General features: G+C 36.2%; 3 protein-coding genes and 1 non-coding gene across 7 annotated transcripts; 2 read left to right on the top strand and 2 right to left on the bottom strand.

Annotated features, from left to right (window-relative positions):
• Positions 1 to 6,875: 6,875 nt before the first annotated feature.
• On the bottom strand, positions 6,876 to 11,848 carry LOC148871172 (poly ADP-ribose polymerase 3). Of its 4 annotated transcripts, none has more exons than XM_088973376.1 (19): positions 11,669 to 11,831; positions 11,474 to 11,551; positions 11,073 to 11,377; positions 10,779 to 10,962; positions 10,573 to 10,686; positions 10,410 to 10,467; positions 10,230 to 10,299; positions 9,928 to 10,102; positions 9,698 to 9,831; positions 9,237 to 9,474; positions 8,941 to 9,068; positions 8,763 to 8,839; positions 8,487 to 8,647; positions 8,181 to 8,390; positions 7,975 to 8,077; positions 7,777 to 7,859; positions 7,546 to 7,689; positions 7,269 to 7,448; positions 6,876 to 7,168 (listed from the first exon to the last, which is right to left on the bottom strand). In XM_088973376.1, the coding sequence occupies exons 2-19, from the start codon at positions 11,489 to 11,491 to the stop codon at positions 7,100 to 7,102; spliced, it is 2,451 nt and encodes an 816-aa protein (XP_088829502.1). In that variant the 5' UTR covers positions 11,492 to 11,551; positions 11,669 to 11,831; the 3' UTR covers positions 6,876 to 7,099. The 4 variants fall into 4 exon arrangements, with proteins under 4 accessions (XP_088829502.1, XP_088829503.1, XP_088829504.1 ...); XM_088973377.1 differs by having other exon boundaries at positions 11,474 to 11,546; positions 11,669 to 11,768; XM_088973378.1 differs by lacking the exon at positions 11,474 to 11,551 and having other exon boundaries at positions 11,669 to 11,848.
• Positions 11,849 to 13,869: 2,021 nt separating this feature from the next.
• On the top strand, positions 13,870 to 13,941 carry TRNAG-UCC (transfer RNA glycine (anticodon UCC)). Its single transcript has one exon. It is a non-coding gene; the product is annotated as a tRNA-Gly (tRNA).
• An 11,898-nt stretch (positions 13,942 to 25,839) lies between these two features.
• On the top strand, positions 25,840 to 27,399 carry LOC148871174 ((RS)-norcoclaurine 6-O-methyltransferase-like). The gene is made up of 2 exons (XM_088972292.1): positions 25,840 to 26,766; positions 26,974 to 27,399. The coding sequence occupies exons 1-2, from the start codon at positions 26,014 to 26,016 to the stop codon at positions 27,274 to 27,276; spliced, it is 1,056 nt and encodes a 351-aa protein (XP_088828418.1). The 5' UTR covers positions 25,840 to 26,013; the 3' UTR covers positions 27,277 to 27,399.
• Positions 27,400 to 45,823: 18,424 nt separating this feature from the next.
• On the bottom strand, positions 45,824 to 49,123 carry LOC148871175 (zinc finger protein WIP3-like). Its single transcript, XM_088974093.1, has 2 exons — positions 48,225 to 49,123; positions 45,824 to 46,678 (listed from the first exon to the last, which is right to left on the bottom strand). Exons 1-2 carry the CDS (start codon positions 48,795 to 48,797, stop codon positions 46,229 to 46,231), a joined length of 1,023 nt encoding a protein of 340 aa, XP_088830219.1. The 5' UTR covers positions 48,798 to 49,123; the 3' UTR covers positions 45,824 to 46,228.
• Positions 49,124 to 70,308: the final 21,185 nt, after the last annotated feature.

Below are 70,308 nucleotides of genomic sequence, written 5' to 3' on the forward strand. Positions count from 1 at the left end.
AGAGTGGTCATGAATTCAAGTGAATTGACTATTTATTGTTGAGTCATACCTGATCAATTATTAACCATTTCATAGCATTAAAAAAGAAAATTATAGTTGTTGAGTCATATCACCCGAGACCAAATCAGCCTCCCACAACGTCCCATAGCACATCTCCATCGTATATTGGGAACATCTCCCGATGATAATCTCAGAAATGATGATGTCATCATTTAGAGATGTTTCTAATACACAACGGGGATATGCTGTGCAACATTGTGAGAGGCAATCTTGTGAGGAGCTGATTTGAATTCATATCTTCCATGCATAGGAATGGCAATGGGACAGGTTTTGGATGGGGCACTTCTCCCCGTTCCCACCCCTCCCCATACCCTCTCTGAAGTCACGATACCTTGCCCCGTACCCGCCCCGTTTCCGGTGGCTAGACCTATTCATGGGCAGGGTGGCCCGACGGGTCGGGCCGGGACGGGCTTGAACATGCTTATAGGCCCACGGGCTTAAATTCGGGCCAAAAAGCCCAATATGCAATAAATTCGAGCCGGGCTCAGGTTTTGTCAAAATAGCCAGGCCCGAACCCGGCCCAGCCCGACCTAATATTAAACTTAAAATTAGTTATGTGATTATATCCATTTAAATATTTTTTTTATTTAAGAATGTAAAATTGTGTTTTAAAATATAAAAGAAAGGGAAAAATACCATCTTGTAGGCCCATTGTTCATTTAAATAGAAAAAATACTATCTAAATTTTTAATTCTAATTCGAATAGGGAAAATTATTTTTTTTTCCAATTAGTTCGGGCTTCGGGCTCAGGCTCGGGTTTCGGGCTTTTTACCAGGGCCGGGCTCGGGCCCAAGTTATAGGCCCGTTGGTCAGGCCGGGCTCGGGCTCGGGCCTAGTATATTTTCATTAGTGACAAGTGAAAGCCCGGCCCGAGCCCGGCCCATGAACAGGTCTACTGGTGGCAAGGCGGGTTCGAGACAGGGCATCAATTTCTCATCGTGGACGAGGAATCCCCGAATTTTCTTTGCTCCAAGGCAATTACTTAAAAAAATATCTATTTTATGGACTATTTATGCATAGGATATAGGAATTTGGGGGTATTTTAGAATTGAACTATAATATTTTAGGGATAATTCAAAAATAAATTATGGCATCCTAAGATTTTAAAAATTTAGAGAAAATTTAGAGAAAACTTAGAGATATTTAAATATCAATATTAAACCTGGATATATTTTACTAATTTACCTTTGAGTTTGGGGAATTATATACAAAACCCGCCCCCACCCTACACCCAGTTCGAAAAAAAATTATTTTTCTCATCCCCACCCATCCTTATTTAGGGTTATGGAAAACCCGTCCCATTCGGGGTGGGGTCTTAGTTTTACGAGGGAAATTGTCATCCCTATCTATGCACCTTGCTCGGTCCCCACCACCAACCCCAATTATGTGATATAACACAAAAAATATGTTAAAATATTGAACCTCTTTTTAGGGCACCTCTAGGCGGTTTTATCTAAAGATATAAAACTGTTCTTTGGGAATATAAATGATACCTCGGAAGGTTGGTGAAAACAGCAAAAGGGGAATTGCCATTCTAGCTCTCCAGCCCGAGAGAGATAATTTTCTGATAAATAGATAATCAAACAAAATATAAAACTTCATTAGGGAAAATGCCTACGTGGCACTAAATTGACACCCGTTATATCGAACCAAATACCATCTTAAATACAACTATACTATACAAGGACTATTAATAACTTGTACCCAAAACTTGTTTATAATTGGTTGATTGAAGCAATGTATCTGATATGCTGATAGAGGCGTATTAGACTGTATAGTGACTTACTCCTCTATTTTTTTATTTTTTTTTTAAATCTGATTTAAAGGGATCGACTTGAGGCCTATCTACATACTCTACCCTGAACTGGGTTAAACTCTGAAACATTCCTTGTAGGGACGTATCGAAAAGCCCCTGATATGATATACATAGGGCCGATATAAAAAATTTGAACATTGGATTGAATATGTCAAATGTCAGTTATAAAGCCTATTCTAAAATGTGTACTGAAACTGAGGAACCCCACCAAAAGGAAGTAACAGTATAACACACGTTAAGCGACTTCTAACCATTTGAACAAATTAATTAATAATAAAGCATTTTATCCTGTTGCTCCTCACTTCTGTAAGAAATCAGATTTAGTCCTCACAAGTTCACCCTTGCAGCTAGCCTTCCATTAGGAGTATCTTCCGATGAGAAAAAAACATATAAGTAAAGAGAGTAAAGAGATATTCCCAGTACACGGCTTGTAGAAGGCTGTAGTTTTGTAAACACTGAAGTCGATCTCCTTTTGTAATCCGGATTTCATGCTTAGTTTCTCTATTCAGGTCCTTACCTACAGTACACTGCATCTCACAATACAAGAGAATTGTGGGTAGGATACCACTTTTGTGGAGTTGGACCTTACCAAACAATCTTTAGTTCAATAAGAAAGCTACATTTTTTTTTTTTTGCTTAGGGAGAGATGCTGAGTTAGAAAAGTCTGCCTGCACAATATGCCCATAGAAGTGATCTTCAATGAATCTATACTGTCGCCTGAGCGTGACCGTTTATAATCTATGAGTTTAGAAGGAATATAAATGCAAATATGTAGAATGCAAAACCTTATATTTTGTATTATTTTGGCTGATTATGACAATACTCACGTGATATTTCATTGCTAGTTTCCTTCTTTTGATAAGACTATGTTGCAATACGGTCGCGTATAATTTATACTACCTTGTGCTCATACGACGCATACAAATCCAACGGTCTAATAAAACCTTTTATTAGACAAGTAGGCGAAACTAACCTAGACATTCTGGGCTATCTATTAGTCTGTATTAAAGGAAAGAAGCCACAGTTGCTTTGAGGTTGACGCTGAGAAAGCTAGAGATAGACACTGATTCAGCCCACAGAATCGAATGATTTGTTGTGAGTTGTGACAAGCAGCCACGCCATGTTCGAACTGTTCAAGGTGGTTGATGTTGGGCAATTAATCTTGTACATATATTATAGGGAAAATTCCGGATCAGTAACTACTGTAATTTGGTTCGAGTGATAATTTGGCTCTCGACCTTTAAAATTTAACAATTTAATGCTTAATTTCTTAAAGGTAACAATTTAGTATTTGCCGTTAATTAGTCATTAAATGGTATATGAAAAGACACAAATGTCTTTTAAGTGTCATTTAATTTTTTTACCAATTATCTGCTAAAATCAGAACCAATCCTCAAAATTTTCATCTCTGTGACAATATTTTTTGTAATAATCCATCATCTTCAGACCAAAATCAAAGCAATTTCTGGAGTAAAGTATTCTTTTAACTACTATCTGAAAAGCAAAAAAAAAAAAAAAAAAAAGCTTACAGTATGTTAAGTTAAAAAAATAAAAAATAATTATATAAAACTTAGAATTTTCTATTCATGGTAAAGACTTGCAAAGACTTTGCCTTATTTAACTTAGGCTTGTCTTGCAAGTGTTTGTAACAGAAAGAGAGCTGAGGATCTGTCGTAAGGGTTTTGAAGTTTGTGATAGAGAGCTTAGGCTTTGTTTCATCTTTTCAAAAAAGATGATAAATGGTGTATTTTATTTCCAAGATAAATTTTTACATTTAGTCTTAAATTGCACAATGGCATGATATATACATAACTCACGTCCTGGTCCATTAATAACAGGTACTAGATTGTTACATTTCAAAAGTTCTAATAAAAGTTCTAATAGTAGATTGTTACATTTTAAAATTCAAAAAAAAAATCAAATGGGAAAATTCAAGATTATCACATTTTAAAGTTTGGAGACCAAAAGTAAAGGATACTGATCACAAATTTGTCCTATATAATACGTGCATGCCCTAATGTATTACAGCCAATCAGCTATGGCTTCTCTCAGCAGCGCACAGACTACAGATTAGGCGGAGCATCATACTTCCAACAGGTGAAGGGTCAGAGGATACAAAAGTCGACGGTGATCTCTTTGAGATCGACTTGGAAGTGGTTAACAACCTCCCACCACCTTTTTATGGGGATAGCAATTCCACTGCAACAGAGTGCGTACTCCTTGCCAATTGCCTGCTACAAATCTCAGACGTCTCCGGCACTGTTTCGGTTTGCCTCAACTTGGAGGAAACCACCGCCCATTTTCATGATGATTGGACCTATGCCAGTTGAGTTTCTCGCATTCCCCATCGAGGGCTTTGTGTGCCTCTCTGATGAGCAGCTGAAACACTCCCGACTACAATACGCTAACCAATGGAGAGACACCAAACCACCATGCACCGACCTAGAAAGAAGATGGAGATTTGGGCAAGGCCAGGGAAAAGACTACAGAAGGCAGAAGGCAGAAGGCAAAAGCCAAACGGCCGCTCCTGATGAACACTTTCCCACTTTGACACAATAATCTAATGAATGATAAGTTGCAGAAAGTTGTTTAGCATTATTTCCCAGCAAATCCTTTCTCGGACCTGTACTTTCCAGCTCTTGAAATCTCACAAACCCACATAACTCCCCCCGTTTTGATCTTCATTTCTCCATAAAACTAAAAGCAAATTAAGAAGAAACTGCAGTTATAAGATCGCTAATGGTCATTCCCGGAAAGCCAGGCTGGCAACCACAGTTGAAACAAATACGTGGCTAATTCATTGGGCCCACTTGATCCAAAACGGTTGGAGCATGCATATATATGCGTGTCAAAACAATAAATTAGTACACAACATTTTATTCTCATTCGACACCTTTTTCATCTCATTGCATTCCCCTCCTCCGATACAAAATTCATCGCACGGTTCCCTCTTGTGATAACCTTTTTACATGGTATCACAGCCATTTTGGGCTTATGTATTTTTTTCTTCCATCTATTTTTTTCTGCGATGGAATTAGACCATGATTTACCCTATTTCCTTCCAGTAACTCTGACTGGTGTTTTGTCCTCTCAATGGAGGCAATTATCTGACTTGGCAGCTTGCGATGAGAAACGCCTCGAGAGCCAAGAACAAGTACTGCATTGTTGATGGCTAACTATTGAAGCCTGATACAAGATCACCACAAGAATCACTTTATATCAAATGCAATTTAATGGTGATTTCTTAGATTTTCAATTCACTAGCACATAAACTCCATGACAGTAGTGTCTACACAGACATAACCAGTGAAATATGGAACGATCTTAGGAGAGGTTTTCATAGAAGAATGTGCCAAGAATACCAACTCAAAAATAACCTTGCAACATTACAGCAAAGAAATCTTTCGGTAGCAGCTTATTTCACCAAATTGAAGGCTCTATGGGATGAACTCCTAGTGTTTCATGTACCTGACAGGCAAACAATTTGTAGCCATGCAAGAAGATGAGAAACTGATGCAAGAAGATGAGAAACTACATCGGTTTCTCATGGGACTTTGGTGATCCCTTGCCAAACATTAATAGGTCATACACTCTAGCTGTCCAAGAAGAGAAACATCTTACCCACCATCATTAATACACCGATCAATGCAGATCTTGATGTCGGAGAAGCACTCTTTGTGAATTCTTCCAAGAACCTCCCAACATGGGCATACGCTAGACCGTTGTTATGGTATTCACCGAACTAGAACAAGGGTAAAGCACAAGCGTATGGAAAAGAAACAAAAGTTGCATTTGCTTACACAGAATGTTGAAGCATCTCCCATTCAATGATTGAGCCCCGAACAATACAATCGACTTATGACACTCATAGCAATGGATAACGTCACAACCAATGCCTCTAGTAAGGCTCTTAATAACTCTCCTCCCCGATAGCGGAGTTTTAGATAATATGGTCTCTAATCTGAAATTATTCCTATATTGATCATAAATTATTGGCCCAACCCAAGCCCATTCGCTTGCCCAATAGAGTGGTTTTGCAAATATTATGCTGACCCCCTATATCACTCTTCATGAGGTTGTCAATATATTTGGTTTCCATTGCAATCTTATCTCTATTAAGAAGTTAATTGATCAATTGCGATGCACTATCCTTTGTTTGCCGACTACTTATGTGATTTATGACCCAATGTCGAAAAATGTGATTGGCACAAGAGAAGCATTGAATAGAATATATCACTTCACTATTGAAGACGCTCCATGTTCCTCTACTTTGGCTGCTCACAATGAAGTCATTGCTGACATGTGGCACAAATGATTGGGTTATGCCTCTTGACACTCTCTGACACTTGTCATACATTTGTTTGCTCAGTCAATCATTTATCTTTCATCCAATTCGAGTTCATACATTGGCCGACTATTCCTTTACTTCCGGACCCTGTCTCATTGGCCGACTAATGTACTTAACCATTCTTACCTATCCTCAAATATGTATATGCTTTTCCAAACAAAGACATTCTCATACCTTCATCAAATAACTTTAGTGTTCGAGCCTATTGATATCTCTATGCATTCTTTTACCTTCCTCAAATGACTTTTCGAGCCTATTGCAAACAAATGCATTCCCGACAATGATTTGTATTAGTAATTCACCTATAAGGCAAAATATCATCAGCCAGGGCAAAATATCGTACAATGACATCCACCACCACAAAATTATTGACTCAAATGCCTCGTAGATCTCAACATTCTTATCGCTCAAACAAGAAAGCCATACTGGCAACCCACATTTGGAACACCACTTGACCACTTAATCCAAAACGGTTGAAACATATATATATATACACCTTTTTCATATCGCATTCCCGTGCAAAACTCATCGCACCGTTCCCTTCTTGCGATAACTTTTTACATGGTCACTGATGCTTTTGCGCTAAGTGGGTCGAAGTCCCTCACAAGAGGGATGGATCAAAAGCACCTCGCAGTGTTCAAGAAAGAGACGAGAGAGGAACCTGGCTAGATCTTTTGCCTGTCTCAAAAAGTTACAGAGTTCGTGTAAACTTTACAAAATCATACACAGGCTTGCTGCTTGCTGCTACCTAGGCCTACCTATGAGAAGGAAACAAGAAACAAGGAACAGGACGAAAAAGACGTATATGTATGTACATTCCCTTCTCCACGCTCTATCTTTCCTTCTCTTGGGATCTCCATTTCTGCATCTTCCGATCATTCTTCGGTATCCATAACGGCGTCTTTCTCCTCGTATTTGACAGCCACCAAGAACCTTATGCTTACCTGCACACTCAATACCAAATTATTATCCTTCTTCTCTTTTCTGGCCTTCTTGGTATAAACATAAATGGCTGATTTAATTTCTCTGAATCAGTGTCTGTACCTGTTTTGGATCGTAGACAGCGTACTCGTTGAATTCAAGGGGGCTGTCCTCTTGCCCTGTTGGGATTAACTTGCCACAGGGGACCCTGATGTCATCCTTCCATGTCGTATGCTCCGATTCATCTGGTTTCTTCCTTCCTAAAGCCTTCACACCTGCCTTCTCTTCCAATGTCTTGGTGTCCTGCGTATGCAAAATACCAGATGAGATGACCATTTACTAACTTTAACAGGGAAATTTTACTCATCTGGGGCAAAGGAATTGCAACTTCCTTGTATACCTCTGGTGGGCTCTTTAACTCGGTCACTTTGTTGCCCAAGGAAGCAATGGCTAAGATCAGGAACCCTTCTGGTCTGTCAACAGCCGTGAATCCATACCTAGCAGCTTCTGCTGCGGCATCAGAACAAATAATTGCCTTGCCAAGCTGAAGAAAAAAAAAATTGCAATTGTCATCAATAGGAAACGAGTTATACAGGAAAACTTTAGTAAACAAGTTTGTGTTAGTACAAACCATATAGCCTGGAACAGGGAGAGAACATATTGCAGGTAAGAACCCTTTATGCAAGTGCCTGAGTAAATTAGAACTTCTAGTACCTATCAAAGAAAAATAGAAAGCAACTAATGGTATTTAGTTACTTGACAATGTAGTCCCCCAGTTACTAAACCCAGAGATTAAAAACAAAAAACAATAGTAACATATATATCTTACCACACCACAAGAGAACCTTGTTTGGTAATTTCCTGATTTCTTCATAAGAAGGGAGAGCACTTGATTCAACAGCAAAAATGTTTTCAACTGTTACTCCATAACTCTGCAAGTATATAAACCATTAGACAGTCAGATTTCCAAGACATGGCCAGAATTGAATTCCCTTTGAATCTGAAGTCATATGAAAAGAGAGATATGCGCCTTACTATGTCGCCAAGTTTAACAGGTTCGTAAGTCTTCTCCAGGTAGTTCAAGATCATCTTGTAGTCATCAGAGTCCTTTTCCAGAGGATGAATTGAACAGCCCAATTTCTTGTACCGATCAGACAAGGGGTCATCGATGGTGGATCCAGTTAGGTCTCCTATGAGACGTGAGGCCACATTTATGTCCCGGACAGTCTCTAATGCAGCTGCTGCCTGCAATCTCCAATAGACTCATGAGCTTCTACTAACTATATATACCAGAAGTATCAAATTCTGTACATGGGCAACCGGTTTTCAATTTTCACTTACATGGTCAGCAATATCTTGACAGTCCCTGAAGATAAAGGGCCTGGTAGAGTGCATGAGTGTAAACCATCTCTGGCTGAAATCTGACCAAACAGCATGAGCCTTCTGTCCCGTCTCATCTGTTGATTTCACAGTTTCTATGAACTGTAAGAGAGTTTCCTCACCTGAAAAATTAAACGATCCTCCCATTTCTTAGCTGCAAGTTTAATAGAATGATCGGAGAAAACAGTGAGTGCAACAGAATAAACGAGAGAATGTGGTCATGCAGCCTTCCCCTACATCTTTTTAAATGGAGATCAGAGAGCATTCCCATAGGTAGATCAGGAGAGTCCAACGCCATCTCCATCATGGCATATCTGTTAAAAATGCAAGATTAATTTCAGAGACCCCTTTGGATGTAAAAGGGAAAACAAAAATAATAAAGTTTGAAAGCCAGAAACAAGACTTGATACTCTACTTGTAAATCTCCTGGCTGCATATAACTTTCATAAAATTTGCCACCAGTGGCTCAAGCTTGCAGTGAATTACTGCAACTCCAAGTTGTCGAAGACCGAGGCCTCCATAACGCACATCAACCCCATCGTCCTGTTCAAAATCCAAGAGTATAGTTACACCTAAAAACCAAAAAAGCCTACAAAACATATGATTTCAGAGAACCCCTTCATATATTTCAGTTCAGACCCCCAAAATGTTTCACTGCAAGAGGCGCACAAAATCTGACAACATATATTAGAAAAAGTACAGAGGGCGGACCATATCAATTGGGTAGAACTTGAGAGGCTTTTTCTGGAACTTCTTCTCCCTCTCCCATGGCTCAAACTCATTACCAGTTAGTTCCTCAAAGAGCCGAGCAAACTCTTTCACAGCATTGTCAACATTGTCCCATTCCTTTAGTCTTTCCTCTGCTTTGGGATCATCACCAACCTTTCCTTTCTTGTAATAAAAATGCAGGCGATTTTCTGGTACCATGATCAGTTGCATGATACAGTAACTGTAGGAAGTAAATAAAGATAAAGGTAAGCGGAGGATAACTGAAATTCAAAATAAATAGAATATTAAAATCTATCATCAGCTCTGCATCAATCCCTATCAATCTTGTCGGCCAAATTGGATGCACAAAATCCTAGGCAAAACCATAATTTGTCACCAAGAAATGATCCATTTTCACTAACCAATACGTGAAGAGAAAAAAAGAACTTGGAGAGATATCTTACTGGTTCAGTCCCCTTCCTTGATCACAGATGGAGAATGCACAGTTGAAAATGATACCATCCTTCTCAAAGATTTTACCACCTTGGTCCAGCAACAGACTGTCCTTGTATACACTTCTCTTTCCATAAATCTTAGGCTGCAATAAACAAACAGTTCATTGAGAGGTTTTCCAAATAAACTAAGAATTAAGACAGCCTCAATTATCTAGAGAGGTTGCACTAAGGGCACATACTTCAGCTGACAGTGATTCAATCGATTCTTCACTAGGATCTTGCTTGTCCCATGGGATTCCTTTGCCATCCACAGAAAGGTCTGTCACAACGTCATAAGCCTCTAGTGGCTGTGCTTCCTGTTTCTTAATGCTATCTGTTAACCAAGCTTCCCTGACCACAGGTATGCCCCTCTCCCTGCAGGGATATAAGCAGACAAACTAACTTAACAAACCGTAACTAGAAGATAACATGTATGGGTTAATTAATTAATCTATGCTTCACTAAAAAAATCCAAACTAACAAGGTCAGTTTATGAACTCACATGGCTTCAGCAAGCTTGGATGAACCACCACGGTCCCGCTCAGCTGGAGATACAACTAAACAAGCCACACCTGCAAAGACAAAACAAGGACAGTAGCAATTTTTTACTAAGAACAACAACAAGAAAGGTGATCACAAGCAATAAGAACAAGAGCAACTGTTTGTTGATACAGATTATTACCAGGAACTGTATTAGCTACCTTCCCTCCATGTTTTTCTATCTCTGTCCTCCAGTAGTGCTACATATGTTATCAAATGTTCAGCCAAAGTTGACAGTGAACAGATATAAACAATATTATCATCACCATCAATTCCAAGAACAACGTAACAGAAATACCACCCACATGTGTTCGAGAAAGACGACCGCTGAGAGAGATCATCATTCCGAGGAATGGCTTGTCCACTGGGGTTAGTGTCCTGTGAGGGCGATGACTTGGGTTCTGGTGCTGCTTAATCAGCTGCACAGACAGACAAAGCTCCAAATATCAGTAATCTCAATTACCTCATGCAGTATTATGATAGGAAAAATGTGAAAATGAGATGTGCCTACGTCGGTCTTGATCCCCTCCGGCAATTTGATGGGTTCTTCTTTCCTTGTTGGGTCTCTTGTTTTATAGATGCAGGTCGACCATTCGCTGTAAGCGCCTCTGCATGAATAGTTCCCTCCGGTGCACTCCATGTGGCCATTACAAACAGGGCATCTGCCTAGCGGTCCATAGAATAACATGTCTTGGCTGTAAAAAATCATTCTCCAATTAGACGTTTTCTTTTAATCTGGAACGGAATTTTAACCAAACAAGTTGCGTGTTAAAACTATTCTTAGATAAGGAGTCGATTAAACTACCATCGATGGACAACAGCATCATCAGACCCCGAAGAGTCCTGGTCATTAGCTTCCAGTATTTCCTTCATTTGCTGGATGGAGAACTGCTCTTTGGTGGCCTTACAGAACTCATCAAACTCGGCAGGGACATCTGCAGTGCTTTTTCCATTTGGATGCCCATTGACACAGTTCTCAGACTTTGCCTTCTTGTTCTTATGCTCCAATTCCTGCTCTTTGTGCTCTGCCTTAACAGTTTTATGCTTCCTCGTCCCTACCTTCTCATCTTCATCAGCACCCGCATAAGCTTGGGACCTTGTTTCCGGACCCTTCAGCAACACATTAACCATACGTTACTTTAGCCACCGGCCACAACACCACATAAACTCCAATAGACTGTAAAATTAACAAAGAGCAACAAGAACCGAAGAAAAGAGAAGCATTCTATATTTCCCACGAAAACTTTGGAAATCTAGCTTTCATTGTTCCAGTTCTGAGCTTTCCTTGCAGAAAAAAAAGAGTGAAACGAAGAATGAAAGAAACAGAGAGAACCCATGAAAGAAATTAAGGGGAGAAACAAAGAAAAGCTACTGAAAACATCGATCTAAATAAACACTCACCTTCATCATTCGGATCCCCTTCTCACAGATGAAAATACACAGAACGCTATCGTCCAAACCTCCTCTTTTCGTTAACAACCAGAACCAAATAAGGAAAGACAAATTGGTGCAAGCTTTAGTTGTATAAGTAATGGAGGAGTAGCTGAAGACAACATCAGTTCCTACGGCTTACAGGCGACACGTAAGTTCTGTTTCTATAGGGATTTAACGATTCTGTCTTTCTAAAAACACAACAAGTGGATTGCTTGAAGCTTTAAGCGACAAGCGTCCATCCACCTTCTCAGTTTGGATAATGGATAGCTCGGGCGGTTTATAGTTTATAACTTTTTAGTCGTGAAAATTGAGCGCGGCTGTCTCTGGTCTCAAGTTCTGTCCATCGAGCTGGACGTCCACATGGAGGTTGCATCTTTCAGCGAATCAACACTTGTAAGTTCTTGCTGTTTACACTTTGATGTTTAAATTATTATTTTTTTCTTTCAATAATCACTATTTCTTTATAGCACGAGTTAAGTTACACGTGTAGAAACCGAAGAGAGAGATGAGGAAGGTGCCGAGAAAGGAAAATTGGTGGAACAAAATTCTGGGATGGTCGTCGTTGTTTTGACGTGAGGCCAAGAAACAAATTTAGGCCTAGCTCTAATTGGGGCGGGACAGAGATGGGGATTAGTAGGCATATCATTTTGGATTGGGGACGAGCGGGGAGTGAAATCCCCATCTCACCCAACCACCAATATATGTATATATAATATATTAAATATATAAATAATCATGGCAATGCACTTGTTTATTTTTCACTAAAATAAGGGTGTTTTAGGTTAAAGAGAGAGCCATCAAACCGTATTCGAGTGAAAAATGCCAATGATAATTTATTGGGGAGAATGATTGATTAGTCTATGTCAGAATTTTGTAGTCCACCGTATAGGGGATGAATTCTGACCGTAAATTGATGTCAAATTTACAGACACAAAACGATTACTAATAAACTATGTGAGTTATCATTTTGAATTATCCATTGGGTTGCAGATTACTTAACCCTAGTTTATTGCATGAAAGATACGAGTGAAATCGATTGCTTTTTCATGTTTTTTCTCCGATTCCTCGTAGCTTCTAGTACCATCCTTTCTATTCTTCCGTCAATCATCTTTCTCAACTCTGTTCTCCCGTCAATCATCATTCTAAAATACTTATATTACCCTAAAACATATATTTTACATAATAGATATTGCTGATTTAACAGGTGAACCATGAGGGGAAAACGGTTTTATCGGGTTCTGGTTGACCCAAATCCATAAGGACCCCACCCATTAACATCATAGTGAGGATCATATCCATGGAATCTGTTGAAGATTAACAAATATATTCAAATGCTCACCTAAAATACAAAATATAGAAACACAATTTATACTGTAGAATTCTACATAATTCGGCATGATGCCTAATGATAGGGGTGAGTAAAAAACAAAAAAAAAAAATCCAAAAAATGGAATGGATCGAAAACCAACTAAAACGCAATCGAAAAATCGATTAGTTGAACCAATTGGTTGAGTTTTGATTCGATGCTTTCAGAAAAACCAAAAGTATTGATTTGGTTTCAATTAACCAATATAGAAAACTGACAACTAACCGAACTGACTGATATATATACATTCTATATATTATATATATTTATATAATTTATATTTTTATATATTATAAATAAATATATATGTATTATATATAAATATATATTTATAATATATAATATATTATTTATTATTTAAAATATAATATTATATATTTATAATTTTTTATTATATATTTATATATATTTTTATAATATATATTATAAAATTAAAAAACCGATAAATCAAACCTTCAATTAATCAAACCGATTGGCTTCGATTTGATTTTGGTTATCGATTTTCCTAAAACCAATAATACCGGTCGATTAATGATGATGGACATCAACGAAATGCGGAAATGGTACAGTGTATCACCCAATGATGGATCGGGGCTTTATATTCAGAGTTGCACCTTATTGTATGCATTGCATTTTTGGGTCTTGTCGGGCTCAGGTGGTTCTAGGCTCGGACCCATCAAAACATATTTGAACACAATTCCTAATTTATCGACCCAGGATGGGCCCAATTATCTTTGCTTCCAGCCGGGATCTGGTTAATTGCTTTCAGCTAAATGATGGATTTATATACCACTAACGTCTTGCGTTTGTAGTCCAACGGTTAGGATAATTGCCTTCCAAGCAATAGACCCGGGTTCGACTCCCGGCAAACGCATTTTTATTTTAACTTTTAATGAATAAAATCAGTATTTCAAAAACTGATTAAGAGGCCAACCGTTTTTGTCATTGGGTCTCAGTCACTAGGTTGGATGAGTGAAATATTTTATATTTAATTTATGTTTTTAGTTCGGTTTTTAATTTCTATTCATAAAAAATATTAAAATTTGAAAATTTAGGCCAAAAAGGGATTGTTTGGAAAAAATAATGGGGCAAGGGCCATAAACGCATAGATCTCGAAAAATTACTCAAAAAAAAAAATTACCTCAATCAGACATCAAAGTGCAAAGTTATGACCTTTTGAATTTTGCATACACAGTTAATATACAACCCACGACTTGATTACTGGGTTGAATAAGTCAATGGTCCAACCATCTGGCTCATATGGTTTTTTACCTTCTTCGAGTTTTACTCAAATCCGATCCAAAATCTTGATTAGGGGTGTTCACGGGTCAGGTTGGGTTGATTTATTGGGGTTTTCCCAACCGACCCGACCAGGTGGAAACCGAAACCGGCCCACTGATAGGCCAAACCAACCTAGTCGATTTGAGTCGGGTTGGGTCAATTTCGGTTTTGCTCCTGTACAAAATGACACCTAATTGAATTCTAATTGTAATTGCCTAATGGGTTGCCTATTTGGTGTAAAAGATTATAGAAAGTTAGAAACTATGATAGATTGCCTATTCTAAGTGTAATTGCCTAATGGGCCTTTTAGTTCTAGTAGAAGACTAGGTATAGTTAAGTAGGAAACTACTCAAACTAGGAACTAACGAACTAGTAGAAGATTAGTTTGGTTCGGGTCAGGTTGGTTTCGGTTTTCACACAAGAAAACCGACCGATACTGATGAAAACCCGATTGACTCGGGTTGGGTCTGTCCGGGTTGGTCAGTTTGGTCGGGTTGGGCATTCTTATGAATAGCACTAATCTTGATCAAGTGATGGTTTGAGCGGTTCAATTAACTAGGTCAACAGTTGGTTGAAAACACTGAAATAAACACACATACAAAAAAAAAACTAGCTTTGAGGCAATGTTTGCCAATATTTTCTATTTTTTTCTTCTAAAACAAAATAAGGCTCCTTCTAGTAGCTCCCTATGGTGGAAACAAGCACATAGCTTGCTGCTAAACCTTCTGTTTGGTTTGAAGAAAAAAGTAGGGAAAGGAAGGGAAAGGTAGGAAAATCTTTACAAACCTTGTATAGATTTCCTTACTTTTCCCTTCCTTTCCCTACTTTTTTCCTTTAAACCAAACATAGCCAAACTCAATGTGGAAAATTCAAAATGGAACCTCAGTTTCGGCTTTGAATGATCCATGGGTTCCTTCCATACCCAATGGTATTCCCCAAATTGCTTCAGTGGGCCAATCTCATTATAGAAAACGCAAAGTAGCAGACTTAATGACTGGGCTAAATTGAAAGGTAGAATTGTTTCATACACTAGTCGACTCCATTACTCTCAACAAGATACTGCACATCACCCCAAACCAAAACCTCATTGAAAATCTATATCTATACTACTTTAAAAAGCACAAACGGCCTCAAGAACATTTCTGGAATATTTTGAGAACAAAATTTACTCGTCTATATTGAAATTTATTTATAAAAAATGAGGGCAAATAGGATAATAGGTTATTGATGTTATATGAGTTGAAAAGAGGTAATTTTAAGATATTCAGTGCATTCAATTCCCTCTCATTAAATCCAATATTTAAGTTATTAACTTGCATTCATGTTCATTGAATCATTTGCTTAAGTCATTTTTGTTTCCTCTCATCATTAAGTTCTATTAATTAAATCCATACTTAATAAATTAATAATTCTAATAACATAAAATCTTAATACTTTTAAAATCTACCTAGAAAAAAATAGTGTTTTCATCTAAGTGGTGGTAAAAAATTAAACCATTTTGGGTCAAATGGGTCAATCCATGTTGCCACAATTAAATAATAAAATGAAAAAATATAAAATAAAAAATGGAAACATTTTTAACATACATATTAAACAATAATAAGTATGATAAATAATAAATGTTTTTATTAATGAGGGAAATGGAATGTAAAATTTTAAACCAATTGAAAAGAAAAATATTTTTTTTTCTATTCTCTCTCATTAAATCCTATATTTAAGATATATTTTTTACATCATTAAATTCTTGTAATTAAATCCATAATATTAATTTTAATAGTATAAAAATAAATATTTTGAAAAGTAATTTGAAAACAAAACCATTTTCTTCCCTCTTGGTGGTGGGCAAGTAATTCGACCATTTGGGGTTAAATGGGTTAATGAATAATTAAATAATTAAATAATAAAAAATTAAAATAAATGATTTTGAAATGTAAGAAGTATTTTTGTTAATGATGAAAATGGTATGCCAAATTTAAAATCTACCTAGAAATGGAATGATGTCATAGTCAAATAATAAAATTTGTAAAAGTAGAAAATACAAAGAATCACAAAAATAAAAAAGATAGAAAAAATTTGGAAACATAACTAATGTTATATAATTATAAAAGATAAAATATTGGGTACATTTTTCTAATATTATGCATTCATTATATTGAACGAAAATAAGTATTATACATAAGAAATAATTTTATCAATGATAGAAATGTAATACAAAATTTAATGTCAACCTAGATATCAAAATATTTTTCTTTTTTGGGTGGTGGGATAGTGGCTTGGGTCAAATGATGTCATATACAAACAAAAATTAAGTGTGACAAGTAAAAATTATTTTATATAATATAAATGAAATATATAATTTAAAAGAAAAATTATAGTCAAAGCCATACATTTAAAATTAGGTTGCAAGTTGGTCTAGAAACTAGGGGTGGCAAAGAGCCGAGCTTTTCACGAGCTGCTCGAGCTCGGCTCTTGAAAAGCTCAACTCGGCTTGGTTTCAACCGAGCTCGAGCCCAATTTAGTGGCTCGATTATTAAACGAATTGAGCTCGAGCTTATTAGAGATTGGCTCGTGAGGCTCACGAGCTATCTTGAATATATATAATAAAAATATTATAATTCTTAATTTTTTAAATTTAAAATAAAAATTATATATATAATTTTTATTTTTATAAAATATTTTTTTCTCAAAATCAAGCTCGAGCCATGCCGAGCTTGAGCTCAAGGTTCTGGCTCGATCCAAGCTCGAGCTTGGTACTATTTGGCTCGGCTCGGCTCGAATCCACCCCTACTAGAAACCAACAAAACTGACAATTGGCTCGACATTTCAAATTATAAAAGCCCCTGCCATGTCATTAGAGGCTTATATGGTTGCTGTCAACATGAGACTCTTAATCCATGTTCGACACAACAAAAAGCCCATATCGAAAATAGGTTTTCAGTTTCTTTCCCGCTCCTTCTGTCTCTCCCACTTTCTCATCTTCAGTTTGGAACCAAATCAAAATCTCTCTCTCTCTCTCTCTCACTCTTCCCTCGACCAATATCTCATTCTTCCCCAATCTCTGTCTTTCCCCTCAGTATTTCTCTCACTCCCTCTCTCATTCCTTCTTTTTTTTTTACAAACTTATACAATATTAATCAAACTATATAAAAGAACTAAAGGGACCAACCACTTGTACGATCAAGTTATAAACTTCTATCAAGTTGGTGTAAATTTCATAGCCAGGAGTTTCTTGTGAATTTTTATCAAATTGATGTAATGTTTTTGAACCATACCAAGTTGGTCTCATGTTCTTTTATATGATCTAATTAATACCATATAAGTGTGAAAGAAAATAAAAAAAGAAGAACGAAAAAGGGAATATGAAAGAAACTGAGAGAGAACGATGGAAATTAAGGGAGAATGAGGGATGAACCAAGAAAGAGATTGAGGGAGAAAAATAGTAGAGAGAGAGAATGAGAGAAATTGATTGACAAAACATAAATATCATTGAGCAAAGAGAGATGATTGTGAGAAAGAGAGAGAGAAATGGTGGGGTTTTTATAATTTGAAATGTAGAGTTGATTGTTAGAGTTTCGTTGGTTTTTTGACCAACTTGTAGCCTAATTTTAAATGTACAACCGGCTCTGACTATAATTTTCCTTAATTCAAAACTAATAAAAAAGAAAAACTATTTTCTTATCTAGATGGTGGATTAATGATCCAACTTTTCAAAGAAACCCATGATGTCATAATTGAATAATAAATATTAAAAAAAAAAGATAGAACACCAAAAATCAAATTGTACATAATTTTGTTGAAAACATTTGAGAACATTTCTAATGTTATATATTCATCATATTAAATAAAAATAATTGTTAAAATAAAATTTATTTTTATTTATGATAGAAATGGAATACAAGATTTAATAATAATAATAATGATGATGATGATGATGATTGTTATTTGCTACAAACATTTAAGTTTATTTTTAATCATATTGCTACTTTTGTTAATTTTGAATTTCTATCTTAACTATGAGATATCTAAAATTCAATTAATTAATATGAAGAAAAATTTCTCACGTGCAATGCATGTGCTTAATTACTAATTTATTGATATGGGAGGAATGGCAGTGGACCAATCTCAAATCGACTTACAAAAATTTCAAAGTTGCAGATCCTTCGTCCTTTGGAATATACTTTCACTGGTCTCAACTTTGGAAGTTAAAAATACATTATAGATGTGCACTCTTACATCCAATGAGCAACCAGTAACCACTGCCACAAACCATGGTTTTCAAAACCAGACCGGACCAGATGATCGAATCGAAAAACCGGAAACTGGTCACCTGACCGGTTCTGTTTTACCCCATAACCATCATATTGTCCAAAAGCCATTGATTTGGTCAGTAAACCGCTGATCCAGACGTTCAAACCGTCCAATGATTTTTTGCTTTTTTTTATTTTTATTTTTTTAATTTTTTATTAGAACAGGCTGTTCATTCAATTTGAACAGTCAGACCGTTTAACCCAAGAACTGCCTGAATGATTTCTTGTCCGGTTCGGTTTTAAAAACGTTGCCACAAACACACCGGCCCAAAGTTATGATACACAACAATTCACTAATGGTTCATATGATAACATTACAAGAAATGCAGGAAAAAGTTTCATCCTCAAAAGTCTCTCAAAGGGAATCATCTCAAGGAAAACAATGCTGGGCCATTAACAGTTATGATGGCTGCAGAAGTGTAACCTAATAGCAGGTCGGGAAGCAGCCACGAGTTTAGGCATAAACAATCTACATATATGCTCTGACTCTCTTCAGTTGGTGGATTTTTTGAAAGCCAACACGAAGACAAAGTATTGGATTGAGAGGCTTCACAGGCTGAAAATCAGTAGTCTCCTATCTAATATAACATATATGTTTCTTTTGCTCATCTAAATAGACAACAAAATAAAGCAGTACATACACTAGCTTATGTTACTTGCAAAGTGCAGCTACAAGTAATCTACCTACCAGGAAACTCTGTAAAGTTTTCTATTACTTAATCAATGGCAAGGCTGCTTACATTTTTTTTCCAACAAAAAAAAAAAAAGGAAACAACTAAAAAGCAAAATAAGGCTCAATTTGTTTAACTTTGCTTCAAATTTGACTTGCGATTGGTGTAAAGGAATTGGATTTTTTATTCTTATAAGCAAACAAGAAAAAAAAAAAAAAGGCGCACTGAATATTCTACTTGTCAGTCTTATGATATTACTATGAAGATTTTTTAAATCATAGGGGGGCCATGGCTCCCTTGGGTCCCCCTAGCTCCACCCCTGCTGTGTATGCAATACCCGAGATGTTGGAAGATGAACTGTCATGCTTATATATATAAGGATTGGGGTGCTCTCTCCATGCAAAAAATGAAATCTACTCATGCGAATAGATTCTCACGTGAGAACAACCTATTTTCTATTAATTATATAAATATTGTTAGATAAATATATAATAGTTATTATATATAATTTTAAATATTATTATTATAATTATCTAATTATATTAATATTGTTAGTAATTAGGTATCGAACGATTTTGACCATTTTTTTATTTTTATACTTTTTTGTCGGAACGGGCCGACCGTTCAGTTCGAATGGTCAGACCAACCCAGTAACCAGATCCCTGACTGGTTTGGTCTCCAGGTTGGTTTTAAAAATCATGATGTTATGTCATCCAAGCGTGTGACTCATACGACCTGAAAATTGAACCGTTTTGGCCACCGGTTTTTCAGGTCAACGGTTCGACCGTCCAGTTCAAACAAACGACCCGTTTTGACAACAAAAATTAAAAATAAAAATAAAAATAAAAAAAGAACAAAAACCATTAAATGGGTCAACGGGTTAACGATTCAACCACTCAGATCAATAGATCATTAACTAATTCAACGGTTTTTTGCCAAGGACTAAGTCAATAAATCGATGATTCCATTCCAACCCCTGCAAAGCAAAACCCCTCAGTTAGTCTTCTTGAACAAAGAAGAAAAGGATTCTGTCTTGTTGTTAAGCTAGTCCTCTGATTAACATCGGAGACATAATCCCATTATTGTGGAGTAGTGGAAGTTCTATTTGGACTAGTGTCCCATGATTTTTCCAATCCCTTCATATTCTTGAATGATTCTTCACTGAAAAATCGTGTGTATTCCGTTTTCTTTTGTTTCTTGCATTGTCCATCATTCGTTTTACTTCACTCTTGATTTACATAGTCTAAAGGTCACCTAGATCCTAATAAATTGCTAATTGATCATCTACACAACAAGGCCATTGGCTAGGACCTAATCCTATCCATTGATTTACTCCTGCTAACCCACTTTAATTTATTTACACGTGTGCATGCAAATGGTGTTTGTTTTTTTGTTTGTTGGGTCAGTGACGACTGACGAATTGAAATCTACAGCATACAACTCGTTGGCTTGATTCATGATTCGACTATTCCAACTCTTTCACCTTCTCATTGGCTTAGCACAACGACTTGTAGGGGTGAAAAAATGGTTTATTCAGTTAAAAATCAAATCGAATAAACCAAAAATTTTGAATGAAAAGCCAAATCGAAACTGAAACTTTTAATTCGATTTTCGGTTACAAATTAATTTCAACACTATAATATAATACAATATAATATATATTATATTATATTATAGATATAATCTATATAATATATATTATACAATATATAATAAATTATATATTTCAATATATAACATAATACAATATAGTATATATTATCGAAAAGCTAAAACCAGAACTGAAATTTATAAAACTGAAAAAACGAATCAAAATAACCAAAAATTGAAAAAACTCAAATCAAAATTTTTGGTTTGGTTTTTTAGTTTTAACTGAACAATACTTACCCCTATCCACTTAGCCAGTTGACCTCAATCATCCTTAAGACATTAATTGTCTCTGAATGTAATTCAGAATCAGAAGCTTAACCAAGCCTCTCTTGTGGCACCAAAGATTGGCTGAAGAGTGTAGTTGAGCTGATCAACAGGCCAATGTGAAAGGCTTCAACTTTCTCCCCCAACAAAACATGGCGGTCGTCCCAACTCTATCCTCCCTTTATTTTGATTCCCCTAACTTCAACCTCTTCTCGGATTTTTCTCACACCTTTTCAGCTAGTCGAGCCCACCCCAAAAGAAACCAAAATTTCTCTCTCTCGTATGTTAAGTAGTGACTAGTCAACCTTTCAGGAAAGGGTTTATAGGATAGTTAATAAGAGATTTCATTCCTTTTATGCCATATGGCATTTGGTGGAAGTAAAAAGGAATTGTATGACCCTAGACTTCCGATTGGAAATAAATCTCCTTCCTGTAAGCATTTGTTAATAATGCATTCATCCTCCAACTGAAATCAACTGATATCCTAGCCTTCTATATAGGCCATTGGTTTGGAATTAAATTGGGTTCTGGAAAAGCAGCAAAGTGACTTATTTATCAATTAATCAGTAATTAAAAATAATGTATTAATACCGAATTAACAACCTATTTAGGGAATATAATTTCCATCCTGATGCAAGTATTCCTCCAATAGAGTTTTACCTAGCCTTCGTCAAAGTGATATGTATTTTAACTTGTTGAGCATCTTTTAATGCCATCGCTATTGCAACTTGGGGGAGTTTATTGAAGATGACTAGTTTATGTATACTCTTGTGTTTATTAAAACATTTGTAATTATTTTTTGGACTGTTTTATGCTTTGTTCTTATTTCTATTGGTTGTTTTGCTTTGGTCTATTTGTTTTAAAGCATGATCGTGAAATAGTGCATAGATGTATATTAGATAGTGTATGCCCTTAACTTCAATCATATTGATGTACATAAATATTTGTGAATGAATAGTGTAAACACAATATTGTTTTATACACAAATTGGTATATTTTTGTAAATTATTTCTTAAATTGGACACTTATTAGACTCGTATTAGGTTAAAAAGTTCTCAACCATTGGATAGACTTGGGGAGTTTATCCTAATAAAGTTGATACTGGTGTGTTACCAAATTGGTAGAGCGACTTATCTCAACTACTAGGATTTGACTCCAAGCATAGTCAATGGGTGTTTGGAATAAATATTGAACTTGGACCAATTTCTAATTATACTCTAGGCCTTGGAAATAGATGGGAAAAACTAAAAAGTTACACTTAACCCTGACTTGATTATGATACTACACTAAGTTTTTCGACTGAACTTTTTTTATATGCCAATCAATGAAATCTATCAAGGGTCAAATATCTGGGCATGTTGGGATAGTTAAGGAGACTACCTGAGAGGGTAATCAAAGTGATAGGATTGGCCCTTTTGTCAGGCAAAGTGAATATTAGGGTTTACACTCTCTATGATGAAAATGTAAATTGCCGATAGTAGATTTCAATCGTATATGAAATCTGATTTGTAAAATGTATTTATATGTTATATTACTATTTTATGAAAAATGTTTGCAAAAGGTTTTAATCCTATGATCCATCTGAGCAGAGAGTGTACACTACATTTTGCAATCAAGGAAGAGGACATTCTTTGTCACTAGTGTGTTGATGATTATGAGCTGAGATGTTAGGTGTAAGAGACTATTATAGGGTTGATTACCTGATAGACTTCATTTTACATAAATCCATCATCCATAGGTCTTCATAAGGTGGTTGAATCTAAGAATCATTTATGTTTAAATGTTGGGTCCAAAGTGATCTCAAACTTATTAAATCTGGGTTTCACTGCCCTTAAGCAAACATTATGTGAGACCTTTGTGGGTCTTATGCCATACAATGGTCAAGCCTATGTGGCCTTACAATGCCTAAGTTAGTGAGCCATTAAATAAAATGGGCCTAAGGCCCATTTTTAATGTGATTAATTAATTGATCAAGTTGTCATGTGATTTGGATTGAAAATGGGTATGGATCTAAGTTTAGATCACCCATTCTCTTAAGAATATAATTTTTATCTAATTGTCTAGTGGTAAATTTCCCTGGGGCTATGGAACAATGGATTATCTCAGATGTATGCCGAAGTATTGATGATAAGATAGAATGCAATAGAAATAAAGATATGGAACAAGTTATCTACTCCTAATGATCAAAGTAAGCCCTTTCATTTTGAATCCTTTAATTTAGAATGAATCAAATCTCTCCAAGTAGGATTTGAACCTATGACAAGTTAGTTAATAGACGACTACTCTACCATTGAGTTACTAAGGAATAACGGGGGATTAGATTTCATTGAGTTCAATTCCCATTCTCAACCCATGACCAATATGAGCCTGAAATTTCCTTTGTAACTCCTAGAACTTCTTTGTAGTGGCTTGGTTCCTTACCTCATTTCATAAGAGATGTCATTTCTAGTCTATATCTTTCTATTTCTATATATGGAAAGTTAAGAAATCATCATATAATAATTGAGAAATTGCAATAGAAATGAAAAAAAATGGAGGTTTGTGATGATTTTGAAAACTTTTCTACTAGGTAACCTATTCTCCTTATGCATGAAGATATTCAATTCGATTTTTGTGGTTGGAACAAAGAAGGTGGCATCAACAACAATTAATTTTATTACTGGACAACTCATGTTGCTCATATCGATCTATTATGTGCCTCTACATCTAGCATTGTATAAACCTCATACAATAACCATCCTAGGTTTATTGTATCTTTTGTTTCATTTCTTCTAAAACAATCACAAATATATATTTTTTTGACTAGTAAGTATGCACATGCTTTATACGTGGGAATTTTAGATCATGATAATGATAGTAATAATGTATCCAAAATTTTCTCTAAAATTCATGTACTTTTTATTTTTTTTAATTTTTTTGTTTTTCACTATTAATCAGATGCAAATTGCAAAATTCAAATATGATTATGTAGCACCTCATTTTGGGCTGCAAAGTTTTGGGTATCATTGACAGCCTACCTACTTGGTGGTCTTCTTTTTCTAATGTTTTTATCATCTTAGTGTATTTTTTTATTCATTTGTCAAAAAAAATTAAGATTTAAAGATATGGAATTGAATGAGGTGAAAATTGTAGTTCAAACTACATTTTAAACCTCACAATTAAATAGGGATCAAATTCAAAAAATGGGTATTTTAGTCAAAAGAAAGCTCTACAATCTTATTCAAATTTTTAATAGTAGTGTAAAATATGGAGTTATAGATGTGTTCAATTTTTTCTATATATATATATATATATATATATATATTATTTCTATGTGCGTAAAAATAATACTATTATGTACACTTATTTTTTTTGTTTAATATGATAAATATATGATATTGTACATGTGCTTAAATGTTTTTTTGTAAAATTCATGCATTTTTTATTTTTGTATATTTATATTTTATAAATTTTTATTATTTAATTATGACATTAAAGGTATTGGACATAGATCTAGGGATGGCATTTTTCCACATCCCGACAAGGACTCAACTTCCCTGACCCCATTGGGTCGGGGATGGGGATTGTTTTGGCGGGGCGGGGACAGGGATGGAGATTAATAGGAATCCCCAATCGGGGTCGGATCGAGGATGGGGATTGAGGTCCTTGCCCCGTTCTGACCCCTATTATATATATATTAAATGTTATTTATATTAAATATATATTATATTATTTCTATATATCAAAACATATTTAAAACATTATTTATAATTTAAATTATTTATTTATTTTTCAAAAAAATATTGTTATTTAAAAAAAATCGGGGATTCGGGTCCCTATGGGGAATCCATCCCCATTGGGGATCGAGGATGGAGGACGAATTTTATTCTCGACGAGGATTGGGGACAGGGATGGGGGTTAATTTCAGAATCAAGATCGGGCATGGGGAATATGATCCCTGCCCCAAACCCGCCCCATTGACATTCCTATATAGATCTAATTAGTAGCATTTATTAGTGAAAAAATAACTTAAATATAGAATTTAATAAGATAGAATGTGAGTTAATTCCTTAAATATAATAATTAATGAAAGGTGATTAAACGGGGTGAAAATCATTAATTATAATTACATTTTTGACCTTTATAGTTAGAGATAGACTAAAAAAACAAATATAGACATTTTAGTCAAAAAAAAGTTTGACACCCTCATTTGTACTTTTTTTAATAGTATAGTATAGATTATGGATCTACTACAAGAAATTCAACGTGTAATGTAATCATTCAATGTGTATTCCTCACTAATCTCATCTTTCAATTATTCAGTCCATTCATTTTTTGAAAAATTCCCGATTAGTACCCTGTACTTTGGGCTTAATACCACTTTGATCCCTGAACTTTAAAACGTGATAATTAATGCTCAAATTTTTAATCAATCCATTAACGAATCATTAAATGATTTGAAAACATACAAATATCCTTCAAGTATCATTTAATTTTCTTTATCAATCATCTAAATTTTGAAAAGAAATTTAATATTCCCAATTCCTTAATTCTTCTTAATAAAATTATTAATCAGATACTGAATGCTCTTCAACATCATGAGCGCGTGGGCGGTTAAAAGGGAGGAATGCAAATGGATGTAGTCTACTACATCGGAGACCTCCTATCAGACTGAACTGTAAACATTCAAATGGAACACCGTGACTACTTGCACTTGCACCTGAGAGAGAGAGAGAGAGAAAAGAAAGAGAGAAAAGAAAGAGAGGCATCCAGGCATAGAGTAGAGATAGGAGAATGGAAAATCAGAAGGAAGTTCAAGCAGCCGAGGCTAAAATCTTGAATTTCGTTTATGGCTTTGCCGACACTTTAGTCCTCCGATGTGCCATTGAGCTGGGTATTGCAGACATAATCCATAAGCAGGGAGAACCCTTGACGCTCTCTGAACTGGGGCCTCAAATTCCTCTGAAGTCGGTCAACACCGACCACTTGCACAGGTTAATGCGTTACTTGGTGCACATGAAGCTCTTCACCAAGGAAACCCTAGATGGTGAAGCTCGATATGGGCTGGCTCCACCGGCTAAGTTGCTTGTAAAATGGTGGGAGGACAAGGGCTTGGCGTCAATCATATTTGGGATCACTGACAAGGATTTCATAGCACCCTGGCACCATCTAAAGGATAGCTTGGCCGGCGACGGCGAGGAGACAACTTTTGAGAAGGTGTTAGGGAAGAGCATATCGACATACATGGCTGATCATCCGGAGAAGAGTATGTTGTTCAATGAATCAATGGTTCATGATACCAGGCTCTTCACATCAGTCTTGATTCAAGACTTCAAGGATGTATTCCAAGGAATTAAGTCGTTGGTGGATGTTGGTGGAGGCTCTGGAACTGACATGGGAGACATTGCCAAGGGCTTTCCCCACCTAAAATGTACAATTTATGGTCTACCTCATGTCATTGCCGACTCCCCTGATTACCCTGAGGTCGACCGGATTTCAGGCGACATGTTCAAACATATTCACAGTGCCGATGCCATCTTATTGAAGGTAAATAAGCTTTTGTTTCAATGTCTTCACATTATTCAAGCCTAATCCTAATCCAATCTTCATCCCAACTAAACCCTCCTTCCCCTTTTTCTGGTCAGATTGGGTTGTGTTTGGCCTTGCAGCCCTACTAGTATTAAAGTTTCTATAATTTTCAGCATTCACTGTTTGTAATTTCTACTGATATTTTGTTTTTGTACTGTGATTCAGTGCATCCTCCATTACTGGGGTGATGGTCAATGCATTGAAATTCTAAAGAGATGCAAAGAATCAGTGCGTAGAGAGGGTGAAATAGTTATCATCGCCGACGCAGTAGTAGATTTGGAATCTAAGCATCCCTACTTAACAAAAACTTTACTAAGCGCGGATTTGGACATGATGCTCAACACTGGAGGAAAAGAGAGGACTGAGCCAGAATGGAAGAAGCTTTTTAATGCTGCAGGGTTCCCTGCATATAAGATTACACATGTAGCTGACGTTGAGTACTCTGTAATTGAGGCCTATCCTTATTAGCCTCCCCCCCTCCCCCGCTCCAGCAACTTTTCTTTCTTCTTATTCAGTACTAATAATAGTTAGCTTTTGTTTGGTTGCATATATATTAGTGTATGCAATTCCCACTACCTATTCCTTTTTCCACATATCTGTGACTAACACTGAATGATGGATTTCTTGACTATCTATTATCAAATCAATCTATGCAATTCCCACTACCTATTACCAACTCCTACCCAAGTGAGATTGACCATTCTAAGTTTTAATTTACCAACGGTTAGAGGTGTAAAGTGGGTTATGCCAAGCACGGTTCTTGGGTAGTTCGTACAAAGTGCGGGCCATGCCGTGCTCGTCCGTTGGCTGTTATGGGCCATGTCGCCCTTCCCTATGAAAAGTTTGGGGGTCGGCCCGACACGACTCATGGTCCAAGCCATGCGAGCTTGTGCCGTGCTGAAGGGATAGGAAATCCATTACATGGATGCCCAAGATTGCAGAATAAAGGGGGCGAATTTCAAAAATTTTCTTTCCCTTCAACTGGGAATCAAATTCCCTATTTGGAAAATCATATTTTCAATGATCATTCTTGAACCATAAACTGAATCAGATCTGAACCAAAAGGAGGAGAGAGAGATAATACCTGATACAAAGAAATAGTATCTCTCAATGGAGGTGTTCACGCCCAAGGTAGAAACCAAAAACTGCTCCCACTGAAGATGACGCAGTGCAAGGTGGAGCAGAATCAGCAGTGTCCTTCCTAAGAACTTGATTCTTCCCAAGAATCACCTTGACGGCTTGTGAATACAACTCCTACCAATCTTTTCTGCAAAAGATTGGAATCAAGATCCAATCTTGATTTCTCCCAAGCAATGGAGATCGAATTGCTATAGGCGGCGGCTGCAGGAAGGAGGCGGCTAGAAAGAATTTGCAGGGTGCAGAATTCTCTCCCTGTGATCTTAGCTCTGAAGACTAGACTTGTGTCTGTTGGATGTTATGTCTAAAGGTTGCCGCCCCCTCTTCCTTTTATAGACTTAAAGGGATCAGCTCCTAATCCCATTAGGAGTTGCTAACCCAAATCACATCTGGATTAGAAGTCCTTTTAAGATAAGGGATAATCCTTATCTTATCTACATATTAGATCAGCCAGCTCCTAATCTAATTATGAAGTTTCCAAATCTAAATCTCATTTAGATCTTGGACTCTCCGAGTGGATAGGGTGTGGGCCCAATCCTATCAGCTGATCTTATCTCAGAATTTGCCCCTTAAAGACTAATCAAATTAACCCAGTTCGAAATGGGCTTAAGGCCCATTTAGGGTTATGTATTCATTAGGCCTTCCAAACTGCTGCCCAGTTGGGCTTCCTTGTATGGCGTGGGACCCAAACATTGATCTACACATCAGCCACATTGGTTCAGCCCAGCCTTTGTTACAAGGTCTGGCCGAATACACTGTTATGGACAGTGCACCCCCTGAAACCCATCAAATGGGCTCTATGGGCCCAACACTTACCCTAAGTGGTCCCTGAGCCAAGCCACCTTGTAACACCTAGGGACTGTGGGCAGATGCAAGATTAGCCTATCAGCTATTATCCTCAATGGCCTTACACTTAACCTCTCAGCCCATAATGATCATACACTGCCCAACAAGAGAGGACCTCTCCCTTGGCTGCAAGGAACAATGTTGCACTCTCTTATCTGTGGATCCCGGGAATTAAAACATATTTGCAAATATTTCGAAACCATAATATATATATACTTTTATATCTCATATAAAATATATTTTGCAAAACAAATCTCAACGATTGAAATCGGCTGCCGGCAGTCTTGGTTTCCATTAGTGAGAGTGCATCCCCGATCATTACCTTTGTCCGACAAAGGGGCTGATCATGTCACTATGATCACCTACTCAGATGAATTCTCAGACTGTTCCAACATACCTAGGTTTTGACCCCCGCTAAGGATCTCACTGATTGGTACATCAGAGACAGCCCAATCCGACACCTAGTGCAGTATCATAATTGAGTCTTAGGGTCGGGTGTAACTTTCTAGTTTTGCCCATCAATCTCCAAGGTCCAGGGCAATACTGGAAATCTAGTCTAGTTCAAAGATTCAATTAATCTCACACTATGTGTGCCTAGGGTCTCACCCTGGTAGCTGATACAAGCTACCCCAACCGACTTAGTGGCACCACAGTGTCAGCCTTGTCAGGATAGGTTTCCCCAGACCGACCCACTGGCTGTGAACATTCTAAACTAACACGAGTCTCATTAAGTGTCCAGTTTAAGGGTATTACACAGAAACATACCAAGGGAACATGAATCAAATATGCACTTTTATTCATTTACAATAAACTCATAAAGTACATCATTTTGATTGAAGCTAAGGGCATACAAAACTGTCTAACACGTGCTGCAGGTCGGGCTGACCCATGGGCCAAGCCTTGGCCAAGTCAGGCCATGGATCGGGTCAAAGCTATTCTTGCATATTTATTTGAAAAAATTAAAAAAAATTAAAATTTTAATTTTATATGAATTTTGATGTACACAATTGCTTATATATACAATAATTAAATAAATTAATTTAATAAAATCGAAACACAATTGTTTATTTTATTAATATATGATATAATATATTATTATATAATATATATATAGTATATATGGGCCGTGCTAGCATGCAGGCTGCAAGCGGCACGACCTGATTTACACCTCTACCAATGCTAAATAATTTTCTTGGAAAATTTTGTTCAATAAAAACTGGATCATATACATGTAGGCCCTACATACCCAAACTGAACACAATTATATATATAGTCTCAATTTGGAAGGACTACAAATACAAATATGAACAAATAGGTAAGTACAAATACATATAAAAGACATACAAAATAGAAGGTTTTTCACTCTACATATTTGTATTTGTATTCCTTTCATACTACTATTAAAAGTCTCCAAAACTACTATTAAAAATTTTACTAGCAGTCATCAAATTGTCGCTAAAAGAAGTATCGTTAGAAGTTTTAGTAGTAGTTTTCTTGGCTACCGATACAAACAAAAAATTACCGCTAGAAGTTTTAGCAGTAGTTTTCTTGGTTACCAATACAAACAAAAAACAGTCGCTAAAAGTACTTTTAGTGACAATTAGACTTGTTCATGAGTCGGGCTTAGGCTTGGCTTTTGCTAAAAGTTCAATGGGCCCGACCCGAAGAATGAGCCCAACAAAGTGTAAAGTCAGGCCCATAAATAGGTATAGTGGCAGCTATGACTGCCACTACAAGATGGACCAACTACCACTATAAGTTTGATGTGTATTTTTTAGCGACAAACGTGAAATCTATATATATATTTTGGGTAAAATACAAAAACCTCCCCTGAAGTTTCTGACAATCATAAAAATCTCTCCTCAACTTTAACTTTAACAAAAACCTCTCTTAAACTTTTAAAAAACTCAACATAAACCTCCCTTCCCTCATTGTCCCAAATGAAAACATTTGATTGATGCATGATTTCTTTAAAATACACATTTTACCCTTTTGAATATGATGTCACATAAAATGAAATAACCCATTTACCACCCTTTTTTTCTCCTTGAAACTCCACCGAGTTCAAACTCATGCCGTCGTTTTTCTCTCTGAAATTCCATTGAGTTCAGACTCATGCCACCTTTTTTTCACTCTGAAATTCCATTGAGTTCAGACAAATGCCCTAGAGACGGTATGCAAACCTGTGAAGGTAAAAGCAAGCAGTTCTTACTATTGATAAACCAATCCGGTAGAGAACACTCCATTTTTTTTACCTCAAAATGTCCACCAATTCATTGGAAATCCAACAATAAATACACACTTATAATGCTTATACAAAGAAACATGGACAATAGATCTCAGATCTCATGTTCACTTTCAATCCATGTACTAGAATAGTGATGAAGAAGGAACTTCACACTCAGGCATACACAAAATGCCTATCTGTCACAATTTCCTCAAGCACCAAAAGAATTCCGAGGGTATCTTTAGACAAAGAGGAGAACATGGTGGAGTAATTTGATATCTCATATTCTTTAGTTGGAAGTGCATTAAACAAACCGGTTCTATCCAGTCTTACTCAGCCTTGCTTAGTTGTATCAAATGAATTAAATATATTCCTAACAGTCTATAAATGTTAGAATAGTAGAGTAAAATAGAAGTTGGTTACTTGTACAACTGTATCTTGCCGCGGGTATTTTTTCTGTTACAACTTTCTCAGTCTTGTCTATATATACATGTCTCTTCTAATTTAATGAATATGAGTTTCATTCGTCACTTGATACCTATCTTCATGGTATCAGAGCAATGATCCACCATTTCCACTACTCTTTTTTTTTCTTGTTTCATCGGTTCCTTTGTTTCCGCCAGTGATTCAGCCCTCGTTTGAAGATATTCAACTCTTGTCCGAGATTTTTTCTCTTCCATCTCTTTTTTCGAAGATTCAAATTCATGTTTTGTCGTCAGGTGTCCTCTGTTTTTTTTTTTTTTGGGAATGGAGATTGGAATTGATTCTCCATACTTTCTACATCCTTCAGACAATCTGGGAGTAGTGTTGGTTTCATGCCCTCTCACTGGAGATAATTTTCAGATGAGGCAATGCGGGATGACCAATGCACTTAGAGCCAAAAATAAGTTTGGTTTTGTTGATGGATCTCTCCCACATCCGACATCAAGTGCACTCGATCCTGGTGCCTGGATTAAATGCAACTCCATGGTGGTTGCATGGATCTTTAACTCATCAACAAGAGAAGTTTATGACAGCGTTGTCTTCATTGAATCAACCGCCGATATATGGAAAGAATTACGAGAGAGATTCTCTCAAGGAAACATTCCCTGAATTCATCAACTAAAGAGTGATATTGCTCTGTCTTAACAAGGTGAACTATCTATAACCGGTTATTTCACCAAGCTAAAAGCATTATGGGATGAAATAAACATGCTTACAAGTCATCCAATCTGTACATGCAGAGCTGCAAAGCTCCAAACATCCGAGCGTGAAAAAGAGAAACTATATCAGTTCCTTGTGGGACTGAATGAGTGCTTCAATGCAATCCGGTCAAGTATTCTTGGAACAGACCCTTTGTCATCACTAAATAAGGATTACTCTCTTGTTACCTAGGAAGAACGCCATTAAATTCTCGTCTCTCTTGGACTTTGCAACCTGAGGCAGAAACCTTAGTTGCCAATTCATCCAAGAATGGAAACTCCCGATCCAAATATTTTTGTGAACATTGCAAGCGCACATGACACACCAAAGATCGGTGTTATGTACTTGTTGGGTACCCACCTCACTAGAATTGCCACAAGAATGGAAAATCTACTACACAAACCAATACCTCAAAGAGTGATAAATCAGCATCTTGGGCAACTATTGCTAACACTTTTACTATCTCACTAGATCAGTCATCTCTAATAGTTGGACTCACCATGCACTAGTATACTCAATTGATCTCATTCTTGAACTCTGAATCTCTTAATTTTGCAGCCATTGCCACTGTTAGTAAGCCTATTCCACCATCTATTGAATGGATCATGGATAGCGATGCATCTGATCACATGATCTCTTGCTCATCTTATTTCCACTCTTCTAAGCATGTTCATACACCTATCCTACCACCAAATGGTTCTGTTACTTATGCCACCCTTTGTGGTTCTGTCATTATTGGATCTTACACTTTGCATGATGTTCTGTTCATTGTTGCATTTAAATGCAATTTGTTATCAGCTAGCAAATCACACAACAACTTAATTGTGCAACTATTTTTTCTTCTCCTCTTCCCTGTACACTTCAAGACCAAAACTCCAAGGTTGTGATTGGGACGGGTGAACTTCGCAATGGCATGTATCACTTCACCTTCTCCCCCACTCCACTTCTGTTAGTTGCAAATCTTTCCACTACTTCCATCAGTCTTGAGCTTTGGCACAAACGCTTGGGTCATGCCTCACAAACCCGCATGGAGCTCATTCCTGGCATTTCTACTTCTAGCATGAATAAATATTGTGATACATGTCACAGAGCCAAACAAGTCCACATACCATTCCCCATTAGCACTCCACGTAGCCCTTTTCCTTTTTTTCTCTGATTCACTGTGATATTTGGGGTGGCTACAAGACGCCCTCACATTCTGGTGCACTGTATTTCCTCACCATTATTGATGACCATACACGATGTACTTGGGTTTATCAGTTAAAAAATAAATCAGAGGTTCTTCTTGGGCCTTGAAGTTACACATTCAACATTTGAAATTTTTCTTATTCAACACAAATATGCATTTGATATTATCCAAGATATAGGACTCCAAGACTACAACCCCTATGCCACTCCAATGGGAACAACAAAATCACCTTGTTGATAGCTCTAGTCCACTTTACTCAGATCATGTCCAATATCACAGACTAGTAGACCGACTTGTTTACCTCACTACCACTCGCCCCGAATTAAGCTTTGCAACCAACCACCTAGGCCAATTCATGCATGAGCCTTATCAAGAACATTTAGATGCTACACTCAGAGTTGATTGATACATTAAAGGCACACTCTCTACTAGGTTATTTTTCTTAGCTTCAAGCAAGTCTCAACTCCAAGTTTTTTGTGATTCTAATTGGGCGAGATGCCCCATTACTCGCCACTCCACTATTGGCTATCTTACTTTGGTTGGGGATCCCCCCATCTTATAAAAGACTAAGAAACAATACATAGTTTTATGATCCTCTACTAAAGCTGAATATCGTGCCATGGCTGCTGCATCTTCTAAAATTATCTGGTCACAACAAGTTCTTTCTGAACTCACTATTACTTTGAACGGACCTCCAATTCTTTACTATGATAACAAAGCTACTTTTCACATTGCTACAAATCCAGTTTTTCATGAACGCATGAAACACATCGAGATTGATTATCACTTTGTGTGTGACCTTATCCAACGTGGTGATTTACTTACAACACATGTGTCAGGCAGTACTCAACCCACGAACCTGTTTACAAAGGCTATTCTGGCTGACCATTCCTTGGACACTTATCCAAGTTGGGCATCAATGAAGCTCCAACTTAAAGGGCGAGGGGTTAGAATAATAGAGTAAAATCAAAGTTGGTTACATGTACAACTATATCTTTCCACGTGTATTTTCTCTATTACAATTGTCTCGGTCTTGTCTATATATGCATGTCTCTTGTAATTTAATGAATATGAGTTTCATTCGACACTTGATACCTATCTTCAGTAAAAATATACAAAGTGCTATAAAATCATACAATGGGAATCTTTCATTCATCTTTTGATTGAAGCTCTCATAAACTATATAAAAATCAAGAGAGTCAAGGGAAAACCCAACCTTCACCAAAGCCTCATAAACATCATTAGGAACAAGAAATCCACGACCCTTTCTAGGTCTAAAAAAGCTTATTGAACAACCTCAAGAAGAAACTTGTTAAGAGCAACAAATTCTTCAAAGCTCATTGTTCCATTTTGATCAAAGTCATACATTCTGATCATTTGCTTGATCGATAATGGGTACTTGGAAAAAAACATAGAAGGCCATATTTTGCCTAGGTAAAAGGGTAAAATGGGTACTTAAAAAATAATGCATCAATCAAAAGTTTTTCATCTAGGACAGTGACAAAGGGTGGTTTATGTTGAGTTTTCCAAAATTTCAAGAGAGGTTTTTGTAAAGTAAAACTTGAGGGGAGGTTTTTATGATTGTTAGAAACGTTAGGGGAGGCTTTTGTATTTTTCCATATAACCTGTATTTTTTAAGATTTATTTTTAATTTGCTTCAAATAACGTGTTTTCTCTACATTCATCTAAATTGAAACGAAATACAAAATTCAAAACATCAATTACAAATAAAATTTAGGGTCCGTTTTGTTCGCAATCGGAATCAAAATCAAAATGGCTTATTCCCATATTCTGTTTTGTTTGGTTCAGACAAGAATGAGAATGAGATTTCATTCCCAAGGGAGGGGAAGGGAATGACCATTCCCTCAAATGGGGGAATACCATTCCAACAGGAATGGGAATGGAATTCTGATTCCATCCAATCAGATAGTTGGAATCGAAATAGGCCCATTCTGATTCTGATTCTAGACCCTTATTCCTATAAACCAAACGGAGCCTTAAAAAGTTTATTCTCTATTCAAAACATTTGAGTCATACATACAACTTAGTTTTAAATTGCTAGATTCTTTATTACAAATTATATCATCCATTCTCAAAATTCAAAACACTTAACTAACAAAAACTTCTCCCAAAATCAAATGAAGATGAATATATGCACAAATGATGAAATCAAATTATTAAACTCGGTCCCACATAGATATAATATGTCCAAAGTACACTTAATTGTCCCTTTATCCTGTGGTGACTTAATCGTGTTGTACAGGTAATGTCTTCTCTATGAAAAATATTGGTGTTATCAAAATATTGGTATAGAGCTACACTTTATTTGTAGTTCCATTCTAGTGGTTGTGAACATGGTCGGGTTTTGTTACCTTATCGATGGAGCAGTGAGGTATTGAGTTTTTTTAGTTTCATTTTTCATTTTGAGTTTTCTAATGTAAGGTCCTAATTGTAGATGAAGCTTTAACTTTTGGGGCAGTTGTGATCAGAAAGGAATTGACCAATGGGGACCAAAATTGCATTGCTTGTTTAGAATTCAATTTAGAGTAGCAAAATGCTCATACAGGAAAGCCAATTGGTTTGTCCTTAAAGGCTAAAATCTTTGGATTCCAAATTTAATTAGCATAATTGGTCCAAAGAAATGTCAACTCACTAACAGCTAGAGGTAAAGTTGATTACTTTAATATAATATCCTTTTTTTCAATATTCAAAGTCTAATATTAGTAAGTGTTTGTCATTGACAAACCTGGAAAAAGGGATTGTTATAGAACTGGGTTCAGCTGACTAGGATTACCCTTTAGACAGCCTTCTGAAAGACTAACAACATGTTGACCTACTAAGGTTACTGGATCATGAGCTGATTGATTTGCTATCTCAACACACTGTCCAAAAGATCTTTGGATGCTAGAGTTAATATGATGTTCAGATTATCCAAAGAAATACAAACTCAATGACAAATAGTTTATCTAGAGGTGAAGTTGATTAGCTATTTTAATAAAATATCCCTGTTTTGTTATCAGTAAACAAGGTTCAATATAGTTTTTGTTGTTGACTTAGTTGGGAAAATGGGTTGTTACAGAATTGAGTTAAGCTGACCAAGATCAAGTTTTAGGCAGTGTTCTAAAACACTGACAAGACATTGCCCTCCTGGGGGAACTCACATTGTTTGTCCCCAAGGGATAGAAAATTTTCTGTCTCGTCCAATAACAGCCGAACATGCCACCCTCCCCTCTTTCTTTTGAATTTGACGGTAATAACAGTCCAGATTCTAAAATTTATTAAAAATAATTAATTCGCTTATTATTCCCTTTCTCCCGAGTTGCACTGCCTCTATACAACATCGACATACAGTCTGAATCTCACCGCTGTAGAAGACGATCTACAGCCTTCATCTCCCTGTAAGAACCAATTACTCAATTTTTTTCTATTGCGACTTGGTTATTATTGGCTACAAAGAAAACTCGCGCAATCAAAAGTTGAAACAAGGGACCTGACTAGTATTCCCAAAGGACTCTACTGAATTCATTCACTCTTTCCATGAAGAACATTGGAGAGAAAATTGAGACAAAGGCCCCTTGGATGACAGCAAAACTTTTTCTCGTTACTTTTCATGGAAAATGGTTTGTATTAGTTCTCAAAAGGCACAATGGCACTCATCAATAAATCAACAAGAAGGAACTTGGTCATGTTTGTTAAGCTTGCAGAGCTGTCTATGTTTTTGCTTTTGATTGGATCATTTGCAAACTCAAAAAATTCCGATTTCATCTACAATGGCTTCCGATGTGTTGACTTGAGCATGGATGGTCTAGCACAGATAACACCAAGCAGCCTTGATGTTAACCAACCACTCGATCTGTACAACAGTCAGATCATGACTTTTACCCCTATTAACTCTAGTTTAAGAACCAATTGGATGGCAAAGTCTTCTCTTTCTCTACTAGTTTCGTGTTCAACATTATCCCTCAGTGCGAGTACTCAGATATAGGTGGCAATGGAATGACTTTCATGATCACACCATCAAGAGGCATCCCGAGATCTTTACCAATTCAATCTCTAGGCCTCTTCAACGATTCCAACAATGAGTTTAGTTGAACTCAACACACTTGAAAATATTGAATTTGCTTATATAAACAATAACCATGTAGGTATTGACGTTAACAACTTAACGTATGTTGTTTTTGCACTAATAAAAATGGTGGGCACAAGAACCTAACCTCAAAAGTGGGACAATATGATGGTTCCAACATTCAAATTAATGTCGCATTAACTCCGATATTGTGACAGTGGCAATTCCAATGGCAGTTCTTAGTGGTGTTATATGGGTAGAGGAGATTTGGGTTGAAGAAGAGATAGAGAGAGAGAGAGAGAGAATAAGAAAATAGAAAGAAGGGGGTTGATTGGACGGATTAATTGGAGTGGCAAGGGAGGTTGCAAAGTTGTCTTTGACTGGGGGTACGATTCACGATGCATGTGTGAAGGGGCGATGGGGAGGAGAAGAGAAGAGAGATGGACGATGAGGGATGCAACGGCTTGGGTGCAGAATTGTCTCCAATGACAATGAATGAGTTTCGTGGCTTAATGTCAGTGAAGGTGAAGGGGCGGTGGGGAGGGAAGGGAAGAGAATAGCGGGAATGATGAAACGAAGGGAGTGGTAGGTTCGTGTTAAATGTATTTGATAAAACTTGGCATCCATACTGCCATTAGAACCTTAGCTCCATTAGTTTCAAAATGACATAAGAGAGTGTGATGTGTTAGAACATAATTGGATGGCACAGAAAATTTCCTGTCCCTAGGGGACATACCATGTGGACTCCTGCTGAGGATACTAGATCATCAGTTGATCAATCTGACATCCTCCTGTCAATGCAATATTTCCATTCCCTTTGTTTCTTTTTCAACTTGAACATGCTTCTTATATCTTGAACACATCCATAGAAGCCCATAATTTTTTAAAAGCAGTCTAACACAACTAAGGCCCTATTTGGTTCGTAGGAATAGGGATTTGGAATCGAAATCTGAATGAGTTATTCCAATTCCAGTTGTTTTATTGGGTAGAATTGGAATCTCATTTTCATTCCTGCTGGAATGACATTCCCCTATTTGAGGGAATGACCATTCCCCACCCCTTCTTTGGGATTGAAATCTCATTCTTACTAATTCTAATTTCCATTCTCATTCCTGTTTGAATCAGCAAAATATGAGAATAGGTTATTCTCATTCTAATTCCAAACGATTTTAATTTCCATTCCAATTTCAATTGCAAACTGATGCGTTGCAATCTAGCTGCTCCTAGCTGGAGATGAGGTGGCTACCAGTAGACGACAGACTTGGAGGATCTGCACAGGAAGAATCAGAGAACCCGGGGGTGCTTACCCAGCGAGGTCGCTCTGATGCTTAAGTCAGTAGTGTGCGAGTTCAAGACAATTTAGAAAGCAAGAGAGCTAGTAAGCAGTGATTGTGCGCGTACCTCTGCCCCCAAAGGGTTGGGTCCTTATATACTGGTGTCCTCGTAGGTTCCTCAGAGTGGTTCCGGGATTCTTGCCGTGATGAGGTCCGTTACCAAATTAATAGGAGATAACGGCGCCAGCCGGTAAGGCATATCTCTGTCGTCCGAATCGGTCGGAGAAGATAAGGCCAGCTATTACGAGGCGTGATCCCGTGAAACATGGAATCCGGTGATGAAATCTTCAAGGTTATCAAGTGGAGGTTGGAAAATAGTACCCGAACTAATGCCCCCTGGGTCCAATCTGTTACGAATGCCAAGGAGCCTGGTAACCAAAGTGATCTTGACGTTATTGTGCCCCAAAGTGAACTTGTCCCGAGGTGGATTCGCTTCTGAGGTGAGATTGTTTCAAAGTTGTTCAATTATCCGAACTGGGTCTGTCTCAGACTTGGGTACATCGGGATGAACTATCATTCTGTAAGTTAGATCGTGCCCACGTGTCCCTCTATTATCAGGTCGGGCCAAATCACCCTACATAGGTCAGCCCAGTCTGTTTCTACAACAACAATCATGTTTCCTATTGTGCTGTACAATTTGAAATAGGATTTCCATAGGCTAATGGAAAAGGGATACACTGATGAGGCCCACCCGTTGACATCATAGTGAGGATCATATCCATGCAATCGGTTGAAGATTAACAAATAAATTCAAATGCTCGCCCAAAACACAGAATATAGAAATACGGTCTATACTACAGAATTCTACTTAGTTCGGCATGATGCCTAACGATGATAAGCATCCTGAAAAGGACGAAGTGGTACAGTGGATCACCCAATGATGGGTTGGGGCTGTATATTCAGGGCTGCACCCTATCGTATGCATTGCTTTTTGGGTCTTGTCGGGCTCAGGTGGTTCTGGGCTCCGATCCACCAAAACATATTTGAACACAATTCCAAATTTATCGACCCAGGATGGGCCCAATTATGCTTGCGTCCAATCGGAATCTGATTAATTGCTTTCAGCTCTAAATGATGGATTTATATGCCAATAACATCTTGCGTTTGTAGTCCAACGGTTAGGATAATTGCCTTCCAATAGACCCGGTGCGACTCCCGGCAAACACATTTAAATTTTAGCCCCGGTCCCGTGGTCTTATATAAACATATTTAAACATATGTGTGTATCTATCATCCGGTTTGAATTATGATTTTAAAAAATAATAATTAAAATAAAATAGTCAAAATTATTATTTAGGTCAATAGTTTGACTACTCGGGTCAAAATGTTTTAGAGTGAAATAGAATTGGTTGCCTAGAGAATTTCTGGGCTGAACAGTTTAACCATCCAAGTCAATGATAGTTTGAAAACCATACTTTAAAAAATGGATGCAAATGGATTGGATTGGATTTGAATCAAGGTATATCCAAATGGAACATATCTAGCAAAAATAGAATTAGATTTGGATTAGATCAGATCATGATCCAATCCATTTGCACCCCTATTGTAAAGTATAAATAAAATTCTTTTTTATAGAGATAGGAAACAAATACAACAGAAACTACAAACCACGAGGTGTGTTGCCAATATCTTCTATTTGTTTTCTAAAACAAAATCAAAGGCTCAACTTATTTGCAGTTCAAACTATTTCAAGAATGCATGAAGGTATGCAGATAGTAGGAGGAGAGAATGGGAATTTCAGTTAGCTTGAATCCCCCAATGGGGCCATTTGAATAGCAGCACCACCACACTAGCTTTTCCTTGAAGTCCAAGAGGATGTTTGCTTCCATTGGTATTGAAAAAACACCGCCACATCAATGCCACATGGGTGTTTATGTTTATTGAGCATAAAACCACTATTTGGTTTCAATGTTTATCAAATAAACACCAAAAAGCAGAAACACTTGGATTTATTGCATGAGGCATTTGGGGAAATGTTAAATTCCTGTTTCCCCCAACACCTAGTCATTTCTTGAAATGAAATGCTTATGTGACATACTTTATGGGGTGCTAATCTGAGTTGTAAAATAAAAAGCGTTTAAAATTATTATGCTCAACCAAACAATAAAAGCAAAAAACAATTAAAGTAAAACTGCTAAAATAAACATTTAAAACAATAAACACCCACGGAATCAAACATTTACTAATATTGAAATCAAATGCCATTAGGTGAGAGGCATCTTGGAACAAAAGGTGATGCAATTAGAAAAAATCCATATTGATAGGTATGGTTTATTTGTGATAACTAAAGTATTACTGAGGGAAAAACACGAGTTTTGTAAGAAATTAGTTGTCTTAGAGATTGCTCAGTCCTCCTCATGAGTTGAGAGTAGGGGGGTAAACGAATCGAATTTGAATCGGACCGAGCAATATCCAAATTTGAATTCGATTAAAAAATTCGATATTCGAAGAATATTGAAAATTAATATTCGAATATTCAATTTGATTCCAATTTGACTAATTAATTATTTTAGGTAATTAATAAATACATAAAATAAATATTTTATTTATATAAAGTATATAAACATATAAATTATTTATATAATTTAATTATTATATATATTATATAAAACATTTAAAATTTTTATATATTATATATAAGAATTAAATAATCAATTGAATTTGAATATTTATTGAATCGAATTAGGTAATATCCGAATTCGAATCCGACTAGCTATTTGGTATGAATAGAATATTCAAATTTGACTGGTTAAATATTCGAATTATCCAAATTCAATTTGAAATATTTTGATTCCCTCTTATAGAGGTGGGATCCACTTACACTGTCAGATCATTTGGAAATTAGTTGCGATCTCACTTCCAATGTCGAATATGGTAGCTTAGCCTCGTAGTCAGATGGATCTCCACAAGATGTGAGATCATATTCGCATAGTTGTTGATATTGCAATGCTTATAGATCGCAAGCCTATGGATTACAACTTGTGGGGATTGCAGGATTGCTCATGGCAGATCTTGGAGATAGGCTGACCTTACGAGGATTGGATCTCGCGGATCTCCAGCCTCGCACTCATTGGATCTCATAGATCTTTTGGGCCTTTCTACTACTAGGTATTGATTTAGGCCTTGTTCCCTGGATCTCGCATTAGCTCTTCCACGGATCTCACGACACTGTTTTCCGCCGCTCTACTTTGTCTATGCAATACTCGACACTCGAGATGTTAGAAGATGAACCGTCTTGTTTATGTACAAATAGAAGATGTTATACTCTTGTACAAAGAAGAAGACATTAGGCTAATTCTCTAATTAACATTGGAGACGTAATCCCATTATTCCCATTATTGTGAAGAAATGGAAATTTTATTTGGATTAGTGTCATGTGATTCTTTCAATCCCTTCATATTCTTTAAAGATTCTTCACTTAAAAATAGTGTGTATTCTGTTTTCTCTTGTTTCTTGCATTGTCCATCGTTCGTTCTCCTTCACTCTTGATTTCTCAAGGTCACCAATAAATTGCCACTTGATCATCTAGACAACAAGGCCATTGGCTAAGACCTAATCCTATCCATTGCTTTATTCCTGCTAACAGGGGCGAGAAAACGGTTTATTTATTTAAAAACCATCGAAATTTTAAATGGAAAACTAAACCAAAACTAAAATTTTTGAGTCGTTTTTTTATTACAACCGAATTTCAACACTATATATATGTAGTTATATTTTAATATATATTATAGATATTATGTATATAATATATTAAAAATATATATTATATAAGTAAACCAAAATTTAGATTCTGCCTATTTGCGTTACCATGCTTTTACACCAATGCAAACGAAATTTGTGCCACAAATATTATATATCTTTTCAAGAGCTACACAACATAGCCCCCCCAACCCGGGTGCTGGCGGAACTTGATCCCAAATCTCCGCTACGATCAACAGGAGACCTTACCAACCAGCTGGTTGGCACTTTACCAAACAAACTGAGCCTTAAGGCTGCGTTTGGAAACGATGCAAATATGTAGTATAAAGTGGTCCATATAATTTGCAAAGTTGGGTTAGTTTTGTATTGACAATTTTACCTTCTTACCAAACAGGCTTTTAGCTGTAATGGATACAACACAAATTTCAATAAAGCATATGCATTTTTTTATCAAAAGCCCACTTGAATGCAAATTTACTTCTTTTTTATTGATATATTTTTACATCTTATTATCAATGTAAATATGCATTGAAAAATGTGTTTTCTGTCATTTATCAACGCATAAATGTAATGTTGCCAAACACAGGCAAAAGTGAACCAAAGTGCAAATTTACCCTGAACTAAGATTTACACTCCATTTGCATCGTTTCCAAACGCAGCCTAAGCTGCATTTGGTTGCAATGATGCAAAACCATATATAGTAGTTCAAATGATTTAGGTGAGAATTCGGATCTACTTTTGTTTCAACTTTTATCTTATTTTATTTGACTGTAGTGTAGATGAAGTAAATTAAGACGTGAAGCAGAACAAAGTAAAATCAAATACAAAATTAAACTAATTAGAATTTTCATTCTTTTCATTTGCACTCCCAAGCATTTGTATAGTGATGTAAATAAAATTGCACAGCAACCAAATACAGAATTAGTGATAGTAGATAGGAAGATAAATTCTCTTTGTGCTCCTGTGGGAACGAGAGAATAATAATCTTAGAGAAAGAGAAAGATTAGAGGTGTGGTATGAGAACAATGATTAGTGGATAGTTGAGCTCCATAACACTTTTTGTGGTGTGCTTGAAATGGTAGGTAATGGAACTCACTATACCTTTGGTAATGTTATTTACGATGATGGTGTAATATGTTTTAAAGAAATGGGATTTGAAATACAAATATTTTTGTAAAAATATACCAAATTAATGTTTATTGAATGCATATTTTCCATCGTGCATTCCAAAACCAAATGAAATGGGAATATATATATATATATATATATATATACATGGTTAACATGAATACAGTGAAACCATGCGTTCAATCAAATTAGTTTTAGCCGAACTAATCTCTTATATGACTCTCATCCCATGACAGATCTCTATCCTCAAAATATCATGATCCGTATGCTTCATGTGTCATATATATGATAGTACATGCATAGACCTATATACAGTTCTATTAGTCAATTGAAAAAAAAAAAAAAAAAGCTGTAAAAAACCAAAGCAAATATGGAAGGTTATTTTATAACAAAATTTACTTGGTTCATCTCACTTGGGTATCAACACATATATACATCTTTCTGCAAAAGGTTCTACCATGAAATCTTCAGAAAGGACTGTGTATATAAACCAAGGATTATACATAACAATGGCAAAAGATGTAGGTGAAGCATGGTAAAAATGTATAGTGTTTATGTTTAAGAATTATTTCTCTTGTGTGTATAGCTTTCTCTTCGAAGTAAGGTTTCATATGTCTCCCCCTCTTAGGCCTTTCTTTCGGGACCGGATCTAGTAGGCACAGTATAGTAAGCACATACAACTGTCAAGTGGTTTTTAATCTTTTTCAAGAGTAGGATGGGAATATTTTAAGGGACAAATCTCAAAAAAAATTTCTAACTGCTCATTCGATGTGCTTACAACGTTATATCTACCTGATCCAGACTGCTTTCTTTATTAATAATACTTTTCTCTTCTTTCATAGAAAAGAAAACTCGGGATGAGAGATCAAATCAGCCCCCCACAAGATTTTCTCCCACAGCACATCCCCGCCGTGTATTGAGAATATTTCCCGATGAATGATGTTGTCATCGTCAGGAAATATTCCCAATACACAGCGGAGATGTACTATGGGACGTTATGAGGGGCAATTATGTGGGGGCTGATTTGAACTCTCAGGATGATACACAAACGCACATGCACACATATACAAGCTAAAGATATTGATAGGTAACTACATGCTTTGCTTCTAATTAAACATCAACTGTTGGAGGGTTATTAACAGGCATGGAAAATCATACCACCCATCTTACGCATGGGAGGGGCTGACTGGATAACTTGCATGTGTAATATTCTTGTCCACGTCATCCATATAAAACTATTCCAATGGGAAGAATATCTCCCTTGTCTTGAATTTCTTAAAATGATTAAAGAAGGGTAAGATGACAGACTTTTCTTTTGGTCATTGTGGAGGACTAGTGACGATGAAACTCGTATGAAATAATGATGTGAGCAAGCATATGGATTCAAGTTGGCAGGGTGTTGGAACTTTGTTGGCAGGAGATCCCAACTCCCATTTTGGATTGCCACGTAGGAGGGAGAGAGAGAGAGAGAGAGAGTCTAATCAAATTATAGTTGTTTTTGTTAAAATTAGAGGGTAGTGGTGGTGGATTTGTTAAGCCTCCAATATGGACCTAGCAAAAACCCCTATTTTGCTTTTGCCTTTGGAAAAAAGGGTGCTATAACTTGTCAAAGATAAGAAAAGTTGCTTGGAAAGAAAAAGGTTTTGAAATGATTATATATTAATTCCTTTTTTGCAGTGCATAATCTACATGTATCAAAGACGGTCTTTTCTTGTTTTTTAATCCTCAAAACTCACTCCAGATGAAAGGTGCCGAAATTAGATCCCTCATGATGACCTTAAAACAATGAGATCGAGGAATCAACTCCACATAAAAGGTGCGCATCACAAAAGTTTATTTGCACTACTACAAATGCATGGGAGTGCAAATGAAAAGAATACAAATTTTGGCTTAATTTTATTTTGGGTTTTACTTTATTCTGTTTCAGGTCTTTTTTTTTTTACTTTTTTTATTGCAATCAAACAAAATAAGGTAAATTTTGAAATAAAAATAACTCATAATTTGCACCAAAATCATTTGTGTTACCATGGTTTTGCATCGGTGCAAATAAATTTGCATTGCAACCAAACACAGCCTTAATTTCAAGCAGTGAACAATGAAATTAATTAATAATCAGTTAACTGCTTTAGTGTTCAATGAATGAGTGAGAGTTAAATTAGGAGAAATTTGTCACAAATAACAATGTGCTAGTATTAAGTGTGATGGGGTTTGAGAAAGAAAGATTCATTTATTTATTACAAACACACAATTAATGAAGTAGACAAATTTTCTCCATTACAGAGATTTTAGACACCTGAGCAGCTAACCTTGGAATATGCTTGAAATTTTATGGTAATAAAAATTCTAGTGGGTGAAGAAAATTCAACTACTTCAAGACAGTGGTTCATATGTCAACCATTTTCTGAATCAAGCCACTTTGCAGACTCTAGCTTCAAGTCATTATTATTTCCTATTCACCCACCTGTCCTCTGTAGCAAACTTCTCTCCGTTGTGTTCCTGCATCAGACACTTGTTGAGAGTCTTTTGTTACTGAGGACAAGCTTAGATGGCTTAGTAAACTCATACCCAACAACTAAAAGGATTAATTAATTAATTAGGAGACAAACTAGTAATCATAATTGTCTTCCAGAACCCAATTCATCTTCCGATGATCCAGTGATGCATTCCTTTTCCTCTTCAAAATTTTCATTAGGAGGGTATGGAGAGTGACCCTTTCCAAAGGATTTTATGTGGTCCTTGAGTGATCTCTTATGTTTGAAATCAGACCCACATGAACAAAACCATAGCTTCCCACAGTTCTTCTCATGTGTTCTCCAATCCCCCCTGACTGCAAAAGGTTTGCTGCATTTTCTGCACATAAATAGCTTCACTCCATGCTTTCTCTTGTAATGTGTTTGAAGGGTTCTGAAATCTTTCAGTGGCTTGGCTCGTGGATGGTTGATGTTGTTCTTGCAGCCATGAGCACAACAGTAGCAAGGAATCCTCAACATTGCTGTTGGTTGCGTTCCTCTAAGCGATTCTGGTCCTTTTCTATATTGTGCTCCATGCGCCCACATATGCATCTACATCCCAAATTTCACAAAAATTAATATTATTGTCCTTTTTTCTGGTACTGTACTTTTACCATAAAAAATCACCTTTATGCTATAATGTTGCATCTGTTCATGGTGCAACTTTCACCTTTACAATCTATAAATAAAGCCATCTAAAATGATAAATTTTTATATTTCACCCCATTATGATCATTACCATATTTCCTTTATTTTTGGGTTTTTATTAGTTAATTTCATTAATAAGTTAATTTAATTTCAACTGAAATATATGATATTTCATATTAACAAACTAATTAATTAAACAAAACAAGAACCTCTAAGATGGCAGTTACAACTCTTATGGAAGTAAAAAAAAAAAAAAAATCATATGTTGTTCTAAGATAATCTCTTGGAAAAACATGTTTTTTTGCTGCAAACATGAAATAATATTATAAAAAACTTCTCTATTTAATCGCAGTAAAATTTTCATTATTAGGATTTACTTCTACTATGGATCAGATCCCTCTTACTAGCTAGTTACTATGAAACATACATGGTTCAAAAATAAATAATTAATTAATAAGAACTATTAGATTGCTAGACAAAACCGACAATGACATACTGTAACACCTGGAAGTCTGAGATGCTTTAAGTATCTTGTACCTTTTGCTGGGTCATTAGTATTGCTGGAAAACCAAGAGCTTCGAAAACCATTAAGAGACTTTTCTACTCGAATGGTAGAAAAATAGTATCTGAACTACTTATTCTCAGAATGTAATTTCTTTGATGCGTAGCATCAGTTAACAGTAGTCCATCTTTCCCACTAGGGCGAATCAAAGAAATGACCTTGAAAATTGGATGATCTAAATCAATAAACGGTATATCAATTAGATGACATAAGAAAGATGTGGATTAATTCTCATATCTACGAGCATAATTCAGTAACATCCTCACTTTGTGTTAGAAGCTTACCGGGATAAGAACATGTTTCTTGTCAGTGGTTTTTGGTTGAAGTGTAATTAAATGTATGATACATCCATGTTTCTAAAATATACATGAGTATGATGATCGATAATGATGATCATTATGGTGATATATCCATGTTTCCAAAATATACATGAGGATGCATTAAGCAATATTTACATGAATAGATCTGAAGAAAATTTTCAGGCATTTGGTGACATGAAGTTTCAAATTTTGTGGATCTCCTGTAAATATTTTGATTTATTGTTGGGTCTCTCCCTCTCTCGATCAGGTGGTTTAAGTTAGAGAAATAATGAATTGATACTATAGTAGCCCAGAAGACCAACTTGAACACATCAAATGATACCAGTATCCCACACAAAACAACAAAAATTTTAAATGAAGAAACAGGGAAGAAATATTTCCCCTTCAAGAAAATGGATTAAACAAAAATAAAGACATATTTTCAATATTTTCCACCATGTAAAAGGCTTACTCAAGACATTCATTATGGCCATGCATAAATAAATTGAAATTTGTTATTATCACAAAATAGAAGGGAATGAATGGAAAGAAGAGAAGAAATTCTAATATGCAGAAATTCATCACTGACCTGCATGTTGTTGTACCTATTAAAGGTCTTGTTGCAGATGGAGCAAGAGAACTGGGTTGGCCCAATAAGGATCTGAGCTGGTGTGGGGATCCAAAATCTACTATCAGTGTTTATTGAACAATCTTCAAGATTTTTCTTCATGGACTTGTCTTCCTTACAACTTAAGGACTTGATTTCATCATCATCATCAGAATTTTCTATATTGGGGAGTCCAATATGCAAAGCCACAGTAATCTTCTCTAACTTCCCATCTTTAATAGTAACACTATCCTTTTGCACTTCAATTTCCTCTTCTTTCAAGGGCTTAGACTCAGCAAACCTGCTTAGAAGAGGGAGGCACTGGGAAGTTTGATGAAGGAAATCTTCTTCTTGTTGTTGTTGATAGAAGATAGGCAGTTGTAAGCAGCTCATGGGGATTGAGAACTGAGGTTGAGCTTGCTGCTGAGTATTCGTGCAAAAAGATGATGATGATGATGATGATGAAAGGGGAGAGACTGAAGGTTTGAGCCATTCAATGAAGGTTGGTGTTTGAAAGCAGAAACCCGTATTATCTGCATAATAGCTCATGCTCATCTTCTCAAAGGTTTATGATCTCTCTCCTAAGAAAGTTTTATTCAAGACTTTGGGGATTCAAGAGCAGTCTAGGTGGGAAATCATGGACTCATGGTTTATTATTGATGTATGAATGGTGGTTTGGTTTGTCTTTTAGGAGGATGCCTTCACTTCCCCCTTTCCCTCTCTTCTTCTCTTTGGTACCCAGAGAGAGAGAGAGTAGTGGTGGGGTTGGGGGAAAATGAAATGAACAAACAATAATATAAATAAGATAAACCTAGAACAGTCTTAAATCATGCTTTCTGAGCAGCTTTAAGGATTGAGCTTAGTTATCTGCTACGTGGAATTGGAACATCTAGCGGTGTATTGACACAGAGGCAGTAGTCCCATTTAAGGAGAAAAGGATTTAAAAGACCAATATTGCAAAATTAACAAAGGGGGCCCCATCAAAAGAAAAGAGCCACGGGAGAATGAGCTGCCCTCCTCAATTGCCCAAGAGGACTATGACCCACCATTGTCTGGGTCTCACTTGAGAGATTCCCTACATCAAAATTACATCGTCAGATGTTTAAACCTATTCGCTTGGATTGCTCAAAGATTCTTTCAAAACCCTTTGGAATAATCTATGAAAATGGTTTATAGTGGTCAGTTTTGGCATAATCTCTGGCTTAAGTGGGATCCATTTAATGGTGGGGTCTGGAAATCTTGATCCATTGTGTCTGTGCATGAGCTGAGGTAGTTGGCGTTTGACCGGTGTAGCTTACCATGTCTCTGTTCCGTATGAAATCATAAGTATCAGTTGCAGAAGTAGAAAAGCGTAGAAGTAGAATGAGGGCAGAGAATTTGTTCGTTTGGAAGAAACTTCCAATGGTGATATAACAAAGTGGGACTGAGACAAAAGCAGCTGAGTTTTCTTCTTTCTTTACTCCTTTCCCCGATTCAATAAGTTCACCGCATCTGTGGTGCGACGTGGGACGTACGTTTGGATCTCATTCAACTTTTTGCTCCTTCTCAAAACATGCAACTCTCCCACATACACTTGTCGACAACATCTCCTGTTGGGGGGGATTTTCAGAGAGATCAGAGATGCTCTCTCTCTCTCTCTCTCATGTCTATCTTTTAAGGTGGAATACAGACAGGAGCTGCCCTCTTGTCTTACAGGCTCTTGACTTAAGCTTAAATGCTTAATTCAATCTCTTGGATAGAGTGCAATCCTGCATTATTAACAAGAAGGATAAATTTTATATGCCTATTAGCAGTGTTCTGTGGAAATTAATTTTATAAATTAGGATGAACAAAGTTATATTATTTACTTAAAACAAAAAATTCTCTGAAACCAAATGTGTTTCTCATGCTATATTCCATGCATCCGCACAAGGGTTTTATTGTATTATCGTCATATAAATATTCTGCAGTTTTGGCATAATTTTTAAGTGATATTTCTAAGTTAATGTTATGTTAGTTTCATTGGTTAGCTTAAGGAACGAATATGAATTGTTCCTTAGAGGGTTAGTCTGGAGGAGTGATGATAAGTTGATAACACATTACTTTTCAAAGATACCAAGTACCTATTCATTTTCCTTCCTAGTTAGGTTTTGCTAATCCCAACCTGGTTTAGTTTTGAGTTTGGATGGAGTTACAACTGAACACTCTAACTCAACCTGAATCAACTTAGTCAATTCAATACTTGTAAACTGCTTATCTGCTCATTGTTAGGGGTCAGCTATTCTTAACCTGGTTTTTAGATATATTAACTCTTGTAATTAAGGTTTGATTGGTTGGCAATTGTCTGGGTAGGTTTCAGCTTGAGCTTTGGGTTAGGTGGAAATTATCAAATCCCAATCCCATTAACAGGCACTATATGGATGATACACAACTTCTTCTTGAAATATTGTTCAACTGCATTTCTGTTTTTTGTGCCTAATATGCTATCTGCTACTAGCATAATACCATACCAAAGCTATTCAGAGTCCTTGATGAGTTGGGTATTCATTGAGAATTACTAGTGATTTAATAATTTAATTAGGCATATTAAAAAGATGCACCGACTCAAAATTCCATCAATGACCCACATGGGTTTTCTAGATAAAGGGTTCTTTGGTTGGTAAGCTTCCTCTTACTCATCACATAATCAACAATTAAAACTAGGTTATGGTCGGCAAAGATAATGGCCCATCAGTCTATTCAGTTGGTAATTAATTGTTTCTCTTATTCAGAGAACCAGTGCCATAAATTGATTTATGTCTTTTTTATGTTGAAAGAAATTGCCCTTAGCATGTTTGTAGGCTTTTGAGTCTTACCAGTTAGGGTTTTCTATAGGAATGGCAATGGGGTAGGGATCATATTTTCCTTCCTCGATCCTGATTTTAAAATTAATCTCATCCCCATCCCCAATTCTTGTTAGGGTTAAAATTTGTCCTCTATCCCTGATCCCCGATGAAGATGGGTTCTTCGAATTCCTAAAATTTTTTGGATAATAGTTTTTTTAATAAATTTATTTAAAATAAATAAAAAATTATAAATAATGTTTTAAATATTTTTTTATGTATATAATATAAATAATATAATAATATATATTAAATATAATAACATTTAATATATATGTATATAATCGAGGTCAGGGTGGGGCGGGGCGGGGACCTCAATCCCCATCCCTGACCCGAACCCGATCAGAGATTTATATTAATCCCCATCCCCGACCCTAAATCGGGTCCCTATCAATGATGAGAAAAATTGTCATCCCTAATTTTTTATATGTAACATTTAACAACAACAGCAATATCAACTTTGGAATAAATTAGGTTATAATCCCTTCAATCTTTTTAATGAGATCACCCCATTAAATGGATTGATTTATAATCCTTGTCTTGTTTTATCTGGATCATGGGTATGTGAGAATAAAGACCCCCCTATGGCACTATCTAGCTTAAATTTATTTATCTACGTTTTCAAAAAAGAACAAGTAGGTGGTCTACCACATCTCTCATAATCAACACCCAATCACGATTCCTTCTCCATCAGAATTTGTTTTAACCTTGCCCAACACAATCCAGTTCCAAACTAATGACAAGAATCATCTACAGTCCCTCTGCACCTCGTATGCAAAATGCCACCAGACCAGCCACCTCAATGCCGAAACACAATTCTCCAACTTTACCCAATTAACTAACACAATAAAATATGATTAATCTCTAACTTTATTGACATTGTAATTGCTTATATCAGCACACACTAGCAAGACTCAAGAAATCAATAACAAATGTTGGTTGAAAGAATGAACAAAGAAATTCTGCATAGAATAACATTAAAGAAGACATCTTTTTGTGTGTCAATCTCATCTTTTCTTCAATATTTTTTGTCTTTTAATAAAGTCATTGCCACAGGAATTTGATTGTGATTTTTATCATGGCCAAGTTGAAGGAACATCTCCCCACCCCGTGACTCTGGCTGGAATAAAAAAAAGAGACACAATAGCACATAGGCATGTTATGGCTTTAGTTATATTGGGCTAGAGTGTTAGCTCACATAGGCAACTTTTGAAAGCTGATGCAATTCCTGTGCAAAAAAAAGAATTGATTTGAGGGACAAATTCACCGCAGGTGACAAGCAAAGGTGCAAAAAAAGAAAAGAGGAAAATGGGGCTTTGGGTACGGCGAGATCTTGGTGACAGTATACAGCCATCAGCTGGGCGATAGTGCCGTACGACGTCGCGCACATGAGGAGACATGAGCGCGTGGGAAGATTACACTAAGTGCGAAAACATTCCCCCCTTGAACGCGTTTGAATCCGTGACCTCCCACTTGCTGATCGGTGATCCAATCAACTCTGATTAGCAAACGTGATCTCGTGGAGGTGTTTTATGCAAGGCTTTTAAAATCGGATCGTACAGGGAATCCTTTTGGGTCTGATTTTCGGGTCGAACGGTCCGACTGTTCAGTCTAAATGATGATCCATTTTAATTAAAAAAATAACAAAAACCAAAAATAGTCAAAAATCACTGTTTAAATCGATGGTTCAATCACCCGGGTCATAATTTTCTAATCAAATCAACATTTTTTTTGTCAGAAAAGAAAACAGTTTTGGGGTGAAATGAAATCAATAAGGTGACCGACTGGTTCAGGGTTTTTCCAGTTAGGTTTTAAAAACACTGTTATTAGGTGAGGTGACAATTTTTAGCCATTGAATATTCTGTGTGTGTGAATGAATTCCTATCTAACGATGTTGATGAATTTGGTGGAAACTGAATGCCTATACTAAGGGGAAGGGGACCCATATGGATCCCCTATATGGCTATATCAGGTCATTAAGTCCATACTGGAATGAACACATTTTTTTGTTGGGTTCATATGAGGCCCATGAGCCAGGTTCTCTAGGGTGGTGGGCCTACATTCCATGGACCACTTCACACCCTGGCGGGCCTGGCCTCGAGGTAATGCTGGGGGTTATGCTTGTGGCACCTGAAATGGAGTCTCTTCTCTCTCCTTTGGCGTGGAGTTCTACCACTACAAGAAGACTAGGTGTATTTTCAACAGGAAGACTAAGTGTTGGTCTTGCCTTTTGTCTTATTAGATTTTTATCTTATTTTATTTTTTCATTTAAAGCTTACCAATCGTATCCATTTACTACGAGTAGTTATTCTTCCATTTGCTTTATTTCTCTGTCCTTTTACTCTACACCAACCCAATTGAAAACAACAGTCATTTTAAGCAATCTTTAGTTCTCTCTCTCTGAACCAACCCATTGAGCCATTGACTGATTCTCTCTCTATATATATATAACGATTATAGAAGGAAAGGAAAGGGATTTAGACTGTAATTGATTGTGAAGAAAAGAAGTTAAAAGGGAAAAGAGAAAGAACTAGATTGGGCATATAGTTAAACTGAAATACAACCGTATGCAAAAAAAAAGAAAAAAAGCATTTGATTAAACATTATACTGGGAAGTATAAGTCAATTGTCCTAAAAACTCGTTATTCTTTTTAAAGCAATTCTATGGTATCAAAAACACTTTTCTCATAATAATACCGTAAAAGCACACCGAGTTGTAAATATTTCACCATGAGCAATTTAGTTGTATACCTGCTATGGGGATAATGTTACTACATTAATTTTTTAAAATCAACTGAGTGGTGGGTGAATTGGTAAGTTAGCTGGGTAGTTGGAGCAGTTAATCAGAATTGAGTCCCACTATATATTATCACCTACTTTCCAGAGTTATTAATGTGTTGCATTAAATATCAAAATTAAAGCATTTGAGGTGCACACTTATAAAACTCATATTGCAACATATGATTATTAAAAAATGCACATCTGGAATTTGCATTCTTTCTGTTATGATGAAAGGGCAACAATAAAATCTCATTAGTATATAAGAGAATTAAGGCAAGTATCTATTTTATATAATACTAATATAAGGGAACATGTTATACACGCTTAATTAAGGGTAAAGATATTAGTTAATATTATATAATCACATTTAGCTTTTATAACTTGCATGGAACCCAAATCAAGTATATGCTTATACTATAGATAGATCAAGGCATTGAATATTATATTCATTAGTGTGAAAGAAAAATGTTTTGTTTCGTTTTTTATTTAGACCCCATTTGGAAGGAATACAAATACAAATATGCATAGTATAAATACATACAAAATATAAGGTTTTGCACTCTACTTATTTGTACTTGTACTCCTTCCAAACTGAGCCTTAGGTTGTGTTTGGTTGCAGTGCAAATTTATTTGCACTAGTTCAAATGCATGGGTGTGTTAATGTAATAAAATGCAAATTCTTGCTTAATTTTGTTTTGGAATTTACTTTATTCTGCTCCATGTCTTAACCTACTTCATTTGCACTGAAATCAAATAAAATAAGCTACAATTTGAAACAAAAATAAGTCAGAATTTACATTCAAATCATTTGCACTGTCAGGGTTTGGCATCAGTGCAACCAAACACAGTCTTAGGAGTTCATCGAGTAAAAGAGCAAAATGAAATCAATGAATGTTAGCTGCATGACAAGGATTGTGAGAAAGGGTTCAAGAGCTTCTAATTTAACAATGGATATGACAGTAATCAAATTGAATGCCGGGATAAGATGTTATAACCAACCCCATATAATTGGAACAATTAAAGTTTAGATAATGATGATGAATGTAACTAACATAGAGCCAAACTAATAAGAGAGGCAGCCATTCAATCTTGGGCCAAAAATGGGTGACAGTTTTTGTGTTTAAATATGCACCGGCTTTAATGGTCCACACAAGTCAGAAGCTTGGAAATGCTAGTTCAGCTAATTAAAGTTGTTTTTGGATAAGCTTATCAAAGCCCCAAAGCATAAAGCTCCAATTTTAAGCTTCTTGCTTTGTGACTTAAAAATATTTTGGCTTTGGATTGTTATGTTTTTTAAAGCAACAGATTTTATCAACTTTTTGGCTCAATTTTTGTTCCCACATACCAAATGGAAAAAGCTCATCCAAATCAAACCTAAATCACAATCTTGAATAATATTAGCATAGGTGGCTCATTTGGCAGAAAACATAGCAGGAACGAACTAGAAAACCTCAATAATTGCTTCCACGGCTTTGCTAACCCAATAGAACCATTTTATTTAGCCAATCAATCAGACAAGTATGTATCATTTGGCAAGAAATTCATAAATGGTGTTGGGATCCCGTGGTTACATAATAGTTCGCGCTTGGTTTGATGGAAAATAAGAGAGAAATAGAAAATCTAGGAAAACTTTCTATCAAGTAAACACAACATTATGGTATTTGTTGTTAGATCCTCCAATAGGAATGCAATTTTGAGCATGTATATTAGACAATGCCATTAAAGAAAAAAAAAAGAATATAGACTAATTTACAACGCAGTCTGTACCTTGAATGTGATTTCTTATGGGACTAATAGGTATCTATTAGATCTGAAGTGTCATGACTCATTCACATTGCTCTTGTTAAATCACAACCTTGGATGCACTTTTTATAGGGTTAATTACTTAAATATGCCTTATGGTTTCATTAAAATACTTAGGGTCCGTTTTTTTGTTTTTTTTTTTTTTTTTGGATTTTGGGAGGGGAAAAGTCAGCCACTTTTTTTCAGATTTTATGTGGGGTTCATGAAAATTTTATTTTCTCTGGGTATTACTTATCCGAGTAATTGATACCCATCTCCCAAGTGGATAAATAACTTTCTCAATTGGGGGAAAGTTGCCAACATTGGATGGGACAAAATTGTCCCTTTTAATAATAAATTTTTATGGCTACAATGGTTATTGTCTTATTTACCCAAGAAATAAAAGAATATGGGTAAATGCATTTACTTGGGTAAGTAACTTCCCGGAAAATGAATAGGGCCTTAAATATACATCGTGGTTTCTTAAACCACTTAAATATGCCTTGTTAAATCATTTGCCACTCGGATTTAGGGATGGCAATTTCACAAGAATTTTTGAGTATCCGGCTCGTCCTGACCCTAACAGGGCCCGTTTGTCAAAACCCTATAGGGTTTGGGACTAGTTTGGGATTTTAGATTAAAACCCTATAGGGTTTGTGTTTTGACTTTAGGGTATTCGATACCCGATACCTGGGATGCATAAATATGAACCTATTATATTATATATCATGCACAAATTTATAAATTTTAAGTACAAAGATAATTATTCTCTTATTAATATTTTATTTGTATAAATTTCTTGATATTAAAATCATCATTTGATATAAATTTGGATTTTATAGATTGTTTATTTCATTTAATTGTAAAACGCTAATTTAAAATATTATTTATTTTAATTCTTAGTTGGAATTGTTAATCATATATATGTATTGATTGTTTTAATGAACACAAAAGTTAATAAAACCTATTTTATTTCATTAAATAACACAAAAGGTGACGGCTTAGTGGCTTAAAGTAGTGCTAAGAGATTTGGCGCTATCATTAATTGATCTAGGTTCAAGTCACACTATAAGCATTAAGAAACTTTTATTTAGTAAAAAACCTTTGGTCAAGGGGTTTAACAGGTTTGGAACAGGACAATTTGCATGGGTACCCTACCAGTTGTCATTCCTACTCAAATTGACAAAAAAAATAGATAAAAGGACAAAAATGGCCTTAACTGTTTATTAAATTTTCAAATCATGTCCCTCCTCTTCTCTCTATCTCTCTTCTTCTTCTTCTGATTCTTGGCATCACTCTATCATAATTTTCTGCATCTTCACCATTTACATGTCCATCTTCCGGTTCAATGACATCTAGCTCTTCTCTTATGTAAAAGATATTCTTCTCTTATAAAGGAAACCAATAGCTCTGATACCAGTTCTAAATGTTTAAAACTATGCTAATGGAATAGTGTATTCAAGCATAACAAACATACAAGAGTAGAAATTTAACATGCAGAACTCATAAAGTAGAAAATGGAAGAGAGATGGAGAGAGCACACCAGATTTACGTGGTTCAGCACTATGGCCTATGTCCACGGACGTTCAAGAACAAGAAATCCACTATAGAAGTTTCTAATAGAGTTATAATGGCTCTCCTTCTACAGCCCTTCTTTTTCTCACGTTCATGTGCTTTTCCTTCTTGTTTTCTTCTTCTCACTCTCTCTTTTTCTCAAAAGACAAAAGACATCAAAAGAGGAAAAACCCTAATAGATACCACCCCTTGGATCTTAGTTATCTCCAATGGTTGAGATTACAAGGCATAACACAGCTTACATTTATAAGATTTTCCAAAAATACCCTTGATGAAACCCCATAAACCCAACACACCTCATTCACAGTCCAAGATTCTTGGGACCTATGATGATAAGATCTCACTTTAAGGCTATGCTTGATTTAAAGGAAAAGGTCGGCCTGAAAATGCCCACAGCTCGAGCCCCCCTTGTAGACTTGTGCCACAAGTCTGACCTGGGTGGGCTGCAAGTTGTGCCGCATGTCTAAGTCGTGCCTTGGGCTTGGACTAAACATGGCCAAAAAGGCCTAGATTTTTTTTTGATATTTTGATTTTTTAATTTTTTTTGCTAAGTAAAACTAAAATACTTAATTTTCCTTTAGAAATAATATGAAAAAAATACTTACCAAAATACAAAATGGATAATAAATTGGAAAAATATGAATTTTATTTCATTTAAAATATAGAAAAAAATTACAAATTGAAAATAAAAAATTACATTGTTGAAAAAATAACAAATAATTTAAATAAAATTGAAAAAACTATTCCATCTCCTTGACTTCAATCATTTGCTTCATCAGGTGTAGTAGTGCCATGCCTTCCTTTGTCTTATAATTTGTCCTCAACATCCAGCAAATCTTTAAAGTAGATGTCTTTTTCTTACTTCTCATGGAAGAGTAAATGTCTACCCAAGTGGCAAGTACCACACTTGCTACTGAAGCTAAAGTCAATCCTATATTTTTTGCAAATGACTCTTTTTGCCTTCCCCTCAACCTCCTCTATTTTAAATACTTTCCAAATGGGGCTAGTGAACTTATTGTTGGGGAATTGGTTTCAGGATGAGCTTGCCATTTTTTAATTCTAAAAAAAGCAAAAATTAATTTAATTACACTTGCCCGGATAGTTGGATTACCAGTTTAAAATCTCAACTTGATTTCAACAGTTAAAGCCTCAAAGGCCAAAGCCCACTAAATTGCTAAGTGTATGACACTATGACAGTATGAGATGATAGACTGAGAAAGTATGAGATAATGAGATTTGAGAAGAGAATTCAGAATTGTTGAATTGGTGTGATGAAAATGGTGAAGGATATGACTATTTATATGAATTGACAATAATTTGATTGCCCAAAAACCCTAAAAATTAGCTATTTTTTAATTGTTGGGAGGGGTACTTTGGTCATTATAAAGTCATTTATCAATTTACCCAAGTGCCCCCAAAGTCCCAAAAGACCCAAACTAGTTGTTATATTATACGATATAGTTGTTGGAGGGGCATTATTGTCTTTTTCTTTCCCCTAAAGCCAAAGTACATAAATACCCTCCCTATATAGCTATTTATAGGCTTATAGTTGTTGATTGAGGGGGTATTTTTATAAAAACTCCCTTAAAAAGTTGAAACTAGCTATTGGGGGGGGGGGGTCCTCCAAGGAACCTAACGGCTAGTTTTCTCAAACGGGCTACACTCAACCCATTTGCGGGCCCATAGGTTGGGTCAACCGTGCTACAAGTTGGGTCATGCCAATACATGGGTCGCAGGTGGCACGAAGCGCATAATGTCGTGCTGGCCCATGGTCCTAAAACCCCCGGCCCAACACGACCCATGTGCCATTGTGTCATGCCGTGCTGAGCCAGATTTACACCTCTACTCACAAGGTATATCGTAACTTTGCAAACCATAGGGTATGCCTAATATAAGATATACTTAAGTAATTAACCTTGATATGAATTAAGAACCATCTTGGAGGGGAATGGAGGATTATAGCAAACATTATCAATGTATTAAATGCAAATGCCATTGCTAACAAAATTCAACTCCCCTTAGTAACAACTAAAGTGGCTGAACTGAATTGCTAATTGCTTTGACTTTTAATAAATAAGTGATTAAGAAGGTTGTGACAAAAACAAAATGGCAGGTCTGATGGGCAACTCCTTTAAATAGCTCTGTTGTAGCCAACCAAGAATGGATGGTGCCTAGAATCTTCCTGATTTGATCCTCCAATGAGCTACTCCTATTTTGAAATATTTTCTAATTCCTCTCCTACCAAATTCACCAAGATACCACAGCTGAAATAGTGCTCCACCATTTTTTATCCTTTTTATTTAGAATTCGGCTTCAGTCAGGGCAAAGCTCGTTCGAGCAGCTTTTACTGCCTTGCATTGAGAATATTTCCATACTTATGTGCTTTATTTCATGGGGAGATATTCCCAATGCAAGGTTGCAAAAGGCTATTAGAACGGTGTGGGCACAAGTTTGCCCTAACGGAAGTCGATCTCTCTCATTTAAACCCTTCACTTTCCAACAGAATATATGATGTGATAGACCCTCTTGTTTATCACTTTTGTTAAGAGTTAGGGGTCCATTTCATAACAACTGACGTTGAATTGAAGTGGATAAAAAAATTAAGTAAAAAAATATTCAATAGTATATTAATCTACTGATCTAAACAACTTTAGTTTCAGGCTTTCAGCCTTTTAACCATAGGGACCAAACAAAATCCTGAAATAAGTTCTTATTTGCACTTGACAAAAGCCACAAAAAAGTGCTTAAAAATAATCCTCAAATTTGAGCTACTTTTAAGCATTTATTGAATAAGCGCTTTTCTTGTTTTTCCCTTCCAATCTTGTCCACCAACTTTTGGAGTATTTCTAGGTAATTCTCCTAATAGAAACATGATATGGAAACCCTATCTTTTCTCTATTTCCTTCCCATTCATCTCTTTGAAGTAGTGAAGGCCACCAACGGCGGAGAACCGATCCAGGTTTGTTTCTACTTGGATTTTCCACATTTTTTCATTTCCTTTAATTCTCTCCTCCCTTTCCTTCTTCCTATTGTTTTTTTTTTTTTTTTTTTACATTTTTAATGCCACTAGTAAGTATGCACGTGGCAATTCTAGATGATGATAATGATAATAATAATGTATCCAAATTCTTCTATTAACATTATATATTTTTATTTTATTGTTTTTTATTATTAATCGAATGTGGATTGAAAATCCAAATCTGATTACCTAAACACCTCATTCAAATACGTGATAATCAGATCGAGTTGTGAAGTTTCAAGTATCAATGATAGGCCTACTTGCTTGGATAGATTCTTTTTTTTGTAATATTTAATCTTTTTGGTGTATCTTTTTTCTTTTGCTCACTTATCAAAAAAATTTAAGCTTTAAATAGAGGAAATTGAATGGGGTGAAAAGTAGTATTTCAATTTACAATTTAAACCTCATAATTAAATAGGGACTAAATTAAAAATTGAGTATTTTAATCAAAAGAAAGTTTCACAATCTTATCCATATTTTTAATAGTAGTGTAAATATAGAATTATAGATGTGTTTAGTTTTTTCTATAACTTTTTTGTATTTTTGTGTGTAAAAATAATTCTAATATGCCATACTTACTTTTTTGTTTAATTTGATAAATATATGATATTATACATCTCCCTAATTGTTTTTTGAAAAATTTATGTATTTTTCATTTTTGTAATTTTAAATTTTATTAACTTTTATTATTTATTTATGACATTAAATTTAACATGTTTAACCCAAAATTTGAACAATTGATCTTTGTCAAACAGTAAAATAATTTCATTTTTGGACAGTTCTAAATTATGTATATCATTTTCATTACCAATAAAAATAATTCTTGTTTATTGCACTTATTTTTCTTAATCTGATTAATCAAAATATCATAAATGTGTCTAATTTTTTCTACAGTTTTTGTAAGTCTCTATATTTATTTCTATGGAAAATTCCACTTTAGCACCCTAAACTTTGGGGGTAATGTCATGTTAGTACCCAAACTTTCAAATGTGTCACTACAATACCTAAACTTTCAAAAAATGTCAAATTGGTCCCTACCATTAATCGATCGTCAATTATCTATTGAAAATGTCAAAACTACCCCCCAAAAGAAGACATTGTTCATTGTCTTCTACCTTGAGACTAAATTGGTTATCTTCAAACAAAAAGAGAAAAAAAAATAACATGAAATATGATAGAGGGAAATAATAACTGAAAGAAAAGAAATAACTAAACAAGAATGTGTGTTTCAGATAAAAGGTAGAAGACAATGACTTCATTAATCTAGAATCTCAAACACCTCAGCCGGTTCAGTCTTAAGGTGGAAGACAATGAATAGTGTCTTCTTTTGAAGGGTAGTTTTGACATTTTCAATAGATAACTGACAGTTAGTTAACGGTAGGGACCAGCTTGACACTTTTTGAAAGTTTAGTACAGTAGTGACACGTTTGAAAGTTTGGGTACTAACTTGACATTACCCCCAAAGTTCAAGGGACTAAAGTGGAATTTTCCCTTATTTCTATTTTAAAAATTTTATTACCTAACTATGACTTTGTAGGTTAATCAATTTGATTCAAATGGTTGAATTACTTAGCCACCACTTAGATTAAAGATGATTTTGTTTTTAGTCAATTTTAAAGTATATAGGCTTATATTGTTAAAAATATTGACACAAATATAATTTAATAAGAGAAAATGGGGGTTAATAATTTAAGTATAAGACTTAAGGAGAGGGGATTAAACGGGGTGGGAAGTAATAATTGAAGTTGTATTCTCAACATTACCATTAGAGATGGACTAAATGCACAACTATGAACATTTTAGTAGCCATTAAAGCTAGCATTAAAGTTGTAATAAAATGGCCTTTATACCCTCTCAAACAAAGAAGTAGAGGGTGTTGAAATGTTGTTATTCTGTATGTTTAGTACCACAGGGGTACTTTGGTACTTTCAAACTTTTTAATTTCAAGTTGTGTTGCCCTAGTATAATTAATAAAAAGGTGGCACTGCTAGCACCTTTTGTGACTCCAAATCTCTGTCTCTCTTCTCTCTTCCTTTCTTCCTTCTTCTCCTCTAGATAACATGGTATCAGAGCGGGACTGTGAGATCTAAAAGAAGAGATCGAGCAAACCTTTTATGTCTTCTCCCTTCGCCAAATCCAGATCCATATTCATTAAAGATCTAGAGCCAGATTCAAATCAGACTGAAGTACTCTCTCTCTCTCTCCTTCTTTTCTAGTCATGTGCCAGAACAGAACTTGTAATAGGTTCAGACTATTAATGTGAGGCGAGCAGACCCTCTTCTTTCCTTTTTTGTGGGATTGGCTGATCCTCGTAATAGATTGTAGGTTGGTGATGACCTTTATATGCTGCGACAACATCCTTCTAGTGAACTTGTAGGCCAAGGGATGACTTGTATATGGTGCAACAGCAGCCACACTTGATTTGTAGGTCAAGAGAGGACATGTATATGTTGCTACAACAGCCATACCTGATTTATGGTAGGTAGTGATGAACTGTGAGTTCGGTAACAGTAGCTATTTTTTGTTGAAGAACTGAGATTTAAAAGAGGGGAAAGGAGGGGAGTGGTTGTCACTAATTCCCTAGTGAAATTTTTTTATTGGGGTGTTCGTCTACTTCCATTTGGTCTTTCTTGTGTTCAGTTGGAATATAACCTGAAGTTGTGATTATGAGTTGTGAAGACTCTACCACTTTTGGAGTCTCCTCAATGCAGAATGGAACAAGTGGGGGTATAGATTTATCCTTTCCTATGGCAGTTATATCCCTCGATAGTCTGAATTATTTAGAATGGTCGAGGGGGATCAAGTTATACATTAATGCAAGGGGAAAAATAGGGTATATAAATGGGAGAATTAAATAAACGAATTCTGGGAGTGCTGAGTATGATAGATGGAACCAGGAAAACAGCATGGTTATGTTCTGGCTTTTGGTGTCTATGCAACCTCATGTGAGAATAAACTTTATGTTGACTGAAACAGCTTATGAGATTTGGGAGCAGGCAAAATTGACCTATTCTGAACTACGTCACTATGCAAAAATCTATCAGTTACAGGCAGAACCATCAACTTGTAAACAGGGAGAGAGGAACCATTCTGCGTACTATTCAGATTTGACCTCCATCTGGAAGGAGTTAGATCACTATCAGAGTGTAGATTGAAAGTGTGATGAAGATGCAAAAGCATACAAGAAGCTTGTTTCCCAATAGAGAGTGTTTGCATTTCTCCTTGGTTTAAATCCAATATATGAATCCATTAGAGTTCAGATCCTAGGCAGCAAGGATCTTCCCTCTGTCTAGGAGGTTTATGCATTAGTACAGTTGGAATAAAGTAGAAGAAATTTAATGAACAGTTCCGGAGGGAATGCAGTTGTGTTAGTAGCAAAAGGGAATGTTACTACCGGTAGGGGAAATTTTTTTAAGAAGGGGGCCCTCAAAAAAAGATGGAAGACAAAGACAAACTATGGTGCACCCAATGCCAAAAACCCCGACACACTCGAGAAACATGTTGGGATCTTCATGGGAAGCCCAAAGGGCCCATGAATTAAGCAAGAAGCAAAGTTCAAACCTGAATAAGAAGTCAGGACAGAAAGGTCCAAGAAAGTTCACCACAACAAATATGGCTTCTCAGGAGAATCAGCTCCCTACTATTGTTATGTCTCAAACACACACTTCTAGTTCTGACCTAAGGGAGGGTATTATCAATTCCTTCCGTGACCATTTGGAACTCTATGATAGAGCAATTCGTCAAATGGATTCTTCTCATCCTTCAACTTCATTTATGTCTACATCAAGTAACTCTATCACCGCTTTCCATGTATCGTCTCATCCCCTTGACTCTCCTTGGATAATTGATTATGGAGCGTCAAAACATATGACTGGTAAGCCCATTTATTTCATACCTACCACCTTCTCTCAAAAGAGACGAGGTGAGACTAGCCGATGGTTTGTATTCTACAAAAGCTAGTCAAGGAACCATTTCTATTCCTTTTGGCCTCACCCTAACTAATGTCTTACATGTTCCAAAATTCCCGATTAATTTATTCTTTGTTACTAGTATCAATAATTCTTTAAATTGCTCAGTAACCTTATTCCCTTCTTATTGTGTACTCTAGGATTTGGCCTTGAGAAAGACGATTGGTAGAGGACGTATGGTGGATAGACTCTATGTGCTGGAGAATAAGATTGGTCTTACAGTCACGGAGTCTAAGAGCCAGTGTAGTACAAGTCAGGTCTATTTACGGCACAGTCGTCTCGGTCATTTGTCTTTCGAGTCTTTAAAATTGTTATTCCAGAGTTGTTTAAGTCAGTGTCAATGTCACAGTTTACATGTCAAACTTGTCAATTAAGTAAAGCATTGTAGAACTCATTTTTTTCAAAGAATAATAAATCTGAATTTCCTTTTCATATTATTCATTATGATGTTTGGAGCCCTGTTACTTTACTGTCCGAGAGTGGCTACAAATATTTTATTACCTTTATTGATGATTACTCCAGATACACATGAATATATCCCATGCGAACCAGGGGTGAAGTACCAAAAATTATCCAAGATTTCCACCGAATGATCTTCACCCAATTTCAAACTGAGATCCAAAATTTTCAATCCGATAATGCAAAAGAATATTTTCATAATGATCTCACCGAATTCTTTGCTTTGCATGGATCATTTCACCGTAGCTCCTGTGACCGAACACCACAACAAAATGGTGTTGCTAAAAGAAAGAGCCGACACCTTCTTGAAGTGGCCAAGGGTTTACTCATCCATATGAATGTCCCAAAGCATTTTTGGCTTAAGGCAGTCCTTTGTGCTACCTATCTCATTAACTGTGTGCCCTCTCGCTGGTTAGAGTGCAGAGTCCCACATCAGCTTCTTTTTCCCTAGGCTCATCTTCTTTTTATTCCTCCTTGTGTGTTTGGTTGTCGTTGCTTTGTTCAAAATTTGGCTCCCACCCATGGAAAATTGGATCATTGTGCTATTCCTTGCATCTTCTTGGGGTACTCCCTCACTCAAAAGGGGTATCGATGCTTTGATTCCATCTCTCGGAGATATTATGTTTCTATGGATGTCTCTTTCTTTGAAAGTGAGCCTTTCTTCCCTATTTCTCCTTAGGGGGAGTGTAGAAATGAGGAGAAACTAGTTCAACTGCCTCCTTTTCCCAGTCCTCATCCTTTTCGTGTTTTCTTTTGACGTCACAGGGGCCAGCCAAGTTTGAGAGCTGTGGAGCATCCAAAAACTATACCACCAATACCATCAAACTATCTAGGGGTGGATCCCTCCCAACTAGGTACCTTGGTTCCTGATGAGGGTGGATTTGGCCCTCTAGTGAAATTGTGACACTTGGCACCTCATGCCAACTATGCAGCCTCTTGACAACAAGACAGCTCGAGCTCGTCATAGGCAGCTCGCCACAGGTAACTCACCCTTAGCCTGGCATAGGCGCGAGCTGGCCGCATGACACAGGCGCTAGCCTGAACCCCAAGGAGCTCAACACCGATGCCCCGAGCTGCACTCCGAGTTAAGTTCATCCCAGTTCGCGAATAGAACAACAAGTTCATTCCAGGCCCAAGCAAGTGGGCCACCTCAAAGACAACTCGCCTCAGGCAGAATCATCTCAGCACGCCACCAGTAGCTCGTCACGGAGTAGCTCGTTACAAAGTAACTCGCTATGGGGCAGCTCGGGGTTCTACGGGAAGTTTCTCATCTAACAAAGCCGTACCTACCAGACTGCTCCCGCGTCCCTCGTCTAGCGGCGCAGCGCCTGTCAATTCAAAAGGCTGCTCCCCTATCTCTCACTTGGCGGCGTCGTGCCTGCAGGTTGTCTCCCAGCTAGTGGGACCTTACCATGCAACGGTCTTTGTAGCCCACCTGCTCTCGGCCCTAACAGTAGACTTGTTCATGGGCCGGCCCGGCCCGACCCCCGGACGGGCTTAAACAGGCTTTTTGGCCCGCTGGCTTAAACTCGGGCCAAAAAGCCCGGCCCGCATAAAATTTGAGCTAGGCTCGGGCTTTGCCAAAATAGCCTAGCCCGAGCCCAACCCGGCCCGACCTATAGTTAAACCTAAGTAAACCCGGCCCGACCTATAGTTAAACCTAAGTAAAAACCCTATATGATGTCCATTTGAATAAATTTTTTGATTTGAAAAGGTTGTTGATTCACTTGTAGGCCCATTGTTCATTTAAATAGGGGAAAAGCATATGAATTAAAATAGATAATGTCTATTTGAATAGGGAAAATTTTGAATTTCTTTTATTAGGTCGGGCTTTGGGCTTTTTATCAGGGCCGGGCTCAGGCCCAAGTTGTAGGCCCGTTGGTCAGGCCGGGCTCGGGCTCGGGTCTAACATTTTTCTGTTAATAAAGAGTCAAAGCCCGGCCCGGCCCGGTCCATGAACAGGTCTACCTGGCAGTTACGGCCACCCACTATGAGGTATGACCCAATAGCGGATTGCCACAGCAGGGATTTGGGATCAGCCCCTCCAGACCTGCTAGAATGTTAGTATATAAAGACTCCAACCCCCCAGGGGCCGAGGTATCGCATATTCACCACTCTCTAGCTTTCTCATATTCTTGCAAACTTATTCTCTCTCAGCTCGCTACCGAGTTCTAACTTAAGCATCGGAGAGTCCCCGCCAGGTATTCAACCCTAAGCCCCTTCGCCCTTCTTGTAGGTATCTCTTGCCCGTCGCCAGCTAGAAGCCTCGTCGCTTCCAACTAGGAGTGGTCAAATTGTGCATCATCAGTTCCCATTGATGTTCCTGACCCTATTGCCATTGATACCTCTATTGCTGATGACCTTAACCTTCATATTACTCACAGGAAAGGTGTTAGGTCTTACACTACTAAACACCCCATGCCCCACTTTGTTTCCTATGAGAACATTTCACCTTTCTTTCGGGCCTTTCTCTCTTCCATTGATAGTGTTCCTATTCCTAAGAATGTGGCAGAATCTCTTTTGATACCTGAATGGACAGAGGCTATGAAGGAAGATGTTAATGCTTTAAATAAAAATGGTACATGGGAACTTATAGATCTTTATAAGGGGAAGGAACCAGTTGGGTGTAAATGGGTTTTCACAGTAAAACATAGGGTTAACGGCCCATTGGAGCGGTATAAAGCTCGTCTAGTAGCAAAGGGGTTTACACAAGCGTATGGAGTGGATTATGTAGAAACTTTTGCACCCGTTGCTAAGATGAACTCCATTAGAGTTCTTTTCTCCTTAGCTGTTAATCTTGACTGGGAACTTCATCAACTCAACATCAAGAATGCATTCTTAAATGGTAACCTTGAAGATGAAGTATACATGGTGCAACCCCCTGGTTTCTGGGATCAAGGTAATGAACAGAAAGTGTGCAAGTTAAAAAAAAATCATTATATGGCTTGAAACAATCATTGAGAGCCTGGTTCAGTAGGTTCCATGTAGTAGTTTAGCAAAGAGGATACAAGCAGTGTCAATCTGATCACACATTGTTTGTGAAAAGCGGGGAATGAAAGATTGCAGCACTGATAGTATATGTTGATGATATAGTTATCACTGGTGATTAGAATGATGAAATTCAAAAGTTGAAGAGTTTCCTTGCTACCTAGTTTGAAGTAAAGGATCTAGGTCCTCTAAGGTACTTCCTTGGGATTGAAGTGGCCTGCTCACAAAAGGTATCTTCATTTCCCAAAGAAAGTATGTCCTATATCTACTCCAGGACACAAGAAAATTGGGAGTGAAGCCTGTTGATTCCCCTATTGACCCTAACCACAAATTAGGAGACAATCAAGGTGAACCCATTGAGGATGTGAAATAGTTTCAGAGACTTGTAGGAAGACTGCTATATCTTTCTATGACTCGACCAGACATTGCTTATGCAATCGGTGTTCTTAGCCAGTTCATGCATACCCCTAAGACTACTCACCTTGAAGCAACAAAAAGAGTTCTCAAATATCTTAAGAAGTTCCTAGGTGTAGGCTTGTTGTTTCAAAAGCACAGACATTTGAAAGTTGAAGTGTACACCAATGCTAACTGAGCAAGATCCTTGAATGACCAAAAGTCAACAAGTGGCTATTGTACCTTTATAGGAGGGAACCTAATTACTTAGAGAAGCAAAAAGCAGAATGTTGTAGATAGGTCTAGTGCTAAAGCTAAATATCGGGCAATTTCTCATGGAGTGGCAGAAATTATGTGGTTAAAGAATTTGTTGAGTGAGTTGGTCTCTCTAGTTGATGGACCTATGACTCTTTACTGTGATAGCAAAACAGCCATAAACATCGTTGTTAATTCTATGCTGCATGATACAACTAAGCACATCGAAATTGGCAAACATTTCATTAGAGAAAAGGTTGTCACAAGGAAGTTTGTACTCCCTATGTCAGTTCTAAAGACCAACTTGCAAACATCTTCACAAAAGGGTTACATCACTTGCGACATTATTATCTATGGGACAAGTTGGGCATGATTGATATCTATGTCCCAACTTGAGGGGGAGTGTTGAAATGTTGTTATTGTGTATGTTTAGTACTACAGGGTACTTTGGTACTTTCAACCTTTTCAATTTTAAGTTGTGTCACCCTAGTATAAATAATAAAAAGCTGGCACCGCCAGCACCTTTTGTGACTCCAAATCTCTGTCTCTCTTCTCTCTTCTCTCTTCCTTTCTTCCTTCTTCTCCTTTGGATAATAGAGGGTAATTTTAGTCCAAAAAAGGTTTCTCATTGCATTCATAGTGTGCACGTGCTTTGCATGCGGCAATTCTACATGATGACAATGATACGAATAATCTATCCAAAACCTTCTATAAAATTCAGGTATTTCTTATTTTTAATTTTTTTTTTTTTGTTTTTCACTATTAATCAGATGCAGATTGCAAAATCTGAATCTTATATGTAAACACCTCTTACTGGGCTACAAAGTTTTGGGTGTTATTGGTAGGCTTACCTATTTGGTTGGACTCTTCTTTTTTTTATGTTTTTATCTTCATAGTGTATATTTTTTGTTTATTTATAAAAAAATGTAAGACTTAAAGAGGAGGAATTGAATGAGGTGAAAATTGTGGTACAAACTACATTTTAAACCTCACAAGTAAATAACCAATAAATTCAAAAAATGGGTATTTCAATCAAAAGTAAGTTGTAAATTTTTATTCATATTTTTAATAGTAGTGTAAATATGGAGTTATAGATGTGTTCAATTTTTCTATAATTTTTTTATTTATATGTGTGTAAAAATAATATTATTATTTACACTTATTTTTTGCTAATATGTTAAATATATGATATTATACATGTATGCAAATGTTTTATTTGTAAAATTTATTCATTTTTTTGTATAATTATAGATGAAAAATAACTTTGTGCACACATGGTGAAAAAATAATATAGATACATAGATCTAATTAGTACCACTTATTGGCTATACTATTATTTTTGTGTAATATTATATAGGTTTTAATATATATGGGATTATATTGTTAAAAATATAGACATAGATCTAATTAGTACCATTTATCGGTGAAAAATAACTTAAATGGGAGTTAATACCTTTAAATATAATATTTCATGAAATGGTTAAATGAGGTGGAAAGTAATAATTAAAATTACATTTTCAACTCTTACAAAAATTGGCATTACAATTGTATATATATACATATTTATCCATTTACTAGATAAATGTAAGATTTAAATAGAGGGAATTGAATAAGGTGAAAAGTAGTAAATAAATTTACAATTTAAACCTTACAATTAAATAGGGACTAAATTCAAAAATGAGTATTTTAGTCAATGTTTTAAAAATTGGACTAGGCCGGACAGTCAAATCATTTTGGCTCGGGAATAGGACAGGTCACTAGTTCTGTTTTGACCCTAAACTACTATTTTACAAAAAAAAACAACAAAAACAAAAACGTTGAAATGGTTGGGTAACTACTAATCTGGACAATTTAACCGTTAAAATGTTTGACCCGGTTAAAGGTTCTCGGGTTCCTTTCAAACTAATTCTAATTTTTTTATTTATTTTAAAAATCTAAAAAAGAAAATAAAAAATCATAAAAAGAAACTTTCATATCTTAAAATC

The sequence above is a fragment of the Nelumbo lutea genome, chromosome 2, assembly GCF_056320005.1.
Source record: "Nelumbo lutea isolate HS-2025 chromosome 2, American lotus-T2T, whole genome shotgun sequence".
Lineage (NCBI taxonomy): Eukaryota > Viridiplantae > Streptophyta > Magnoliopsida > Proteales > Nelumbonaceae > Nelumbo > Nelumbo lutea.

What these genes read in the sequence shown, in the direction of transcription:
- LOC148871172 (XM_088973375.1), bottom strand. Translation starts at nt 11,398, where the DNA reads ATGGTTAATGTGTTGCTGAAGGGTCCGGAAACAAGGTCCCAAGCTTAT. An exon ending in GTCGTCTTTCTCGAACACAT is followed by an intron (nt 10,468 to 10,572) that starts GTGGGTGGTATT and finishes TAACATATGTAG; the next exon opens with CACTACTGGAGGACAGAGAT. An exon ending in CAAGGAAGGGGACTGAACCA is followed by an intron (nt 9,475 to 9,697) that starts GTAAGATATCTC and finishes TACTTCCTACAG; the next exon opens with TTACTGTATCATGCAACTGA.
- LOC148871174 (XM_088972292.1), top strand. Translation starts at nt 26,014, where the DNA reads ATGGAAAATCAGAAGGAAGTTCAAGCAGCCGAGGCTAAAATCTTGAAT. An exon ending in CCGATGCCATCTTATTGAAG is followed by an intron (nt 26,767 to 26,973) that starts GTAAATAAGCTT and finishes ACTGTGATTCAG; the next exon opens with TGCATCCTCCATTACTGGGG.
- LOC148871175 (XM_088974093.1), bottom strand. Translation starts at nt 48,797, where the DNA reads ATGAGCATGAGCTATTATGCAGATAATACGGGTTTCTGCTTTCAAACA. An exon ending in ATAGGTACAACAACATGCAG is followed by an intron (nt 46,679 to 48,224) that starts GTCAGTGATGAA and finishes TTTGGGATGTAG; the next exon opens with ATGCATATGTGGGCGCATGG.